This window comes from Zingiber officinale, chromosome 2A (assembly GCF_018446385.1).
Source record: "Zingiber officinale cultivar Zhangliang chromosome 2A, Zo_v1.1, whole genome shotgun sequence".
In the NCBI taxonomy this organism is placed as follows: domain Eukaryota; kingdom Viridiplantae; phylum Streptophyta; class Magnoliopsida; order Zingiberales; family Zingiberaceae; genus Zingiber; species Zingiber officinale.
In genome coordinates, this window is record NC_055988.1 from 83,366,569 (window position 1) to 83,438,657 (window position 72,089).

A 72,089-nucleotide genomic window follows, 5' to 3' on the forward strand; every position below is an offset into this window, starting at 1 on the left:
AGTGGTATCAGAGCGAGGTCGCTCTTCACCGGAATCATCGCCGGAAGGGGCAACAAGGCTAGAGGGTGAGGAAGTTGAAGCACCGAAATTCAACAAGTCAAAGATTTCATCAAGGCTCAACTTCAAATGGAATTTGGAGATGGATTCGGATTTGACACAAGGGTGCCTCCACTATTCATATCCACAAGCTTCGATTCTTGGAAATCAAGGATCAAAAATTTCCTTATGATGGAGATAGAGCAATGGTTTGCTCTAATGGAAGGCTTTGAAGCTCTAAAAAATTCAATGGGCAAAATTCTCAAGAGGAGCAAGTGGAGCCAAGAGTAAATCCAAAGATGTGAGACCAATGATAAAGTGACCAAGCTATTGGTCAATCTATTATCGATCAACATCTTGGAGAAAATTGGAGAATTCAAGGATGTCAAGGAGCTTTGGAATAAATTGGCCAAGCTTCATGAAGAACCCTCCACTACACCAAATCAAAAGAAATCCAAAGAGGGTAACTTATTGGAGCAAGACCAAAAGGAGGAGGACACCGAGGTTGAGAGATACTCAACATCAGAAAAAGAAGAAGCTTCATGCTCAACGGAGTGCAATGAGAAGGGCAAGGAGGGAGCATATTCCTTGTTTCATGTATAAGAAGATGAAGAAGAAGAAAAAGCCTCTATCTCTGGATCAAGAAGGGATGAAGATGAAGAAGCTTCCACCTCCAAAAGTAAAGTCAAATCAATTAGAGGATCATCATTGTCGGATCAAGAGGAAGCCTCTACATCCAGATCAAAAAGAGAAGATGCCACCCCTATAAGCAAAGGTATAACAATTTCAATTAATAATAAAAATCATATTATATGTTTTGAGTGTAGGGAACATTGACACTACAAGAGTAAGCGCCCTAAATTGGCCAAGAAGAATGGCCAAGTGGCACCAAAGGGCAAGGAGAAGCCCAAGGAGACCTCCCCCACAACAAAGAAGAGCAAGGAGCACATAGTTTGCTTCTTGTGTAATAAGAAAGGACATTAACGGAGCCAACATCCAAAGGGGAAGAAGTCAGTCAAGCCCAAAAGAGGAAGCACAAGTCAAGGGGAGCTCTTAAGATCAAACCCAAGGTAACATTTATTGATGTAATACCTCTTAAAAATGATAAAGAGCATGCTAATTCTAGTTTATATCATTTTAATGCCAGTTACCATAAAAATAGAAAGCATGATAGCATTAAGAAAAAATATGTAGCTCTTCATGCTAAAACTACCTCATCTAAGGTTAGGAAGGTAGATTACTACTTGGGGAAGAACACTAAGGATAATAGATACAAGCCCAAAAATAGAAATGTTCAAAGATTTAATGACAAACCAAAATCTAAGGATTTATGGAGAGAAAATCAAGTCTTGAGGTCAAGGCTTGATAAAATGGAAAATACCCTAAAGAAAATAGAAAACATTCTTATGGGTCAAAAATGAGCATAATCTAGGGTTAGGGAGAGTTAGACAAGAATCATCCAATGGTAGGAGGGGTTTGAGATACAAACCTCAAGCCAAGAAGGATATTCCTTCTTATCATAGGGTTCCACATAGCTATGGAACTAACCCTAGGTCTAATGGTCAAGTCAAAAACACAAGGGAAGCTATTCCTATAAGTGTTTTTGCAAAGACAAAAGTGACTAAGACTTCTAAGAAGGCTAACAAAGTCACTAAGAAGGTCACAAGGGAAGCTATCCCTAGAGTTGACTTAGAGAAAGTGATCAAGGCTTCAAAGAAGCCTAATAAGGTCACTAGGAAGGTATCTAGGGAAGTCATCCCTAGTGAATACCTAGAGCATCCATGGAGTACAAATAGGTTTTGGGTTCCTAGGAGCATTTTCTCTACCCCTAGATGGGTTAGAGAGTGTCAACTCTATTTGGAAGGGTGGTTAACCCAACTTTAATAAAGTTGGCACTTGGAGGTATTTTCAAGGTTTTTGTTAACATTTGAAAATATAAAGGATTAATTATTTACTCTTTGGAAGAGTAAAATGTGTCAACATTTGAAGAATTGGACTTAATTTAAATTGACACATTTGAGAAAAGGATAAGAAATGTCAAGTTGAGATTTTTGGTATTTTCTTAGGAAGTTAAGGGCAAGTTAGACCTTAATTTAAAATGATTACTCTTTGAAACAGTAAAGTGTGGCAAACCTTGAGGAATTATGCTTAATTTAAATTGGCACAAATTAAGAAAAACACAAGAAATATCAAAATTGGGAGTTTGACATTTTCTTGAGAAAAAGTGAACAATCTAGGATTTAAATTTAAGTTAACTAAGGTTAATGATACTTAGATAGGTAATCTAGGTATATTTTATTTATGCTAATTTGCCATGAATGTTTGCCCATCATATGTCATGACATCATATTTTGCATTTATTGTGACAAAAGGTGAATACGCTCGCCCCCAGCGCCCCCCGCCAGCCCGTCCCAGGACCAACACGGAGGAGGTAAATCACGGGCGGCTATCATATTTTGCATTCATGCTTATTATGATTGTTGTTATGTTGCATTTTGCTTGTTTGACTAAGCCATATTGACTTGATGTTACTTTACTCTTACTTCAGTTACTAGTATTCAGTTTCCCTTTAGCTACTTTCACTTTAGTTATTTAACTTCTTGTTGCTTATTACATAAATACTTGACTCGTCTAACCAAGTAAACACTATTATCCTCTATATAGTTAGTTAGTTAGTAACTAACGGTTAGTATGTACTAAAGATATTGGTAATTGAATGATTATATTTCAAATAAAGTTATCCGGTTCAGGGGGAGGATCGAAATTTTTTTTTCTTAAATTTTTAAAAAAATATTCCTTAGGAATTAAATTATTCAAGAAATCATTTTCAAAATCTTTTTTAGAAAATCCTACTTAGAGAATTTTTCTAAAATTTTTTCTGAAATATTTCTGCACAAGTCTTTTGAAAGTCTTCCTTAGAAAATATTTTTTTTCAAAAATCCTCTTGTAATTCCTTTAAAGATTCTCTTCAATTTCCTTTGAAAATATTCCTTAATTTTTTTAAAAATCTAACTTAGAGAATTGTTTCTTATATTTTTTTAAACTTTTCTCTACAAGCTTTTTTTACTCATAAAATTTTAAAAAAAAGTCTACTTAGGAATTTTTGAAGTAAACTTAGATATTTTCAACTTAAAAATTCCTTAAACATTTTATTTATTTTTTTTTTTGAAAATTACTTTTAAAACTTCTTTAGAAGTTTCCTTAAAAATTTTCTGTAAAAATACTTTAAAAATTATTTTAAAACTAGTTTTAAAATATTTAAAAAAATTATTTTGTTTAAAAATTATTTTTGAAATATTTGAAAACTTACTCGCAACATTTTCTCCTCCCTCAAATGAACCTGAGTTTTTATCCTTTTGTCAAGTTTTTATTTGAAATCATTACGTGTATAAAGCAGTTGGTTTTCAAAATCCTTGACATAATTGTTTAAAACTTGATTGAAGAACTAAGATTGTAAAATCCTTTTTGCTAAATCTTTAATTATGCTTTATTCATTTATTTTTTTTTGTATGCAAAAGGGGGAGGATAGTGGGTCAGGTTAAAAAAATCAACTCAATTTAAACATTTTATGCTTAATGCTTGCTTTATTACTTTATTACATTTTTTTCCTAATTTTAACCAGGTTGTCATTACATCAAAAAGGAGAAGATTATTGGTGCAGGTTGCACTAATAATCTGGTTTGATGTATGACAAATAGGTTAAAGTTAGATGTGTTGTTTGTCTAACCTTTCTACCAAATGTGTAGGAGTTGACTGGTCTGAAGAACCCGACACCAAGTTGAAATCCAGCTAGGTCCACGGGACCTGATAGCTGGTGGGAAGTCTAGATGGCCCGTGGGGCCGGATATCTGGCGAGAAGTCTGGTTAGGTTCGCGGGATTTGACAATCGACCGAAGTCCAGTTGGGTCTGCAGACCTGATAACTGGTAGGAAGACCTGATGTCAAAGATAAGTCAAGCAACTGCAAGTGATAAGTAGAGGTAAGCAACTGGAGGAGAGATCCAGTGAGGACGCATTCCCTATTGAGGGAACTGTATGTGTTGGTCCAGCTTAGGTTCATTTGGGAATCCTAAATTGAGACCTTGACTAGATCCTAGTCTCGAGGAGACATGATCTAATTACTACTCATTTTTTTATGTTGTGCTAACTTTGTTTTGCAGGGTAAAAATATTTTCTATTGCCTGGACTAACTTTTTTTGTAGGGAAGAAGCTGTTGTAGAAAAGGGGAATCCGGACGCTCGGAGCAGTTCGCCCAGGCTGGTGATGCAAGCATCCGGGAGGTCCGGGCTCCCGGAGTTGATCCTGGCGGCCCAACCCGAAAATTCATCCACAAGCGGATGTGGAGTGCGTCGGCTCACCGAGCCACGTGGTCCAGGAGCCCGGAGGGGTTCCAGGTGCCCGAAATGGGCTTATATAAAGGCCTTTAACCAGGAGCTTTAGAACAACAACTACTATAAGTTTCTCTCTTGCGTATTGCTCCGAAAAGACTCCGATGATATCGAAAGGCTATTTCGAAGTTCTTGGAATAAGAGAGTGCATTTTGTTTCTTTTCAACTTGTCGATAACTTTTATTTTCAGTTCTTGTAACCAATTCCTGTAATACATTTATGAACTGATAGTGGATTGCCCAACGAAAGCACTCGGCGAGTGTGAGTCTTAGAGTAAGAGTCGTCAAATGCTCTGAACCAAGTAAAATCAACTTGTGTTAGCGCTTGACTTCTCTGTTTCTTTTCTTCTTTTATTCTTTCGCTGTGTACTTCGATTCAATTCGCTCTCGATTTTCGACGAATGCTATTCATCCCTCCTAGCATATTTTCGATCCTACAATTTCATATTATTCTAAGCTTTCTAGGTCTATCTGTCATTTCTGACACATTTATTTCTATTTTTAATTTGGTGACGAATCTACAGCTTTTCATAGATTTGTCATTCTGAGCTCTCTAGCTAGCTTGGTTGTTGAACCATTAGAGACACAATATATCATATCGAAGTTCGTTCAAATATCTACGACTTGTTATAAGGGTGGAACCCGTAATGACTATGTTTAAAGCTTAAGAAACATCATATAAATCATTTTCGGAGGCTCCAACCAATTTTAATCTTACTTTTTTTCTATAGTGTAGCTACTATAATTGTATGACAACTTAATTGTAACTACTCCAATGTGTCAATTTAGATGAAATATAATAATGAAAATAAATTACTATTTTATAACGGAGGATAATTATATCATTTTATAAGGATATGAGAGCATCCTTATGATAATAAATTAAAATAGAACATTCTTTTGACGATTCATTAAACAAAGGGGTGCTATTATGATTTTTTCCATAAAAAAATAGAGTATTTTTTTTTAAAAAAATAAAATACCTTTTTAATGATATCAAAAACAAAGGATGCTTTGTTTTTCATCCCATATTATTTCTATCCATTTAAATTAACATTAAATTGATCACTTATTAATAAAAAAATATTTTAAAAATATTCTAATAATAAATAAATTTAAAATATGTTTTTTTACAATTATATATTTTGTAAATAGTTAATTGATAAAAATGAATTTAGTAAAATTACTCATATTATTATTTATTATGTGTGAGTTTGTATTTATTTATTTTATTGAATGTGAGTTCTAAACTAATGAGTAGTTTTGTAAAAATTTAGGGTGAATAACTTTAATATTTGAATGAATGGTAGCATTTTAAAAAGTAACTACAATCATAATACCTACAATTATAATAATTATGACTATAATTATCTCACGATATAATAATTATGACTATAATTATCTCACGATATAATAATTATTATAGTTATAATATATATATATATATATATTACTTAACAATTTAATTAAGAATTTAGATTTTAATAATTAATTTTGGTGAAAGTAAAATGAATTAAATTAATATTTTTTTCACACTATAGATAAATTTAAAGTTTATTAATAATTTTTTTGATTATTTTTTACATAAAAAATAATATGTGTTGATTCTTTTTAGTCCGACATCTTAGAATTGATAATGAGCGAAAAAGATTTTATAAATACTTTGGATTGATAATGTTAAAAAATGTACCTTTCTCGATCTTTTGATAAGATCAAATATAGTACATATTTTTATTAATTTAATATCTAATATAAAAAAATTAAATTAATTTTTTTTTTGTGAGATATGAGGTTTTAAAACGGATACTAATTGATACACATTTATGTATTATATTATAGATGCAATATATATGCACCATCATAATTACTACACATAATCATAAAATATTTCAATAACAAATATAAAAAACATACTTTTAATATATTTTTTATAAATAAAATCCTATTTTGAAAAGGCTAAAATTAAAGTGCATCATTTGCATGTATACCCTACAAAAAAATGATGTTTGATTAGGCGTAATATAATTAAGTTTGTAAAATAATTAAATTTATAATGTAATATAATGTAATTAATATTATATTACTATATTTAATGAAATAATTGTATATTATACGTGTAATTTTTGATTGGAAGGATAATTATATTTTTTATTTGATGTTAATTATTTTTTATAAAGAATATAATTTATATTATTATAAATAATAAAAATATTTTACGATGGCGACAATCGACGGGCGATGGCGATGGTCAACGGCGACTGACGATAGTATCAACTAGTTGTTGCAAGAAATGGACTAAAGACATATTTGGTATATTAAATCTTAGGGTTGTAATGTAATCTAGATTACATACTATTAATTTTATAATCCAAATTATAAATTTTTTTTTTTTAATATATATTACATTATATTATAAATTTAAAATTATACCAAATAAAGTAATTAATAACTTATTACCCTCACCAAATGAAGCTATCCAACGGGTTTTATAAGTATACTTTGTAAAATTATACAAGGATATTAAATGGAAAAATAATTATTTTATTTCAATTAAAAAAAAAGGAATGAGATTGCATAATTATTATAAATAAACACATTAAAATTAACATATTAAAATGATTTCTAAATCGAGTAATATATAGAATAGACCATATAAATATTCTTATTTTTTATCTCGTTTTAAAATGTTAAGGAATAAAATAAGGCAATTGACCGTTGTGGAATTCTAAAAATAATGTACCTAATTTTTAGATTGCTCGAAGGAGCATTTATTTTTCATTTTATTTCTCCCACTAACAACACCATATTAATATTATACTTTAAAAATTAATACCATTTTAATATTGCATAAATCCTAAAATGAAGATTAGTGTAGCGTTTATTTTTGAAAATCAAATGTTTATATATCAGTAGTATTTTCTTTTAATACAGTATTAAATAAAAAAATATGTTTTTTAGAAAATCTAAAAATTAAATGTAATTTTTGAGAATTTCATAATTTTAAGTGTGCCTTCTCTAATTGCTTAATAAAATATATATATCTGTCCAATTTTCTTAATGATGAAATATTAAATAATTATTTTTTCGCTTTATAAAATAAAAATATAATTTCCTCTTTAATTATTTGTTTTAAATATCTATCGAAAGATCACAGCGCTTCCTCGCCGAGCAATAGTCCACTTTCCTTCGGGAGATCTCGTCGGTGATGGCCCTCTTCTCCTCTCTGCAGCGGCTCCTCCGGAAGCCCTCGTCCTCCTCTCAGATCCTTCAGCGGATGAAGCTTCTAGCTGCGGGTGATCCATCGAGATCCTTCACCACCTGCGAGGGATCTCGCCCCGCCATCGTTCATAAGCGGAGCCTCGACATCCTTCACGATCCCTGGTTCAACAAGGTACTCAATAGCGCATCAGGCCCTTCAAGTGACTGTTTGAATTTCCTGCAGTTTGATTGGATTGAGTTGGTTGTTGGTTTATTTGATACTCGTCAGGGCACAGCTTTCTCGATGACTGAGAGGGATCGCCTGGATCTTCGCGGGCTTCTTCCTCCAAATCATATGACACCGCAGCAGCAAATTGAGCGCTTCAGTATGCCTTTTGACACGTTTTTCTACGTTTTGTGTTCTACTCGGAAGTCAGTTCTTTATTTCGTTGGGAGTAGACTCACGCACCATTCACGAAAAAGTTGTATTTTTTTTGGTCTTTTTGTTCTGTTGCGATTGGTTTACTGATTACTATAATTTACATATTCTATAACTTTGATAACACGAGTGTTCATCCGGTGTACCGTTAAACTTCTATAGATATCTACTAAGTTAGTTGTGTTGTCTCAGCAAACCATTCCCCTCATTCTTGAACTGGTTACATTGTGCTAGTAAATGTTGCCTCTCTTTTATTCAAATAGAAGGCCTTGTTTATGCTTGTGGGTTGGGTGTGAGTGGTAGCGGTGTGCTCTGGAAGTCTTAGGAGAGTTCGCGAGAAAACAAAAGATGAGTTCTTCTCTTTTTTGTCGATGTAGGCTTTGAATTTTGGCCTAATTACTCAAATTGATGACACTTGTTGTTTGTTTCTTTGCATTTGATCGTCAAAGCATGAGTCAATTCAATTTAGTGTTAAGGTAATTGCTACTTGGAGGGGAAGGAGACAAAATGGAGGGGGAGGAAGAGGGAAAGGATGAGGAGTAGCTGCCTACTAGGATGCATTATTATAAAAACTTTCCTAACATTTTTTATATTTCTATTTATATCCTATCGCATTATTATATTTCCATAGTCTCTAAGTCATAGTTTCCTTTTTGACAGTGGTTGATTTAAAAAGATTCCAAGTAAATGCCAGGGATGGACCATCAGACACCAATGCTTTGGCCAAATGGCGAATTCTTAATAGATTGCATGACCGAAATGAAACTATGTACTACAAAGTGAGTTTTAAATATCTGACAAGACATTCTATTCTAGCTATTTCACACATTGTCGTTAAGAGTTTTCAAGTGATAAGTTACATTTGCACTCTTTGTTTGAATGAATTATCTGCTTTCTTGCAGGAGAAGTTGATTGTTTTACAATTTTTTATATTTTTAAATGTGTTTTGCGTAACTATTTATTCATGTGAGAATTAGAAGAAATTTAGCTTTTAGAATTTGCATGTTACCTTTTTTTTTTGATTATTGCAGAAGTTCCACCATATCCCCATGAGTGTCTAAGCCCCACTGCCTTTTGCTTTCTACTGCATTGACTTCCTCCTTTCTTTTCTCCTGTTATTGCCCTTTTTAACTTTTATCAAAATCAACTTGCTTATTGTAAGCTTGGATGGTATGAACTTAACATATTACATACTCATGTTCTTTAGCTCCATTCATATTCACTATAGTTTGACCAGACACTCCATTGTTGAGAGCAATTTCTACACAATGTAGAGAAATGCGTTATCATGTATTTTCAAAATTTCTGTAGAATTATCAAAGTAACACTTCATTACTGTGCTAATTTAGGGTCTGTCAGCATGTTCATATATGGAACTTGTTTCTTTATCCCATTACTTTTCTTAAATTTATTTCTGTTTAATATACAGTTAATTGATGTGGAACCACTTACTACTATTGCCCAAATCTTCATTTATTTTAATCTTTTGCTCCTGGTGGTGTTTTTTGTTTGTGCACTTGTTAATATGTGCAGGTTTTAGTTGAAAATATCGAAGAGTATGCACCAATAGTTTATACACCCACGGTGGGTCTTGTGTGTCAGAACTATAGTGGTCTTTTTAGAAGACCCCGTGGTATGTACTTCAGTGCAGCTGATCGTGGAGAGATGATGTCTATGGTTTATAACTGGCCAGCTGATCAGGTGTTTAATTTTATTTTTCTATATCATTGCTGATAGTTGCCATAACCTGAACTCTTTTTTTAAAGTGCAGTAATTATTTTTGCTTTTGTTTCCTAATAACTTGCTCTTTTGACAAACATACTAAATTTACTTCTTTTATCTGATTCATGAAAATAAATCTAGACATTTTTTTTTTTGAATTGGCTGATTCTTTTGGTTCTCCGGTGATCTCTTATGCCAAATTCCAAATCATATGCTTTAAACTTTTTGTTGGTCAAATAGATGACTGCTGGGTTGATAGTTTTTTTTCAAACTCAAGGATCACAGTTTGAGTTCCCTAGAAACACATCTGCTTGTACAAGTGTAGGCAGGATGTGCGAGAACAGGAGTTACACTCTCAGCCACAATGTTTGATCTCTACATTTCAGCTCCTAGCCCACAGGTCCCTAATCTTTGGCTATAAATTCCAATTTTCTGAAGATCCTGATATTTGGCTATTACAGTGGAGTGACCAATATACAAACATGCACAGGAAAAATGTGTTAGGGTCGATTTGTAGCTACAGGGGAGGAGGGGGGGGGGGTGAATAGCTCGTCGCGCTCCGGTTGTTTGCTTTGGTGATGTTGATATGCAGCGGAAAGAACTCGAAACAAGACTCATAACGCTAACACGTAGATTTACTTGGTATCCACCTCAAGAAGAGGTGACTAATCCAAGGATCCACACGTGACACACTCCACTAATGAAAACACTTCTTCTCGGTAACTACCGGAGGTGAAGAAACCTCGTACAAGACTCACACAACAAGATATACAAGAAGAACGAAATACAAGCTAATACAATAGCAAATCTTACAAGATTTACAATGAATAAACCCTAGCTTGCTCTTCTTCTAGCTTGAATACACCTCTTCACTTGCTTGGAAGTGTAACAACACTTTTCTCTAAGCCTCCAAGATCTGGTGTGTGTGAGCTCAATGGAGAAGAAAGCCTGAAGATTGGAATAGAGCTGGCGAAGAAGAAGAAGTGCGCTGCTTGAACTCGCTGTCACCTTTTGTATCTGCGTTTTTAAGGCTCCCAATCAATTGGGCTCACCCCCAATCGATTGCTACGTCAGATCCCAGCAATCTCAGCCGTCTAAAACTTGCATCCTGCGCAACGATAATATCCCAATTGATCGGCTAATTGATTGAGGAGGCTTGAATTGATCTGCCGATCGATTCAGAATGCCTCTGTGCTCTCGCTGGAAAAGGCCTGAATCGATCAGCTAATCGATTCAGCCTTCCTCGCGTTGTGCGAGAAATCCAGCCCCGATCGACCAATCGATTGACCGTGCCCAATTGATCGGCCGATTGATTGGGGAAGCTTCTGCGGTCTCGATTCAGGCTCCCAATTGATCGGCTGATCGATTGGGCCAACCTTCACTCGCACCTCCAATCGATCGACTGTGGTTTAATCGATCGGTTGATTGATTGACCTCCCTTTGACTTGCTTAACTCAAGTCCAAGGTTCCCAATTCCAACATTCGGTTAACCGTGACTTGTTAGAACTCCTCATGCCTAGCATCCGGTCAACCTTGACCTGCCGGGACTTCTTCACCAAGTGTCCGGCCAATCCTTTGACCCACTTGGACTTTTCTCCTCGTGCTAAGTGCCCGGTCAACCTTGACCCACTTGGACTTACCGTCTCGTGCCAAGCGTATGATCCATCTTGACCCACTTGGACTTCCTTCCATCAGATGTTCGGTCATTCTTGACCCATCTGGATTTCCTTGTGCCAAGTATTTGGTCACTCCTTTGACCTACTTGGACTTCCCAACACCAGGTATCCGATCAACCTTGACCCACCTTGATCTCCACGTGCCTGACTTCATTCACCAGGTTTTTCCATCTGCCTAGCTTCACTCACCAGGGCTTCCCATATGTCTAGTTTCACTCACTAGGACTTTTCTCTGCCTGGCTTCACTTACTAGGACTTTCACGTGCCTTCACTCACCAGAATTTTCCCACTGCTCGACTTCACTCACTGGGACTTTCATTTGCCTGACTTCACTCACCGGGGCTTTCACCTAGCTTCACTCACTAGGATTTTCACACTTCCGGCTCCACTCACCGGGACTCTCATCTGCTGAGTCTGCCAGGGCTTTCACCTAGCTTCACTCACTAGGATTTTCATCTGGCTTCACTCACTAAGATTTTTCCATTGCCTAACCTCTAGTTAGGACTTTCTCAGTCAAGTATCCGGTCAACCCTTTGACCTACTTGACTCTTCTTCTCATCAAACTGGTTAAACCTTGACCAGAGGGGAATTGCACCAACAAACTCCCTAAACGGACGATCGCATCTGCAACCTCCACATATTGTCAAACATCGAAACACAAACATCAAGACTCAAGCTTGAGCCAACTCAAGCTTAGTCAACCTGGTCAACCTTGACCCAAGGGATATTGTATCAATAATCTTCCCCTTTTTAATGTTTGACGATACCTTTAAGTTAGGCTAATCCGATAGCCTCAACTTTCTCTTCATGCCAATGCATGAATGAGGGTTTCGTTCATTCTCTCCCTTTTCTAGAGGGCAAACTCCCCCTTTGGATAATGAAGGCATAATTTAGACCCTACATTCTCCCCCAAACTTTCTTAGAGGGGCAAAGACCTAACTTAAACCCTACATTATCCCCCTATTGGCACACATCAAAAACTCCCCCCCTGAAGAGTTAGTCAATGTTGTTCACAACTTACCATGTTGGTTACAACACCACAATGAAGGTCCCATTCCCTTCATTGTATCCCATGCTCATCCTTTGAGCATTAATCCACTTCAAAATGCTCATCCTAGAGCATCCACAACTCAACAATGAAGATATCCACTCTCCATTGTTTTTCAATGCTCAACCTTGAGCATTTACTCTTAAGAAGGTTAACCTAGGGGTGTAAATGAGCCAAGCCGCTCGTGAGCTATTCGAAGCTCGATTCGATAAAAGCTCGTTTGAGCTCGTTTAATGAGGCTCGTTAAGATAAATAAACCAAGCTCAAGTTTCATAATATTCGACTCGTTAGCTCGTGAACATATTCGTTAAGCTCATAAATCAACTTTTAAATAAAAAAATAATAGTTTTGATATTGAATTTATAGATTTTACACTCTAGTTATGAAAAACATAGACAAATATATTAAATTTATTTATTAGAATAAAATTATAAATTTTAACAAGAATATTATAATTTTTTTAAATATATAATTTAGTTTTTAATGAATATTTAAATTTATAATTTATATTTATTAAGCTCGTTTAGGCTCGATAAAAACTCGAATAAGCTCGTGAGCCATGAATATATTCGTTAAATAAAGCTCGAGCTCGGCTCGATTATAAACGAGTCAAACTCAAACATCCAAGAGTTCGGCTTGGCTCGGCTCGATTACACCCCTAGGTTAAACACCTTTCAAGGTGCATGGAAAATTAATTTTCATGTCTTTAAAGAGTAACTCCCCCTAAAGACATGTTCCAAACTTTTATCATTGCACCAACAATGACTTGGAGTCCCTAAACCTTTAGGAAACCCCAAAACAGAAGTTTTGAGGTTTACGTATCAATATTTGAATGCAAACCTTAACCTAACTTCAATCTAGTGTTCCTTAACCATCCCTCTTTGTTTTCATCATGAAAAACACCCTTAAATGTATATAAATATATTCCAAGGGGTTAGGAGTGGTTAAAAAGGCTAAAAATGACTTAAAGTGCTGAAATCAGACTTTCCCAGCCAAAATCAGTCTTTTCAGTCGATTGGGTTGGGACTCAGTCGATTGAACTTGTTTTAATCGATCGCCCGATCGATTCCCCGAGCTTCTGTTCGCGGAGAAAACGCTTGAATCGATCCACTGATCGATCCAGGCAGGAATGAATCGATCGGCTGATCGATTCAGTGAGCTTCTGCTCACGGGAAACCCATCTCAATCGATCGCTTGATCTATTGAGACACTCCAATCGATCGCTCGATCGATTGAGACACTCCAATCGATCGGGTGATCGATTGAAGGTCTGATTTTCTGAAGGTGAATTTTAGTCGAAATTCAGAAATGGCCTAAAAATTCTACAAAATTCTAAAAATCATGAAACTTCTTGTAGACATTGTTTAGGGTATATACTATCAAGGAAAAATAGTTTTCTAAGAAAATACTTCCTATTTTCAAAGATTGGCACAAACTTAAAAATTTGTAAAAACATCAATGTTTCTTCCAAGTTTGTGTCTAACTTTTCAATGATGATTACTATCAAAAGATAGCCTTCACCAAGGTTTTCCAAAGTATATTTAAAATGATTTTCAAAATCAATTTCCAACCATGTTCTATGGGCTCATGCACATGATTTGTACATTAGCTTTCCCAATGATTGGAGTACACATAAGTGTTTTGATGAAATTAAAACTTAAATAGATGCACTAAGTCAACATCTTGAGTCTTGTTCATCATCCTAACATTTTACTTGTATCTAATGTGCACAAAAACACATACAAGTCACCTTATAGTTTTTGTGAGATGTAGATTTTGGTTTTGCCTTAAACTAGAGATCATGCATATCTATCTAGGCATTTTAGGAATTATGAACATCCACCTAGGATGCCACTTCTTAGTAAATGCCATTGTCCTTAATTACAAGGAAATTAAAATGATGCATGATGAGTTATGACATACATCAAAAAGAATATTTTTCAAAAGAAAATACAATATTGCTATATGATGTATGATATGACATGGTATTTTTATTTGTTTTTCATAATAAGAATGAATGCAAAATATGGTGTCATGACATATGATGGGCAAATAATCATGACAATTAGCATAAATAAAATATACTTTGATATTCTATCTAAGTGTTCTTAATCCTTAGCTAAACCTAAAATTGATCCTAGATTTGCCCTCATTTTCTCAAGAAAATGTCAAAACCCAACTTGACATTTCTTTTACTCTTGATTAGTTATGCCAATTAAAATTAAGTCCAAGTCTTCAAATTTTGGCACAATTTACTCTTCCAAAGAGTAATCATTTTATCCTCTTCATTTTCAAAGGTTAATAAAAATCTTGAAAATTCCTCTAAGTGCCAACTTTATCAAGGTTGGGTTAACCACCCTACCCATTGAGAGTTGACACTTTCTAAACCCATCTAGGGTGTAGAGGATATGCTCCTAGAAATCCAAAACCTATTGGTGCTCCTTGGATGTTTTAGGTATTCACTAGGGATGACTTCCCTAGATATCTTCCTACTGACCTTCCTAGGCTTGTTAGGAGCCATGGTCATTTTCTCTAGGTCAACTTTAGGGATTGTTTCCCTTGTGACCTTCTTAGTGACTTTCTTAGACTTCTTAGAAGTCTTAGTCACATTTATCGTTGTAAAGATACTCCTAGGGATAACTTCCCTTGTATCCTTGACTTGACTTCTAGATCTAGGATTTGTTCCATAGGTATATGGAACCCTATGATACCCAAACCTCTATGGCATTGGATGACTTTTGGTTTCCTAAACCTAGGTTATGCTCTTTTTGCTCCTTAAGGATACTTTCCATCCTTTTTAGGGTGTTTTCAATTTTGTCAAGCCTTGACCTCAAGACTTGATTTTCTTTCCATAAATCCCTAGATTTTGGTTTATCATTAAATCCTTAAGCAATTTTATTTCTAGGCTTATAACTAAGGTCCTTAGTGTTCTTACCTATTTTGTTATTTACCTTTTTAACCTTAGGCGTAGTAGTCTTGGCATGAAGAGCTACATATTTTTCTCTAACATTATCATGCCTACTATTTTTATGACAAATAGCATTGAAATGATAAAAATTATTTTTAGCATGTTTTTTATCATGGGACAAAGGAATAGGTTCAATGAATGATACCTTGGATTTTACCTTGGAAGCTTCCCCTTAACTTGTGCTTCCTCCTTTGATTTTGGTCGACTTCTTCCCTTTAGGACATTGACTCTTATAATGTCCTCTTTGATTGCACGAGAAGCACACAATGTGCTCCTTGCCCTTACGTTCCACGGGACCGACTTTCTTGGGCTTCTCCTTGCCCTTGGGTGCCAGTTGACCCTTCTTCTTGGCCAATTTTGGACACTTGCTCTTATAGTGTCCTCTTTCCCTACACTCAAAGTAAATAATGTGATTTTTATTATTGAAACTTGAAATTGTTATACCTTTGCTTGTAGGGGTGACACATGATCCTCCATTTGATTTTTCTTGATTTGTGGAGGTGGCACCATTTTCTTCTTCTTCACTTGATTCGGAGGTAGAAGCTTCCTCTCGCTTCGGAGTCAATGATATACACTCCCCTCAATCCTAGAGGTGGAGGCTTTATCATCATCATCCTCATGTATATGAAATAAGAAGTATGCTCCCTCCTTGCCTTTGTCTTTGCACTTTGTAGAGGATGAAGCTTCTTGTTCTTCTCCTTCGGAAGTTAAACATCTTTCAACTTTGGAGTCCTCTTCCTCTTGATCTTGATCCAATGAGTCACCCTCTTTGGATTCTTCTTGGTTTAGAGGGGACCTCATGGAGTTTAGCCAATTTGCTCCATAACTTATCGGCATCTTCAAATTCTCCTATTTGCTTCAAAATGTTGCTTGGCAATATGTTGACCAATACTTTGGTCACTTTGTCATTGACCTCGCTTCTTTGAATTTTCTCTTGGCTCCACTTGCTTTTCTTGAGAATTTTGCCTTTTGAATTTGTTGGAATTTGGAACCCTTCCATTAGAGCAAACTATTGCTCTATGTCCACCATGAAGAAATTTTCGATCCTTGATTTCTAAAGATCGAAACTTGTTGATGTGTACGGTGGAGGCACCCTCGTGTCGAATCCGAATCCATCTCGAAATTCCATTTGAAATTGAGCCTTGATGAAATCTTTAACTTTGATGAACTTGCTTCAACTTCTTCTCCCTCTAGCTTGTTGCCCTTTCCGGCGATGATTCCGGTGAAGAGCGACCTTGCTCTGATACCACTTGTTAGGGTCTATTTATAGCTGGGGGGGGGGGTGAATAACTCGTCGCGCTCTGTTTGCTTGCTTCGGTGATGTTGATATGCAGCGGAAAGAACTCGAAACAAGACTCACAACGCTAACACGTAGATTTACTTGGTATCTACCTCAAGAAGAGGTGATTAATCCAAGGATCCACACGCGACACACACTCCACTAATGAAAACACTCTTTCTCGGTAACGACTAGAGGTGGAGAAACCTCGTACAAGACTCACACAGCAAGATATATAAGAAGAACGAAATACAAGCTAATACAATAGCAAATCTTACAAGATTTACAATGAATAAACCCTAGCTTGCTTTTCTTCTAGCTTGAATACACCTCTTGATTTGCTTGGAAGTGTAACAACACTTTTCTCTAAGCCTCCAAGATCTGGTGTGTGTGTGTGTGAGCTCGGTGGAGAAGAACGGCTGAAGATCCGAATAGAGCTGGCGAAGAAGAAGAAGTGCACTGCTTGAACTCGCTATCACCTTTTGTATCTGCGTTTTTAAGGCTCCTAATCGATTGGGCTCACCCCCAATCGATTGCCACGTCAGATCCCAGCAATCTCAGCTGTTCAAAACCTGCATCCTGCGCAACGGTAATATCCCAATCGATCGACTGATCGATTGGGGAGACTAGAATCGATCGACCGATCGATTCAGAGCGCCTCTGTGCTCTCGCTGGAAAAGGCCTGAATCGATTGACTAATCGATTCAGCCTTCCTCGCGTCGCGCGATAAATCCAACCCCAATCGATTGACCGATCGATTGGGGAAGCTTCTGTAGTCGCAATTCAGGCTCCCAATCGATCGGCTGATCGATTGGGCTAGCCTTCACTCGCAGCCACCTCCAATCGATCGACTGATCGATTGGACTGTGGTTCAATCGATCGGTTGATCGATTGACCTCCCTTTGACTTGCTTAACTCAAGTCCAAGGTTCCCAATTCCAACATCCCGTCAACCGTGACCTGTTAGAACTCCTCATGCCTAGCATCCGGTCAACCTTGACATGCCGGGACTTCTTCACCAAGTGTCCGGCCAATCCTTTGACCCACTTGGACTTTTCTCCTCGTGCCAAGTGTTCGGTCAACCTTGACCCACTTGGACTTACCGTCTCGTGCCAAGTATCTGTTGGTGCGGGAAGCATCCGACGATCGAACCTATGTTTTGATTATGTCAAAGGGTTCAAAGTTAAGGTGTTTTGGTTTCTAATATGTTGAACAAGTTTGCAGGAAAGTCCTAAGTGGAACTTAGGCATAAGTCCTAGCTGCGGTTAGGCAAATGGAACCCTAGGTCCTAGGGGGTGGTAACCCTAGTTAGAGGAAAACCCTAGGGGGTGGTAACCCTAGGTCATAGGGGGTGGTAACCCTATGCGGAAAGTCTTGGCAGGTCGATGGCTTCAGGCAAAAGTCCTAGGGGGTGGTAACCCTAGGTGGAAAGTCCTGGTGTCGCGAACCAGGTGAAAGACTGGACTAGCCGGGAAGCGGATGTCCAGCAGAAAGTCCGGAAGCATCGAGTGCTGAGCAAAAGTCCAGTCGATTTGGAGGATCGCACTGGCAATAGTAATCTTCCGAGTGGAGTAGGTGAGGACGCTGTAACGAAGGCCTGTCGATTCGACCTAGGGTTTCCGGAAAGAAATCGGACAGTCCCGAGACTGTCATAACATTTCTTATCATATTCATTCTGTTATTTATGCTAACTTTGTGTTGCAGGATATTGTTTGGGACTAACACATCTTGCAGGTACAAAGAAATGGAGTTTTTCCTCGGATGAACAGTATCCGAGGCGCCTCCATGGAGCTTGGAGGCGCCTCGGGTGCAAAAGCTGACCTGGCTGCGAAGCTTCAATGGAGGCGCCTTGGAAGGCGCCTTGAGCAGGGTTTGAGGCGCCTTAAGCAGATGAAGTTCGACCAGATCAAGTTTGATCCGTGCGGAAGAATCGGCAGCATGGAGGCGCCTTGAACAGCCTTCAAGGCGCCTTGAACACCCTTTATAAGGGGGTTTCGACCAGCACTTCAGGAGATCAAGTCTTAAGTGATTCAAGTGCTACGTGCTGCTCCAAACGACGTTCCGAAGTGTTGCTACTTGTGCCCGACGACCAGGAGCTCCGAATCTTCATTTCTTTGTCGTTGGTATAATTATTTACTGTCGTTTATTGTACTTCAACTTGTAATCTTTTATCGAGCTTATAGTTGTTGCCCACCGGAAGCGATCAAGGATCGCGGGCCTTCGAGTAGGAGTCACCTGAGGCTCCGAACGAAGTAAACGACCGTGTCTCTGTGTTTGTGTTTATTTACATTTTCCGCTGCGTATTTTACTCCGATAGTTTTACGAATCGAACGAAATAGCCACGAGCGCTATTCACCCCCCCTCTAGCGCGGTCTCGATCCAACAGTATCCAATCCACCTTGACCCACTTGGACTTCATTCCACCAGATGTCCGATCATCCTTGACCCATCTGAATTTCCTTGTGCCAAGTATTCGGTCACTCCTTTGACCTACTTGGACTTCCCAACATTAGGTGTCCGGTCAACCTTGACCTACTTAGATCTCCACGTGTCTGACTTCATTTACCAGGTTTTTCCATCTGCCTATCTTCACTCACCAGGGCTTCCCATCTGCCTAGCTTCACTCACTAGGACTTTCCTCTGCCTGACTTCACTCACTAGGACTTTCATCTGGCTTCACTCACCAGGATTTTCCCATTGTCCAGCTTCACACTGAGACTTTCATTTGCCTGACTTCACTCACCAGGCTTTCACCTAGCTTCACTCACTAGGATTTTCACACTGTCCGGCTCCACTCACCGGGACTTTCATCTGCTTGGTTTCACTCACCAGAGCTTTCACCTAGCTTCACTCACTAGGATTTTCACCTGGCTTCACTCACTAGGATTTTCCCATTGCCTAACCTCTAGTTAGGACATTCCCAGTCAAGTATCCGGTCAACCCTTTGACCTACTTGACTCTTCTTCTCATTAAACTAGTCAAACCTTGACCAGAGGAGAATTGTACCAACAAACTCTGCAAACGGACGATCGCATCTGTAGTCTCCACATATTGTCAAACATCGAAACCCAAACATCAAGACTCAAGCTTGAGCAATTTAAGCTTAGTCAACCTGGTCAACCTTGACCCAAGGGATATTGCACCAACAAAATGCATGAATCCACTTACAATTGCAACTTGATTCTTGGTGTATTAACTTTCTAAACAAGTATTTGGATGCCCTCACTGAGAGCAACTTATCTATTATGAGGTTTTGCTACTTCAAGTTTTGGCTGTTTAGCTGTTCCCATGTTTGCATTTATTTTTATTTTAATTGACTCATTATAATAGACAATCCCACATGAAGTTGTAGTTATTTATGTAGTTGAAATTTCCCTAATTAAGTGATTATATTTGCTCTAAATATTTTTGTAAGATTTAAGCACCTTGCGTTCACCTGGGACCTTGCATTGGCGGGAGTTTCGTACACCGGACTACCTTTTTTTAAGCATCTTGCGTAGCTGGGCAACTGCTTAGGTATCTTGGTCAGTAGTCGGACTTCACAATTTGGTGGTTGTTGCACCTTGTAACAACACTGCTTTGCTGCAAAAAATTAGACGCAACTGGTGTTACTTGCATCTGCCCTTATCTTTTAGTTGCTGATTTCTTTTTACCTGATTAATTTCTCTCTGCATACATACCAAAGAGGCATAAATCAAAGGGAAACAATAATTATCAAAAAATAAATTGTTCTTATATTGTACCAGTGTTTTGGTACATTATTATAGGCTTAGAAAACCTTCAACCTTTATTTTGCGTGCCAGGATTAGGCAATTATCATGAATATTGTCTTCTTATTTTGGACTTTTTTTCTTCCTTTTTCAAACATGTGTACTGGAGAAGTTGATTGTATTATCTCTGCAATAGAAGTGTAACCAAAGGTGCTTCTGGTTGCTATAGAAAAGGGAGTTTATTATTGATTCATAATTAATTATCTATTTGCTATCTAATCATATATTTCTGAGCTCACTTCTCGGTGACATTTCTATCTCATCACTTAATTGTTGAGAGCTTGTTTCTGGTTCCAATAATTTGCAATGGTATGTCCAATGGATTTCTGTTGACATTTTAACTTGTATATTCTAGGTTGATATGATCGTGGTAACTGATGGCAGTAGAATTTTAGGCCTTGGCGATCTTGGAGTTCAGGGTATTGGCATTGCAATTGGGAAGTTGGATTTGTATGTTGCAGCTGCTGGAATAAATCCTCAGCGGGTAAATTTGTCATTGCTTCAGTTTACATCACAATTCTTTCATTTCCCTTTCTACTTGTGTATGCTGTGACAAATGTCTTTATGAGTTTTGATTTTGCTAATTCCTAAGTATGGCTTGGGCTCCAAAAAGGATCACGAATATAGTGCGGCAACAATGGTCCAAATATTCTAATGCAGTTTGATGATAATGATGGTGGTGGTCCAAATATTTTAATATGGATTAATGGTGGTGGTGGTTCTGAATATTCTAATACATATTCTATTATGTACCATATAAAGCATAGTGCCCGTGAAAATTTTCTACATAGTTTCCTTAACAACTTAAAATATTTTAATATATTTAATTCTTTACCGCATAAGGCATAGTGCCCATGCTAAATTCTAGATAATTTTCTTAACAATTTAAATCAGGGTTTTATTTTTCATAACGAAAGATATAATAAAGATAATCTATTCATCAACAGGCTTATGTAGAGTTGAAAAATTGCTAGTCTATTATCCCTTGAACAAACTATGATTCAGAAATAAGAAAGATATCCCTGATTAAATGATTGCATTATCATTACACCACTAATTCTTTCACCTTATCTCACATAACTATATTAGCTTGTATGAGGTTGATTCTAGTTTGGCGATGCAAAGAGGAAAACTATGTCCACTGAATTTAATGTGGAAACTTAATTGAGTATTAAAATCATTGGATACCACTAGTATGCTAAGCTTTATGTAAGATTTTGGTGGTTGTGAAGGATGATCCATTGTCTCTGTTCATCAGGTTTTCTTTAGCAGTAATGTTGAAAAATCATATCATTGTAATTGGTGTAAGGTTGCCTGGTTAAAAGCTAAAACTTTTCTTGTAGAAGCCTAGTCTTATCTGATCTAGTGAAGGTAGAATTTCATCCTTGCATCCATAGAAATGGAACAATATTGAATTCACATGAAACCATTTAAGCCCTTGTACGATCTAACTGCCTTATTTTGGACATAATATCAGCAATGTGCTTTCATGTCAAGTTGCTACATTCTTTATCTGTAATACTTCAGTCCCAAATATTGTTATGTGGGAAGAACTGTGGTGTACAGTTTTTAAGTGCTTATTGGCATAGTTTGATTTCTATAGCTTTTGCATCTGACATGTAGCATTTGGTTAAGATGGTCAGTCTTAGCATCAACTTCTTGTCTGCAATATAGGCAGAAAAATATGGAATATGTTTTAGTCAAAACTTTGATCAGGAGGGTGGCATCTCTCACATTTCCTTTGGTTGCAAATGGAATCAGTGTTTCTTACTTTTTAGATTTGTCTTTACCATTATTTGAATGATTTCACTCCCTATTCCAATATATTCTCATAGTTCCTTATGATAGTTTTCTTTCTTTTGCTAGTTGCCTCATTTAAAATATGATTTCAACAAATCTGTCAGCAGCACCCTCTTTTCTCCATTCAATGTTTTTCTTTCACTGTAGGTTCTTCCTGTGATGATTGATGTTGGAACTAATAATGAGAAGCTCCTTCGTGACCCACTTTGTAAGAATCTTCTATCATACTCTACATTCAAAAAAAACATGTTAGAAGAGAGCTATATGTAGGTGAACTCTGAGCCGTGTAAAGATCCATAATCCATTGTTATAGAAATAAAAATTATAGTGGGAACAGATATATCAACTTCTAAATCATTCTGGCATATTCATGTCATTGATTGAAGTCTACCTGGTAACACCTGAAGTCGTGTAATCTTTCAACTTTTTTTCTCCCACCGAAAGGTGTTTATCATGTTAGGTGTGAAGGAAGACTAAAGAAAATTCTGTATATTAAGTTTTATAATGATATTAGTATTGCTAATGGATGCCATATTAGTATTGCTAATGATATTGCCTTCCATTGAGCTAAATGGTGCAATAAGATCTATAATGATTTTACCAAACTCATGATAAAAGATAATTTTTACAGCCGAGGCATTTGATAAAGGAGAGTTGAATATAAGTGCACCAAGAGTGAGAAACACTGAAATGTATTATATTTAACAGAACATTGATATATTAAATAATTTACTGCAATATATTTTAATCCTAAATATTTCTTTATTTATATTGCAAAAATAATGTAATATTATAATATCCATGATCATCGTTATAAAGTTGTGTTTATACCAACTATTTAATGTTGGCTATTTTATATAAACCCTTCACATTCTTTGAATATTTATTCAATATTTTTGTAATATTGATGTTATTTTACTTCTTGAGGAGAATCATCTAAGCTTTAAATTTATAGTAAAGAATGAAAACAATTTACAAAATTTCACTTAGAATGGTCTTTGATTATTGTATCTAATAAAAACCAAATCATGTACTTTGCAGTTGGACTTTTTTCTCCTTAAATATTTGAGATGATTTGATTTTTCATGTTAACATTGTTTGAATATTTGATAACGGTTTCATAGTTTAATTGCTGTTCTATGTGCATAATGGATCATCATATAGATTTAGGACTTCAAGAGCATCGTCTTGATGGTGAGGATTACATTTCAGTCATTGATGAATTTATGGAAGCTGTCTTCACCCGGTGGCCACATGTAATTGTGCAGGTAAATGGTAATATTGGAATTACTGCTATTGTGACAATATCTATTCTGGTCAATTGTCTTTAACATTCCTATTTCCTCTTATTTTTAGTTTGAAGACTTCCAAAGCAAGTGGGCATTCAAATTATTGCAGCGTTATAGGAACAATTATAGAATGTTCAATGATGATGTTCAGGTAAATATAAAACAAGTACACCACTTCAAGCATTCTTGTTTTTGAAATCTGCTGAAGAGTGCTTCTCTAACATTTAGGTAGTTTAAAAAGTTAATTGCCTTTTGATGCTTTTCTTGGTGGTGGTTCAACTGCAGTGCACCAGTTGTTACCTGCATGACACATTTGGTATGGATTAATAGTGGTTAGCATGAAAGAAGAAGACAGTTAACCATAAAAGGAAGAACATGAGGAGACATGGGCCAAACATTTTGTTTGGTTGGTCGACCAGCATGTGGAAAACGGAAAACACTTGAAACACTTTTGCTATTCTTCCGCGATGACAACAACACACCAGGGTCTTCCACTAAGGCACACATTTTTTCTAGCAACACGGTGTGAGGTCAATGATGACTCCCAGAAAGATCTACAAAATTTTCATGAGGTGGCGAGGTCTTCCACGCGAGTACAATAATGTCAAGGTCCTGATTGAGCATGATCCAACGGTGAGGGCTTTGTGGCTTCACGCGGACTTGTATCTATGCAACTTCATGGTGACAGCATCGCAGCTTCACAACTTCAAGTCAAGTGTCTTGCGACTTCACAACATTTTGGTGAGGGCTTCTTAGTGAGGTAGTGAGTTCATGAAAGCTCTGATGACTTTCATTATGTCTCACTCCTCCCCCCTTCTGCTTGTCTGTGTATCTCTCAGCTCCATCATCAATTCCTGAAATGGAGCGAGTATTTCTCTTCTTCCTCCTCTCCTTCCCCCATTTTCTACCTCTTCTTGTGTTTGACACACCTCCGTCTTGAGTGGCCCATGAACCTAAACGCCATCTTGGCTCAACATTTCAAATCTTGATCCTAAGTTAATGGATATTATATATGTTTTTAAAAATTAAGAACTGTTCATCACCTGGTTTTTCATATATCATGATTTCACTCGCCTTCACATCTAGTCACCCTACCTTCCGTAGTTATATCACACTCCATATTGCAGAAAATCTAGATCAAATGTCTTGAAGTTTTCATCCTCTTTGCCTTCTATTAAATGCAAATGAGAACCTGCACTAACCTGCTGCGTGTGAGCAAAGCATGTTGTCCAATTCTATCAAGTGATCAAATAGTAATTTTGGCCTAAGCGCTATGTCTGTGTTGTTTCTTAGGTGTTCTATTTGATTGAACAGATGTCCTGTGCAATTTCTTTTTGTTAGTAATTCTACCACTTTCTTTTCCTTGTCAAAGTTTGTCCTTGTACATTCATGTAGCTACCATCCTGCAAGTTTCTTTCAAACAACTCTCTAAATACAAGTCGTCCTAGGAAATTATTAGCCCACTTAAATTATTGATATAAGTAAATGGAAATAAATATTTCTAATTCAGGTAGATTTATGAGGCACCTTAGGAGAGATTGTTGCTTTGCGATTAGATGACTGTTCAACTTAGATCTACTAATCCATAGGCTTGATTCGGCATAGTCCTATACAAGTTATTGATCTGATGTTGTAGCCATGAATGAGCCTACCTGAGCGAAGTTAAGGCCCAAGAGAATTAGGGCTTCAGCTACCGACTATTTCCTTGCCTTGATAGAGTAGACTAAATTGAGGAAGCATCTCAATACCACCTCCATAATGTGTATTAATCTACTCACCATGAGTTGACATCATTTCGTCCAGGGAAATTATTATCATACTCCATTCATTCGGATAGAAATGACCTCATTTTTGTTCAGACTGAGAGCTTGTCCTCAAAGGCAGATCACTATTTTTTTTTGTGTGTTTTGACCTCCTTTTATTCAGATCTTGATGTGCATTTATATTGTTCCAGAAAAGTGATTTTGTGGTATAGATGCGTTCTTTAAGCTCACAAATGTTTTTCCTTACATCACACTAATTACATTATTACTCAGTTCTTATAACTTGCATTACCATCACATAGTGGTAGGTTTACCATACTTGTGCCTTCCAGTTTTGATCTGTTAGCGTGGGATCCTTTGTACTTTGAAATTTCTAAAAGGAATACATGAAAGGCTAGACATTCCATTGCTTGGATGCCAATGCTTTTTATTGTACATCAATATTTATTTCATGTTGAATTTGGGGAACTTCCAATCCGGTTTGACCTTCATATGACATAGGGAACTGCTGGGGTTGCAATAGCTGGTCTCTTAGGAGCTGTCAGAGCTCAAGGAAGGCCAATGATAGACTTCCCCAAGCAAAAGATTGTTGTTGCTGGTGCTGGAAGGTCTCTTATCATCTTTGTCATTTCATGCTATGAGTTTCTTTTTGGCAACTGGTTATTTCTTGTTTGATGTTAATCTAGCATAGTGATCATCTTTGTTGATATAGATTGCCTTTCTTTCTTTGTTTATCATTGTATCTTATTATACCTAGTCTCTAATTATTTGCAATGCTTTTGTTAAAGCATATAACTGACCCCACATAATGTAGTCATTATTTACTATATTTGTGTATTATAGATTGGTTTCATATCCTCTTTCTATTTAATGATAATATGTTATACTTTTAACTTGGTATCTAAGAGGACCGAATCCTAAGATTCAGTTGTTTCTAGTGTTTCCACTTCAATTCCCTATTCAATGGGGACATCGTGCATTAGTGGGCATGGCTTTCCTCCCCTTCTCCATCCATCATCCCTCAAGTTATACTTCGATTATTCTAATAATAAACATTTTCAAAAGAAGAATTAATAATTAGGCTTCTCTATTAACAATCTGAGAGTGTGAGCCCGTACCTCATCCAACCAAGGGTGATGCTTTTGTGCTTGTGTCTATCGTACGTATTATCTCCAGTAAGATGAACTATGCTTCTATCATGCATGCAACCACCATTAGCTGCTAAGATTCACCCATCTTCAAGAGCATTGCACTTTAACTAAGCAGCCTGGTCCATGCCATCATCTACACACAGTCTCCTTAGTAAGCAATAAAATCAACACCTGCACCTTTGCCTCCTGCATCCAAGTCTGGCAGCTAAGTGCTACTGCTATCTATCACTTCTTCTTTCCCTGTATTGGGCTGCTACTGCTAGTGGCAACCAAGTGCTTGCCTACTTCATTGCATATGCCTAAGCAAGAACCGTCATGTGTCTCCGGTTCGCCTTTACTAACTCTATCTCTTGTTAATAGCCTAACTTTGATACAGGAGGCCAAATCAAAATTCCCTAGCACAATGCAGCGCCCAGGCTCATGACCATGCAGACAGTATTTTTCTTAAAACAAGGAAGATTATTTTTAATTGACCAATACAAGAAAAAGAAAGTGCAGGTTCGTAAAAGTAGAAGACTGAAGGATACATATGTTCCTCTATTCTCTTTGATGGAAACTCACACATCACCGGGCCCTAATTTCATCATAAATTTGTCTTTCTTATCCATCTATGATTTATTGATTGTAGTACTTCATCGAATAGAAGGGGCGCCTTGACGCAACGGTAAAGTTGTTGCTATGTAACCAAAAGGTCACGGGTTCGAATCCTAGAAACAGCCTCTTGCAAAAAGTAGGGTAAGGCTGTGTACAATGGATCCCTCCCTGGAATCCCGCATGACGGGATCTTCGTGCACCGGACTGCCTTTTTTATTAGTACTTCATCGAATAGATGCTTGGATACATGCTTATTCCTCACATCTTCTCCCTCTTTAGTTTGTCCTATTTACTTGAGAGAAAAGAAGAGAGATAAGAAAATTAGAGAATACGATGGAAGATCAAAATATATGGAGCGATCATCAATGGCTCTTTCTCTTTATGTTCAGAATGATGTTGATTTGGAGAGAGAAAAGATGGAAAGATCAAAAACATCATTTTCTTCCTACACCAGTCATCATATAAAAAAAATGAGATATTGATGAATCTAAAAATGATTGCTTGCTCAATCTCTTTTCTTCTCTCTTCTCTATTCTGATCTCTTCCACTCACCACCTACAGCAGGCAACAGCAGGCATGCCGAGTTAAGTAGCCTTGTAGGCTAGCAGTATTCTCTGCAGCATGAACGGTTGGTGAGTGGCGCTGCTGTTCAGGTACTTAGTGGCATCAGACACTTGCACGAAGCACTTGTGGTTCATGGCACAATTGAGACAAACAAGCGAGAACTTAATAAGAGGATAACTTTTACTAGTTTCAAGGTTTCTAGCCAGTCACTTGTCCATCCCGAGTAACAACTTTTGGAAGGTTTCTTCCCACACCCCCCTCCATTCACCCCCATTTTCTATCTGCCTCCAATGACAAGGCCTATCACACATTTTTTTCTTCTATCTCTACTAGAACAAATTCTAGAAACCAACTCGTGATATGCAACACTATATTAAAAACGGAAAAAACACAAGAATCAAACTGAATCGAACATTTTATAGATTGTGAAGCAAAATGCGACAATGTTTGGGAATCAATATAAACTGAACTGCAAGCAAACACTTTACGTGGGTGATTAACTGATACCCAAAGCTGAATTACTGCATTTTTACAAATAATCCAGTCATCAAACATAAAGGTCGTTCTATTCAGCTGGTAGTAAGGCTAAGTAAATTGAATTGCCTTTTTGGGATTTTACAAGTTTGGAGTTTTCAAGTTGGCTTCTATTTCTTCCTCCAGGCAATATAGATATGTCTGAATGTTCATAGGATACTTTTGACGATCTCTCTCTCTCTCTCTCGCTAGTTAATGTAAGCACAGATATCAAAGATTCAAGCAGGCAAATAAAACATAATGGATAAGCAAGATAACAAGATCAATCTCAATGGTTGGGTAGTTCAAGCAAGATCAATCTCAATTTGATCAGTGACAGATGGTGAAAGGTTGACTCGTTGATTAAACTTTAAATTGATCATCTTTTTGGTAAGATCATCATATGACCTAGAGTTTATCTAGTTGCCTTTTCAATTAGTTGACACATATATTAGTTGCATTCTTAGTGTTTGTTATCAAGATAAGATTGTGTCAAGTATATTTTATTAAATTTAATCTTGTTCTCTTATTCTATAGCGCTGGAATTGGAGTTCTCAATGCTGCTAGGAAAACTATGGCAAGGCTGTTGGGAAATACTGAAAGTGCTTTTGAAAGTGCTAGGAGTCAATTTTGGGTTGTTGATGCCATGGTACGTATGAGGTTATTGCTTCTCTTGATAATGCTGAAGGGCATGCCTGCTTTGTTTGAATTTTGAAAACAAATAGAAAATTTTCTATTGCCTATTCATAGATTTTACTGCAGGCTAACTATTGCATATATAAGAGGGGAAACACTATGATGTTGTGTTTTGCTCCTGTAGACAGAGAATAAGCCAGATATTTATTATCATTTTGACGCCGATCAGAATATAGATTATTCTAGGACGTGATGTTTCAGAGGAATTAACGAGAAAATAAGAGAGAAATAACGAAATAAGTAGTCCAAGCTAGGTTTTAAAAAAACCTTCTTGAAAAAACAAGAATGGGAATAGAAAAATAAAAGAGATGTAGCCGTAACGTGGCTTAAACGAAACCAATTGATTAGACATCATCTAAGCATAGGTTTATATAACTCTCAAAATCTTAAAAAAAAAAAAATCTAAACAGAAAAATAAACTAGACTTATTCCCTAAGATTTAGAATAAATTAACTAACAAGACTTGGTTCCTAAAATTTAGGACAAAATTAAATATAATTAAAAAATTAACGAATAACTATTTAAAAAAAATCCAATTTGGATCTCCTCCTGCATCAATCGCCTGGAGTTGAAGAGAACTCGTCCTCGAGTTTAGGGTGGGTGTATCCGACTCCAGAGGACAATGACTTGGGTGTTTTATATTAAAAACATTAGAAGTTTTTAAATGACCAGGAAGATGCAACCTGTATGCATTGTTATTAATCTTTTCTAGTATCTTGCAAGGTCCAATCTTTCGATCTTTGAGCTTGTTGTATTCACCAACAGGGAAACGGTCACGAGTTAATACATCCCAAACCATATCACCAACGTCAAAAAGAACCTGACGTCGATGCTGATCTGCCCTAATCTTGTATTTGGTGTTGCTTTCTTGAATAGCCCGCTTAACCTACTCATGAATAACTCGTAGATGCTCAGCCATCTCCTCAGCCTTGGGGTTAGCTTGTCCTGGACGCGAAATAGGGACTAAATCTAGTACTCCGGATGAGTTTTGTCCATAAACAACTTCGAAAGGACCCAAACCAGTGGTCCTGTTATTTGATCTGTTGTATGCGAATTCTGCTTGAGGTACCATTGCTTTGGTTTGGTTCCTGTGAGACATCTTAGAAGATTTTCTAAGCTCCGATTCACTACCTCCGTCTGACCATCCGTCTGAGGGTGATAGGCGCTGCTGAAGTTTAGTTTCGTCCCTAGCTTTCCCTATTAAGTCTTCCAAAATTGACGGACAAATTATCTGAAGTAATAGTTTACGGAACACCGTGTAAACGCACAATCTCTTTGAAGAAGAGGGTGACAATCCGAATAACATTCATAATTTTTCTATATGTCACAAAGTGAGTCATCTTGAAGAATCGGTCCGCTACAACTAGAATAGAATCTACAGTATGTTGGGTGCAAGGTAAACCCAATACGAAAACCATGCTAACCTCACACCAAGATACTTCGGTAATTAGTAAGGGAGTATACAAACCAGCATTGGTGAGAGTTCCCTTAGATTGCTGACAGACAAAGCAACGATCCACAAAATGAGCTACGTCACTGGTTAGCTTGGGCCAATAGAAGTCGGAAGAGATGAGGGCTAAAGTCTTATCTCGGCCAAAGTGTCCTTCATTATGCAATTCACTGATAATGTGTTGCATTAAGGAACAGTCCGGAATGCATAATTGTAGTCCATGAAATAGATAACCATTGTGCAAAATAAAGTCATTGCAGAGACCATTATTTACCTCCTGAAATATCTTGCCAAAAGAGGGATCATCAATATACATATCTGAGAAAGATCCAAAGCCGACAACCCTAATGCTCATGGTAGTAAGCAGGGAAGAACGACGGCTTAGAGCATCTGCAACATGATTGAGACTCCCGGATTGATGCTTCAGCGTGAAGGTGAACTCCTGCAAGTAGTTTACCCACTTGGCGTGTCGACTAAGTTTGTGTGGGCCATTGATGCACTTCAAAGCCTCATGATTAGTGAACAAGATAAATTTCTTCTGCACAGGATAATGACGCCAATGTTTCAAGGATTACACAATAACGTAGAATTCTAAGTCATAGGTAGAGTAATTTTTCTTAGCACCAGATAATTTCTCGCTGAAGAAAGCAATAGGGCGTCCTGATTGACTCAGAACACCACCAATGCCAATGCTAGATGCGTCACAGTTTATTTCGAATAATTTGTCAAAATATGAAAGTGTTAGAACGAGAGTTTTTGTCATCTTTTGCTTCACCAGTTAAAAACTAGTTGTAGCCGCTTTAGTTCACTTAAACTTGCGCCCCTTGAGACACTCAGTGATAGGAGCAATTAAGGAGTTGAAATTCTGAATGAATCTGCGGTAAAAGAGGCTAATCTACGACTTCGGACGTTGTGAATGGTTTTTGGCTGCGGCCACTCTAAGATTGTGTTTATCTTTGATGAATCTGCACTAACACCATCGGTAGATAATATAAATCTAAGAAACGAAACTAAGGTCGTGCAGAAAGAACACTTCTTGTTGTTGATGAACAAGTGTTCCGCCTTTAGCTTCTCAAAAATAGTGCGGAGGTGATCAAGGTGCAAAGCTCGTGTCGGGCTATAAATGAGGATGTCGTCAAAGTACACAATCACAAATCTTCCCATGAAAGGTCGTAAGACTTGATGCATGAATCTCATAAACGTGTTAGGTGCATTGGATAGTCCGAAAGGCATGACATCCACTCGTACAACCCATGTTGTGTCTTGGAGGCGATCTTCCATTCATCTCCGGGTTTAATTCGAATCTAGTGGCATCCACTCCTAAGATCGATCTTGGAGAAGATCTTTGAACTGGAAAGTTGATCCAACATGTCATCTAAGTGAGGAATCGGAAATCTATATTTCACCGTGATTTTGTTGATGGCACTGCTATCAATACACATGCACCATGAACCGTCTTTCTTTGGCACAAGTAGGGCAAGGATTACACAAGGGTTCATACGCTCACGAATATAGCCTCGTCTCAATAGCTCCACAACTTATCGTTGTAGTTCTTTGGCATCCTTAGGGCTAAGACGGTATGTCGGCCGGTTAGGTAAGCTTGACCCCGGAACGAGGTCAATCTGGTGTTGAATGTCTCTCATAAGGGAAGTCCCGGAGGAAGGTCTTCAACCATTAAATCAGTAAAGTCGGATAGGAGTTATTACACCTAGTAGATCCGAGTCTAGGTCTATTTCATCGCTTTTATAAGGAAGCAAAGCATAGACCATGTTTTCGTGCTTCATCTCGTTCAAAAATCTGGACATAGAAAGTAGTGTAGAGTTATTGGTTACCAAATTTGAAGGGGCTCCTTCTCGTCGGGGAGCCAATACGATATTGCTCCCTTTGATGCTGATGGTGTAGGTGTTCTTTCGTCCATCGTGGATGATGCTACGATCATATTGCCAAGGTCGTCCCAACAATATATGACATGCGTCCATTGACACAACATCACACTGTGCTTGATCGTAATACTTGCTGCCAATAGAAAAAGTTAAAAGACACTTTCTATTTACGGTTACCTCACTCCCTTTGCTCAGCCATGACAACTTGTAGGGTTTTGGATAACGATCCGTCTTCAACTGTAGCTTTTGCATAGCTTCTTCAGATACAATATCTTCACAACTTCCACTATCAATAATCATCTTGCAAACTTTGTCTGTAACTGTGTAAGTTGTGTGAAAGATGCTAGTTCTTAGCCAATCCTCTTCTGATTCTTCCTTGGGGACTAGTAGGCTCTTGCGTACGATGAGAGTCTCATGACCATCTCCATAAAGAATCTCGTCATCGATATCATCGTCGTAAATCGGCTCATCAATTTGTTCAGATTCATCCTCCATGTCTTCTTTAACCAGTAGAGTTTTTGTTTTTTGATTTAGAGATCTTTTACAATCTAAAGCTTGATGCTCCTATTCACCACATCGAAAACACTTGATAGAGGTCTTAGAATTACCTTGTGGTGGCTGCTAGGAAGGGCGCAACTCCTGAGGGCGAACAACTCGATTGTTTTGATCGCTTTTATTTGTTGGTCTACGGTTTAACTGTTTTTCAACCGTCAAAGCTCGCTGATAAGCCTCTGAAACAGTCCAGAGTGAGTGGAGGCTCAAGGAATCTTGTAAGGATTGTCGTAATCCCCCTAAATATCGCGCTGTCGTTTGCTCCTCGGTTTCAGAGAAATCGTTCCTAGCAATAAGTTGATGCTCCTATTCACCACATCGAAAACACTTGATAGAGGTCTTAGAATTACCTTGTGGTGGCTGCTAGGAAGGGCGCAACTCCTGAGGGCGAACAACTCGATTGTTTTGATCGCTTTTATTTGTTGGTCTACGGTTTAACTGTTTTTCAACCGTCAAAGCTCGCTGATAAGCCTCTGAAACAGTCCAGAGTGAGTGGAGGCTCAAGGAATCTTGTAAGGATTGTCGTAATCCCCCTAAATATCGCGCTGTCGTTTGCTCCTCGGTTTCAGAGAAATCGTTCCTAGCAATAAGTTGATAGAATTCCTTTGTGTAGTCGTCGACGGTTCTAGCCCCTTGCCTCAATGTATGGAGTCGTTGAAACAACGTTTGCGCATAACCATTCTCATAAGTTTTTTCAACTTTTCCCAATCGGTGATTTTAGATTTACATTGTCTCTCTTGTGATCGCTTCACCATGCTGAGGCTTGGCCTTTGAACTTGATAATGACCAATTTTACTTTGACGTGTTTAGGTGCTTCCTTGTACTCGAAAATCCTCTCAACTTCGTTGAGCCAATCAATGAAGCCTTCCGTTTGTAATGTGCCAAAAAAATTAGGAAGATCAACTTGGAAACCAAAGTCCCCATATCATTCCTGTCGACTACGGTGTTCCCGGTACGTAGCACGACGGTGATATGAATTCTCAAAAGTAGACTTAGAGTTATGATCAGAAATCTCACGATCTTCAAAATCCCGTGCTGCTAGACGTTGGATTAATTCCGCAACTTGCTTCTGCAAATCCTCAATCATCATTACATCCTGGATATTATGATCACGGTGCTGGGCTTCCTCATTCGGAACCTGCCTGTTGCGACCACGACCACGACCACGACCATGTCTACGATGACCCTCCATTGGATCTTAATGAGCTCTGATACCAACTGATGCCGATCAGAATATAGATTATCCTGGAGCGTGATGTTTTAGAGGAATTAACGAGAAAACAAGAGAGAAATAACGAAATAAGAAGTAGCTCAAGCTAGGTTTTAAAAAAACCTTCTCGAAAAAACAAGAGCGGGAATAAAAGAATAAAAGAGATGTAGCCGTAACGTGGCTTAAGCGAAACCAATTGATTCAATATCAAAATAACTTGTCCTAAACATCATCTAAGCATAGGTTTATATAGCTTTCAAAACCCTCGAAAAAAAATCTAAACAGAAAAATAATCAACTAGACTTATTCCCTAAGATTTAGGATAAATTAACTAACAAGACTTAAAAGGGCAGCCCGGTCCCGGGGAAGGATCCATTGTACCCAGCCTTACCTTACTTTTTTGCAAGAGACTATTTCCAGGATTCAAACTTGTGACCTTTTGGTCACAAAGCAACTACTTTATCGTTGCGCCAAGGCTCCCCTTCAAATTAACTAACAAGACTTGGTTCCTAAAATTTAGGACAAAATTAAATATAATTAAAAAATTAACGAATAACTACTTTAAAAAATCAATTTGGATCTCCTCCTGCATCACATTTGAGGAGTTTTTATGATAATTTGTCACTGTATTAAGCAAAGTGATCCTTGGATAGCTTATTGGCGTTATTGGAATAAATGACTAAAGGTTTGTTAATCTTATTTCCTACATGGTCAATCATGAGGCAACATCCATATTCAATCATGCTCATATAAGTCTACATTTGTCAATATTATTTATTGGTGTTAAGTTGAAGATGTGATCTAGTAAGATATGGAAATTATGGTTCAAGGCATTTATTGAATAGTTTAAGATATCAGTCATCGAGTCCTTGCTATTGCATTGGCTTCGATGCAGAATATCATCAAATATGGAACTAAATATCACTTCTGGTATTGTATGTGCTGAGTTAATGTTCCCCCGGGCTGCATCTGAGTTACTATGACTTTAGGAGGCATCTCATGATGTTGGCTTCTCACTTGATTGCAAAAAATAAAACATGCTACCTTCTAAAAAATACAAGGAATTTGACCTACTGCAATTCTGTCTTGCTGACTTCTACTTTGAATGGTTTGTTCACGGGGATTATAAACTATAATTTTGCATGTTAATTTGTTGCACTGAAGCTTGAGCTGTATTCTAGGAAACAAATATATGTTAATGATGTAGCTATCTCTTTGTTAAGTCACGAATGGACTTTGTGCATGCCTAATTCTATGTTGTAATGTTAGTTTTGTTTCTTATATACATGTTTCTCAACTGTTGAACATGAGGAAATGCTTATCTTATTTTCATGGGATCTTAGGGTCTAGTAACAGAAAGCCGTGCAAATATTGATCCTGAAGCTTTACCATTTGCTAGAAAACTAAAAGAACTAGAGCGTCAAGGTCTTCATGAAGGCTCCAACTTGGCTGAAGTGGTAAGTATCACCTTTTCTGATTCATTATGAAGCTGCTTATTAAAAATTGAACCTATTCTTCCATCCATGGTGGACATGATAGGAACTATGAAACCTGAAACCTGACTCTATAGACCTGATTGATAATTTTCTATTAAGAAGGTTGAACATGTCTTAGCTTTGTTGAATAAAATTTCTGTAGGGGCTTCAACACAAGGAGAAAACGACTTCAGGATTTTTAATAATGCCATCATATAGATGGAATTAGTCCAACATAATAATCACTAAGGGAAACCTCTCACTTGAAGACTTAGGGAAACCTCTCACTTGACTGAGTCAAACAAGAAAAGATTAATTTACACTATCAAGAGCCATTTCAAGATCGGATTTAAGCATGGCACTTTGGATGCCTCTTCTGCAGCAGTAGTGGATATTTCACTATTGATCACAAATCAGTCTTAAGTTTGATTGCCCTTTAAGAAAGGCACATAGAGAGGGAGCCACTAGTTCATCCATTAAGCTAGCTTATTTTAGTCAATAAGCTAGCACTTTGAGCAGGCTGTCTGTTAAGATAGCTTTGTCAATGGAAGGATGTCAAACTTCAGTTGAGCAAAAGGATTTGGGGAAAAAAGAATCTTTCATGTTTAGTAGGTCTTCTCAAAATTTAGAAAAAATACATTTACAATATTACAACATTGAAGAATTGCACGTCCACATGTTATATTGTGTTATACAGATAAAGCTATATGGCCTACATAAATAAACATAATTAAGAAGATATGTTATTTAACACTTAAAAGTCCAATGAATTTTCATGTAGACAAAAGTGTGGTAGAATGAGTGTCAAAAGGCATGCAGTCAGCGGTCCATGCATCAAACCCCAAGTTATCAGTAATTGATATACATGTGGGATGCAGTGGCAAGTACTATGTGAACTCGTTCCAAAACGTGATTTGACTCATTTGCAGAAAGGTGCATTTTGCTTATGGTAGAATTTTGTCTGAAAACTATAAAAAAACAACCATTTTGATTTATAGACAAATTATGCTTTTATGCACACAAGCACAAGAAATTGTAGATTAAACTCATCACCTCGAGCTCATGACACCTGAGTTTACATAATAAAATCAGCATGTTTTGTATTTTAAGGATTTTTGAAATTTGCAACATCTCAGTTAATTCCAGTTATCATAAAATAGGTTAAGAAAGTGAAGCCTGATGTTCTACTTGGATTATCTGCTGTTGGCGGTCTTTTCTCCAAAGAGGTAAAGATTTATTGGATTTGCAGTGATAATTTATCGAAGTTCCTAACTTTTCTCTTCAGGAAGTATGTGAAAACTATGTGCAATTAGAATGCACTTAACTAGGTAATTGCATGAACATTTTACAGTTGAATCATAAGAATGTTGGAGCAACTTGTTGTCCTTATTCTCTCATTTCTCATGATGATGAATAGTCATCCAAAATGTATCGGAATGCTTGGCTTTTGGACCTTGGTAACTAATGCATTATGGAGTACGATTCATGTTTTTTCTAGCAAAGTAGGGAATGCTTGATCTTATTTGTTAAGAACATGAATAGAGATAAATGTTCAACTCAATTGATCTTTTAATTTTATGGGTTAACAAAAGAAGTACAAAATCTCTTTCCAACCCTGATGATGAGGAAAAGTAGCAGTAAGTATGCAATATTCTTTAGTAACAACGTGAAGTATTATGCTGTGGTACCAATGTTTTCTTTCTGCTCAGTAGAAAAACCACATATATCACTTGTTCTTCAAAGAACAACACTCGTAGTCTCAACAATTTTTGTAATACCCTGGTTCTGAGATTCTGGTTAAGTATGGCTTAAAAGGTTAGATGGGACTAACCATATCACCAAGGTGCACCTTCCTTTTTGAAAGCCCAAACTTAAGAACTCCAAAGTTAAGCGTGTTTGGCTTGGAGAAATCTGAGGATGGGTGACCTCCTGAGAAGTTTTCCAGGTGCGTGCGAGTGAGGACAAAGCACGCTAAAAGGACCTCCGGTGGTCTGTGGAGCTAGTCGTCAACCCAATGGGCAATTCTGGTGGCATTCCCGGTTCGGTCCGGGTGGGGCCCGCCCGGGCCGGGGCATCACAATTTGTTTTTTTTTTTTTTTGTAGAAATAGGAACTGAGCTTCTCTTTTTCTAGTTGTTACTTTGATTACATCTATGACAAATTTTGTTAATCTAGACTATTAACTTCCATGAACTTCTTTCTTCTTATTTATATCGTCAGGCAAGGCAGATGTTTGTAAGCTGCTCTATGCACTTTTAGTTTATCACCTTTTTTTTTTTTATGGGAATCATTCCCATTTCACATTAGACTCAAGGATTAAATTCTCGGCAACCACTGCCAGATATGGACATTAACTGCTCTCCCAAGCTAGCACCAAACAGATACGGGCTACCACAGATGAAAAATGCTTGTTTCATTCATGCCACCCAATAGTCCAACACCAATCATGTGTCACCCTCATCTGGCTTTTGTTTTGATCATAAAAAAGCCGGATGAACTCCAACGCTATTGGCATTCTAGTAATTAATGAAAGGAGATGATAGATGAAAGTGACAGATGAAAAACTAGAAAACAAGATGGCGAGAGGAATGCAATACATCAACGGAACCAGATGAAAAACTCACCTTCTTCCATGGCTTTTAACCAGATGTACCCTCTTTTCCTTTATCATGTTACATATGATACTTCTGTGTGTTGCAGCAGAGTGTTGTCTAGAATTCAATGAAGAGACCCCTGCCTGGCTTCTTGTAAACTCAATTTTAAGTGACTTCTTTCTATAAGAAATCTGTTTAACCTTTTTTAGCAAATAAAGAGCTTTAATTATTTGTCAATAAGACTAAAGATGTTTTTTTTTTCTTCTGAAAGCAAAGATTTTTTTTCCTTCTGAATGCAAAGATCCTTAGCTATATATATAATTCTCTGGTCTCCAATATGGATAAAAACCCAGGAGTTTATGGCACTACAATTCAATTAGTTTTCAAACACAACAAGATTTGGTGAAAGAATAAAGTTTTGTCATTATATAGCAACTGGTAATATGCCCCAACATTTCTGATTCCCTAATTCACATTGCTCTATTAACTAGTTGAAGATGCAAATCATATATGACACAACACATATTATATATTTGACAGTAATGTTATACAACTTAAATAAGATATCAACATTTAGCATTGTCCATTCTTTATACTAATACATGTTACTAGAAAAAAAACCCTATATTGAGTAGAATAAAAGTGTAGACAAAAAGATTCTTGTTGATGATAAAGCTGTTAATGAAAGGTGGGGTTTTTTTAGAAAATTTAAAAAGTTTTAAAGAATGAATATTTGTAGAAATGGAGGTTTGATTAGTATTTCCTATTTATGTAAGTTTAGGAGATCAAGGGTTAAATTAATTAAGTAATTAGCAACTTTTTGATGGTTCAGAAGATGCCTGAGGAATGGAGGAAAATCTATGTGCTTATGTTGCCTTTTCTATTCTGTTATAGCATAATTTGGTATAAATTTATGTTCTCTGCTCAGATGCATTTTTCAGTAATCAACTAGTACTAATCTGTATAAGATTATGAAGCCCATTTTAATATACAATAATATATTGTACTCAGGTTTTAGAATCCTTCAAGGAGTCATCCTCCACTAGACCTGCAATCTTTGCTATGTCCAATCCAACAAAAAATGGTTCGAATAGTTCATATTGTATATTCTTTGTGCAAGCACTTTATATCTGACTTCATTGGGTTTAATTCAATAGCTGAATGCACTCCGGAAGAAGCCTTTTCAATAGTCGGTGATCATATTGTTTTTGCTAGTGGAAGCCCGTTCCCTGACGTCAATCTTGGTATGCCTTGTTTTCAAGTTCTTCCTGTGACCTTCATTAGATTATGTACTTATTTTATTTTTTATAGAAGAAAAGATATGCATATGGATACAATTGATACAAGCTTATTACCTCAAGAGCTAAAAAGTTTTAATAGTGGATATGACTTCTATTTTACTCGTGCCTACAAAAAGTAAATAGGAACAACTTCTTTCTCATTCTTATATGTATGCTACAGACTGTTCTGGTGCACAGTTGAACCTAAATTTCTAGACTTGGAATGTCTTTCAGATTGAATTTGTTGGAAGATATTGGTTTCTTTTTTGGTTATATTTAGAGGGAAATAATTTCTCACTGATCGCCAATTTCTGCTATGAACCAATATCAAATCCAAAAATTTCATTTTGGTCTGATTGCAATTTGGTTTATTTTCTAAACTATCATATATATATATATATATATATAACCAATCTGATCTGTTAAGTTGGCTGGACAATTGATCCTGGTGCATATATGTTTTGCCTAGGCGCATCAGTTATTAAGTGCTTTATATTGGCTGATGTGTAAGTTATGAATTAAGTGCACAAGCTTTAACCAATTTGATTCTAATCAAACATGAGTGTGCATTAGATCCAGCTCGAGCTGAGGTTGTGCATTTAGATGCAAAAATGGGGCTGCATATTTCTAGAGTTATAGCTGAACTAAGTTCTGTACCTTGCTTTGAGAAACAATTGATACAGCTGACTGGGAATTAGACATGATCTAAAGTCATCTTTTTCTAGGGTGGTTGATTGTTGTCTGGTTTTTCTCAGAAAGTCTTTAGGCTCCAGATCTTAAAGCACCAAAGCAATCTGATTTTGTATATTTTGTTATTCAAGTGTTCAAGGAATCTTGCTTTGAGACAAATGAAGAAAATTTTGACCAGTTGAATATAATTGTTCTCTTTTAACATCTTTGAACTTTCATTCAGAGTATTCTTTCAAGCATTATGTGCAAATGATCGAGTTGCTGACTATACAACAACACAAAAGTCAGCTACAGCATAGTAGATAATATGCCAGCAGGCATTTGCACACTCTTGTTGATATTTCTATTCCCTTCCCTGTTTATAAGATAGGCTTGATTTTGTGAATAGCTGGAGAAGTAAATGAAATCAAAAAGACAAAAAGACAAGTATAAATAGGCTTGATTTTGTCCCGGAACTGCCATTTCTGGTGATGGTAATTTATAATTCACTAGTTTATGAGCAGGATAGGAGATAAATTTATGGTTTCAGTCATGGACAACTCGTGTTTCCTAGATCTCATATCACCAATAAAGGGCCAATTGGTATACCTTCTCCGATAAGCATGATCAGTTCGTTCTTAGGGTTTTCAATAAGGATCATCATGCCATTGTCATAATTTCATAAAGTTTTCATTTTTTTCATTGCCCTCAGGGCATAGCATAGACGGTGGACGCATAACATCTCTGGTCGATTCTCATGAACTGACGATCTGTGGTTTACTCCACCATGCGCCTAACGCCTGTACTTGTATTGACCTCTCTCAATATCCATGGGACCGACACTAGAGGGGTCGTTAAGGTAGCGGATATACCTTTTTTTCATGAAGTTTTCATTCATTGATTGTAATGTTCGCATTATACCCCTTATCCATCATAGTTTAATAGCTTAAGTAGCTAGGGACCGACAGATTCTTCAACAAGATTATATTTTGTTTATGCAGCAGCTAGACATTTGATGATCATAAAATTTGACTTGTTTATTTCTGCAGGAAATGGGATTGGTCACTGTAACCAAGGAAACAATATGTATCTTTTTCCTGGGTCAGTTGAGTTTTGACTTTTTACTTAAAAAAAATAACGTCTTATATTAGTTGTGTTTCTAACACAACACATTATCTTACAGGATTGGCCTTGGCACTCTTTTGTCTGGAGCGAGGGTTATTTCAGATGGCATGCTTCAGGCTGCAGCTGAACGGTAGTCTCCATAACCCGAGATTTGAGTCTTTCTATCGATTATGCTTTTTTTACCATTACCTGACACATGGATCAGTTTGGCTGGATACATGAAAGACGATGAAGTTCTGAACGGAATAATATATCCTTCCATATCCAGGTTTGTACCAAATATTGACTAGTATTTCGAACTCTGCTTGTTTACTAGGGCAGACTGAAAGTGGATAGGGAAGAAAGATAAAAAGTTGTTTACTTGGGATGAGAGAAGGAGATTGGTGAAAGAATATTTTAACCCTATGAGCTCCTAGTCCTCCCTGTAACTGTGAACAGCTCCCTTGCAAGCTGCTTTGGTGCGAGTAGTTCCTTCGGGTGCTACTCTGGCATCATGAGCTTGTGTTGACTGTGTTCATGGAAGGGAAGGCAGGATGAACTCTCAGAGGAAGTGGTAATTGAAGGAGGAGAAATGGTAGTTAATTTCGAGGAAGAAAGTTTCTTTCCAATTCTGAAAAGAAGCATTTCCATTTTCCAAACGTCCTATCCTGTCATTTTCTTTCCACGCAAACAACAATTTATAAATCTTTCTCCCCAACTTTCTTTTTTAGTTTTTCTTTCTTCTCCATTCTTCTCTCCAAGCATTCATCTCTTCGCTCGTGTATGATGGCTGCAGCATAAGGGACATAACCAAGGAAGTAGCAGCTGCTGTAGTCAGGGAAGCTGTAGCAGAAGATCTAGCTGAAGGGTACCGTGAAATGGACCCTCGGGAACTTCAAAAGCTCACACCGGTGTGAATCAATCTTCAATTTTGTCATTTGTTATATCTTACTCACGAACTTATCTCCATTGATTATTGCTATTTTAACTCTAGGAAGAAACCGTGGCATACGTAAAGAAGAACATGTGGGATCCTGCCTATCCGACCGTGGTTTACAGAAAAGAATGATCCTCGTTGTTTGCACAGAAACTTCTGGTGATGAAGGTGAAAAATTAAGAATCAGAAAAGATTCCATAAGATGTTCTGTAACTGAGCAACTAATGAGTCTGGAGCTGTGCGATCATCAACGGTTTCTATTCATAACGAAACATAATTATTTGAAGAAAATTTATTTGAATTTCTCTCACGTATACGAGAATTAATTTGAGTGCCTAAGAAATTGTCGATTGATGTTGCTATAGCTAGACAGCTAAACCTTTTTGAAAACACATCATGATATTGAGTGTGATGTAACATGAACTTGTGTACTTCGATGTAGAGCCGACACCCTTTCAGAGTGCCAAAGGATTTGTCATAAAATGTATCTGAGAATCAATGGAGAAGTAGTGGTTTAGTTTTATCCTAATTTGTTTACCTTAGTGGAGGACCAGTGGAAAGGGATGGTCATTGCTACTCGAGAGTGGACATATTTGAGTGGTAAAACATGTCAGCTTGGAGGTTACATTTACCGTTGTGGAGAACTAATAGAGAGAAGAAGAGAGCTTCGGTTGTGGAGAACTAGTAAGTCTGGAGTCGCATGATCATCAACCGTTTCTATTCGTGACGGCACATATTTAAAGAAATTCCTTTGAATAACTCTCACGCATATGAGAGTTTGAATGCCTAAGAAATTGTCGGTTGATGTTGCTATAGCTAGATTGCTAAACTAATATATTTAGTTTCGAAGAATCAGATATACTTAGTTTCGATTATGATTTTGGACCAATTTCTAATCTAGAACTAAACTAATCTTATTCGTACTCATTTTACTTGTATAAAAAAAATAATTCTATTTTTTTTAATAAAAAAATTGATTAAAATGGTAAAATTGGGGACTTCATTAGAATTAATTTTTTAAATTTACTTTTCGAAAAATAATAATAATTATTTAGTTTCATTCACCCCTTTTAAACTATAAGAATTCATACTGATAACGGTCAATTGAATCTCAAGTCAATAAGTGCACATGATCAACAAGTACTTCAATTGCTTTTCTTAAATAGAGAAATAGAGAGCCATAAATGAATTATTCTTTCATTATTTTCTTCTTACTAATCAAATGGGTTATAAACATTAATTTTTCCGTGTAAATATAGTTTAAGGGCCTATTTTAGTTAAATTATTCTACCATTATTTCCTTCTACTAATCACAAAAGTGAAAATGGTGTTTAAAAAGTTGAGTTTGTATTTTTTTTATTGTAATTTATTAATTTGTCGTTCAAAATTTCTTTTTCTTTTTTATTTATTGTTTAAGAAAATTGCAAAACATATTAGCATATTCAGTTAAATCACAAACTCCTCCGAGAAAATAATATTTTAGTAGCTTGCTTGTTTGGCCTCCTTGCGGAAACATGGTTGGATCATCTCCGTCAAATCCCGATCCAACGAACACAGCCAATTCCAATTCCGATCACGGTTCCATGTGATTTTGAACCATGAGACGTACAATATATTAAATCGAAACTCATTCAAAGATCTTCTATATTGTGTGTCCCATGATTCAATCTGAGTTAAAAGTTATGGTCTCTCAAAATTTATCCAGCATATACATTGTATCAGCTACGAAGCCGTAGCTTCTGCAACTATAAGTTTAACTTTAAAAGAGCATAACTTTTGATTTAGACTAAACCATTGGACACAATATATCAAATTAAATTTTTGAAGAGCTTCGATTTGATATATTGTTCATCCCGTAGTTTAATCTAAATAAAAAGTTATGATCTCTCAAAGTTATAACTTGCAATGTTCTAAAAGGCGTCGCCTAGGACCGCCTAGGCGGCGCCTAGGTGGTGGGCGGCTGCCACCACCTCGCCTTTTGCCAAGACGACACCAGTAGCCATCGCCGCACTAGGCGCGGAGCGTTGGATTTTTTTTTTTAGAAAAAGTCTGTCGAATCGATTGACTCATCGATTAAACACTTCTAATCGATTGACCAATCGATTCACATGAATTTCGCGAGAAATAGAAGCCTTCCGAATTGATTGGCCGATTGATTAAACACTTCCAATCGATTCACATGAGTTTCGCGAGAAACAAAAGATTGTCGAATCGATTGGTTAATGATTTAACATTGTGAATTAATTGATGAGTTCATATCAATCGATTGCGGCGACGAAACGAGTTTATATTTCGATTTCTGAACCGTTTTAAAGTTTAAATTTTAGGTTTTCGTTCGCCTAGCAGCAGCCGCCTCTTCCTCCAGCCATCTCTTCCTCTTCGAGCAGCCATTACCGCTTCCTCTTTTCAGTTTTCCCTCCCCTTCTTCTTGTTCTTCATCAAACAATAGCATTTTTACTGCCATTTTCTTCTCCAACGTCTGACCATTCACTCATTCAACTCTAGCTGCTTCCCTAGGCCTAGCTATTGCCTTTATCTCAGCTAATAGCTATCAACACCTTGTTGAAGCTAGCCAAGGTTGTTGGGTTTTTCGGGCCGCGAAAACCGCTTTTCGCGTCGCGAAAACCACTTTTCGCGTCGCGAAAACCCTGAAACTCCCTAGCCAACGGATCCGTGCGAAGAATAAAATTCAAAACTTACGAATACGAGTTTCAAACTCTAGATCTATAGTAGATAAGAGTATTACCCTTGTAGCGAAGCCCTTCGCGTTCCCGCTCGTCCTAACGGTGCCGGATCTCGAAGTTGTCAACGTAGACAACTCTCTATACGTATCCACACGAACACGTAGATGGAAAAATCACACAAAAAGGTGTGCTAGCACCTTTTGATGATTCGGCCAAGTTGAGGAGGAGAGGGAGAGGGAGAGCTAGAGGAAGGAGATGAAGTGAATTGCCTTGAATGAAATGAATCCAATTCATTCCCCATAAGTGGCCGGCCACCTTCACAAGGTGTAACCCCCATCCTCATTAAATGTAGCCATTAAAGAGAATAGCTTTGTAACCCCCATGAGGTGGCACACTTTGATGATGTGGCACATCATCATTAGTCCTCCTAATGCCAAATCACTAATGATGTGGCAAATAGTCAAGTCAAACTTGACTCTTCCTCTTCCTCTCAAGTCAAGTCAAACTTGACTTAATCTTTCTCATGGTTGATCTAATCCAACCATTTAATTCAAGCCAATTTAATATAATGAATCTAATTCATTTAATTAAATTGATTCAATGAGTTATAATCTAAATTAGACTCATTGAACACATGAATTAACTTGAGTCCAACTCAATTAGCCCAATTAGGATTACTCTTAATCCAATTTGATTCATCAAATGAATCTAATCCTCTTGGTTCATCATATGAACCTAATCTCTATCTAATTGTCCTTAGTGTGTGACCCTATAGGTTCTTGTAACGTTGGCAATGCCCCTAAACTCATTTAGAAGCATAAGTAATGAGCGGTATCTAGCAATACATCATTACTACCCAAGTTACAAGAATATTGAGATCCAACATCACCTTGTGACTACTAATTGTGACTCCTCACAAAATATGACAAGTGTCCTTCTATCCTAGACATCTAGATTGATCAATGTGAGGCATAGACCGTGTCATCCTCTGATCAATCTAAATCCTGAACTCCAAGTAGACTCACTAAATCAAATGAGCTCAATATCTCATATTGACTCATTTGGGCATGGCCATGCACTTCGTGGTCTCACTCTATCAAGAATACCGATGTCTCTCCCGTCATATAGGAGGGATAGATCCCATCTACATAACTCACATCCCTCCACATAATTTGTTACATACCCAGTAATCGCCTTTATAGTCCACTCAGTTACGGGTGACGTTTGATGAAACCCAAGTACATAACTCCTTATGTAGGGATCCATGGTGACTTCAGGTTCAAGGACTAGTAGTCATACTAATAGCCACACGAGAAAGTATATGACACTCATATAACGATCCATGATACTTTCTCATGGCGGGTCATTCAGTATACATTCTCCAATGCATACTCATGTGTCAACTTGATATCTCTATATCCATGACTTGTGAGATCAAGTCATCGAGTTGACCTACATGCTAGTCTTATTGCATTAACATTGTCCCTGAATGTTGATACTCGACTAGGAATGATTTAGAGTAGTGTTCCCTATATCATCTCACTATCGGTTCAACTAACCGATTGATATAGGTGAGAACCCTCTACTTAAGGACGTTATTATACTTAGTTTATTTGACACCAATACAAGTAAGTATAATAACCAAAATAAAAATGCCTTTATTTATATAAGAATATGATACAATGAGTCTATAATACAATCATCAAATGATTGACTCTAGGGCTCTAACTAACAAAGGCTACCAACGACGAAGGGAAAACAACCCTAACTGCTCTGCCGAAGCGCTTTTTCTTCTTCCAGGTTAGTACTAATATCTTGGATTTATTTGGTTAATAAATCTTGTATGTTATTGCTTAGCTTGAATTGATAATTGATTTTCTATTTTTTTGAAAGCTTGATAAGTGGTATCCATTGCTTAACAGTTAACAGCCTTAACTCAATTTTTTCATGCTTGATAAGTTACTCAAATATTTTTTTTTAAAAAAAAATGATCGTTTGATATTGATAATTTTTGACTTGTGTAGTAAAATGTCAAGTACTATATCTTCTGAAGTGTTGGTGCAGGGATCACCAAATGATCGAACTTGTGTTTTGATTATGAAAAAGAGATTCAAAGTTAAGGTTACTTGTTATCTAACAAGTGTGACTAAGCTTGCAAGAAAGTCCTAAGTATTCTTAGGCAAAAGTCCTAATGGATTCTACGCAGGTGAAAAACCCTAGGGGAGGTAATCCTAAGTCCTAATGGGAGGTAACCCTAGGTAATGGAAAGTTTTAGCTGCGGTTAGGCAACGACGTCCTGGTCCGGGGGATTAGGCGAAGTCTTGGCGGGTCGAGTACTTTGGGCGAAATCCCAGAGTCGAGGACTCTTGGTGAAAATCCTGGGGGTCGCGGACACCAAGTGGAAGACTGGACGGGTTGTGGAGCGGACGTTCGGCAGGAAGTCTTGAAGTCTTGGACGTTGAGTAAAAGTCCAGACGGTTTGGAGGACCAGTTTGGAGGATCGGTTTGGCAAAAGATAATTTCTCCTGAGAGGAATAGGTGAGACGCGTTCCCCGAAGAGGGAACAATAGGCGTCGGTTCGACCTAGGATTTTCAAGAAATTCGAAAGTCAGAACCGGACAGTTTGAACACTATCAAAATTGATTGCACTTCATATGTTATCTGCTTATTATTCTAACTCTATTTTGTAGGAAACTTACATTTTGCAGGTTGAAGCTTTCGGCCTTGATCGGTCGACCTAACGTTCGGATCGGTCGACCGAATCCCCAAACAAAAAGATCAGGTTTCAGCTCGTGATGAGGTTTTTGACCAAGAGATTGGTCGACCGAAAAGGGAGGTTCAATCGACCGAACGATGGATAAATAGCGGGCTGATTGGATTAGATAAGTCGGGGATCATCGATGGATCGATCGACCGAATGTCAGGATCGGTCGACCGAACGTCAGGATCGGTCGACCGAACGAAGACTTTTATCTGAGCAGCAGCATCTGGATGAAAAGTTGGGCAGATACAGGCAGGATCAGGTGACCAATCAAGGGGATCGGTCGACCGATCAACGTCGAGTCAAACTTGATTCCGAGATTAGTGGATCTGGATCAGGCTCAACTCGTCTATAAAAGGAGCCCTCGACCAGCACTTCAAAGCAATTGTTCAGAACTATCTTCTCACATGCGTGCTGCTCTAAAGACAAGTCTACAAAGCCGTAACGCTGCTCCGACGACCAAAAGCTCACATCTCCAACTCTCCAACGTCGTAGGTATAATTGTTTATAGTACTTTAACTACATTGTCATTGCACTTCATCTTTGTACTCGAATATATAAAACTATAGTGATTGCCCAACGAAAGCATTCTCATATGCATACTTTGGAGTAGGAGTTGCCACAAACTCCGAACCAAGTAAATCTTGGTGTGTTTGTGATTGCTTGTTGTTTTGTTTCTTTTCCACTGCATCTACTCTATGTTTTCCAAAAAACGATAGTAAAAGCCACGAGCGCTATTCACCCCCTCTATCGCGTCTCGATCCTACATGAAGCATCTAATTCAATGTCGGAGATTAATGATATCCCTTTGAAGCATAATTCAAATGATGTTGGATGGGAATTTGCGGAGTTGGTGAATCCTAATAATTTGGATAAGTTGAAATGTAAGTTGTGTGGAAAAATTACTAATGGTGGAATTTATAGGATTAAAAAAACATGTTGCCCATATTAAGGGAAATGTTGCCCCGTGTAAGAAGTCTTCGGATGAGGATAAAGTGAAGTGTAAGAATGTCATTGAAGAAGCAAGAACAAAAAAGAAACAAAAAGATATGAATGAAATGGAGGTGAGAGAAGAAGTTGTTTTTGAAGAATATGAGGAAGGGAGTCTAGGGATAACGAGAAGCCCACTTACTCTTGGCCCTATGGATCGATCTGCATCCATCATTGATCCCGAATCTTCATTGAGTGGAAGTAAGAAGATAAAACAATAACAAAATATTATTGATGTACTTTGGAAGCAAAGGACACATAGTGTGCACCAATATTTAGCTCAATAGGTATACGAGTCTGGTATTCCTTTTCATGCGGTTGACAATAATAGCTTCAAGAGGTTTGTGGAAGCGGTTAGTCAATTTAACTCGGGTTAACATCCTCCAACTCAATACCTATTAAGGGAGCCATTATTGAAGGAAGAGGTAGATATAACTAAAAGTCTATTAAAGAAGCAAGAAGAAGAAGAATGGACGAAGAATGGTTGCTCAATTTTGACTGATGCTTGGACCGATTGAAAAAGAAGAAGTATCATGAATTTGTGTGCTAATTGTAAAGAAGGCATAACTTTCCTTTCTTCTAGGGAAGTATCAGATGAAGCACACACCGGGAATTATATATTTGAATATGTGGAAAAGTGCATTAAATAAATTGTGCCCCAAAGTGTAGTTCAAGTGGTAATGGGAAATGCTTCGAATAATATGATGACAAAAGATTTATTGAAGGAGAAGAGGCTGTTGGCGCGGTTAGCATTAACGATTTAACCTAGGTTTTGATGAATGACAAGTCAGGTTAAGTTAGTCTGTTGTTGTCTAACACTCTGGTCGAGTGTACAGGAGAAGCCCAGCTAGGTCGACGGGCTAACCGGATAGCTGGCACGAAGTCCAAGCGGGTCGACGGGCTGACCGGATGCTTAGGCAAGAAGTCCAGCTAGGTCGACGGGCTGACCGGATAGCTGGCATGAAGTCCAGACGGGTCGACGGGCTGACCGGACGTCTGGCAGGTAAGTGAGGTAAGTCACTGGAGGGGAGTGACTGCGAGGACGCGTTCCCGGGAAGGGAACATTAGGCGTTGATCCGGCTTAGATCCATTTCGGATATCTAAGTCGAGATCGTGACTAGATTCCGGTCTCAGAAAGACGGAATCTAAGTCATACTCTTTGCTATTTCTTTGTTGAACTTTAATTGTGCTAACAATCTGTTTTACAGGGTATATATTTGCCTCGGACTAACTTTATTTTGCAGGAGAAGGAATTCCTGGAAATAGGAGGTCCGGGCGCCCGGAAGTGATCCAGGCGCCCGGAGGTCCAGGCGCCCGGAAGGGATCCGGGCGCCCGGAGGTAAGTTTTATCCAAACTCGCGCGTCACCACGTGGAGCTTGCTGGTTGGACCTGCCACGTCCCACCAGGGCGCCCGGAAGGGATCCAGGGCGCCCCGAGCCTCATATAAAAGGAGGGTCAGAGGGGAGCTTCAGAATAACATCAGAAAGAAAATCTTCTACTGCTTGCTCTATTGCTCTGCGCTCTAGCGACGCTAACAAAGTTCCGACAATACGCTCATTTCCTTTTCTTTAATTCTTGTCGGTACTTTTCTTTATTTTTCTAGCATTTCTGTACTATTAAATTGTAATCATTTTCGAACTGCTAGTGATTGCCCAACGAAAGTACTCACGGAGTACGGGCCTTCGAGTAGGAGTCGTCACAGGCTCCGAACGAAGTAAAATCCACTGTGTTCAATTTTCTTATTCCGCTGCGTTTATACTCGTTGTTTTTCGAATCGATATTCACCCCCCCCCCCTCTATCGACGCTTCACGATCCAACAAGTGGTATCAGAGCAGGTACCGCTCTGATTTGGTGCAACCACCAATCAGACAGGGGGTGAAAATATTCTCTTCTTTTTGTGCTTTACGCTTAACTCTAAGTTAATATTATTATTAATTTAGAAATTTTTTTCCCGTTGCAATTAAGTCTAAATTGGTGCAACACCAATTTAGATACAGCTATTTTTTCCCGCACTACTAATCCAAGACCAAGTCTTGGAATATTTTTTTTTCCTCGTTTACTTGTGTGCAGGATGTCTCAACTAGAAGGCTTTAGCACAATACGTCCTCCCCTATTCAACGGGGATGACTTCTCGTATTGGAAGAAAAGAATGGAGGTGTACCTAAAGACAGACTACGATCAATGGTTCAGCGTTATTAAGGCGTACCGAACTCCAGTCGACAACTCAGGAAATCCACTAGACCCGGAACAGTGGACTCCGGACATGAGGAAAAAGGCATCAACAGAAAACAAGGCAATCAACACGCTACATTGCGGCCTAACACGAGAAGAGCTGAATCGCGTCGGACCACATCAGAATGCTAAAGAATTGTGGGACAAACTTATCGAGTTGCACGAAGGAACAAGCGACGCGAAGGTAACAAAAAGAGACCTACTTTTAAATAAAATATTTAATATAAAAATACAGGAAGGGGAAACGGCAAGTCAACTGCATGCAAGAATCAAGGACGTCCTCAACGGACTCCACGCGATAGGCCACCAGATGGAAAACAGAGATTTAATAAGGTACGCACTAAATGCCTTTCCTCGTAATAGCTTGTGGGCATCAATCGTAGATGCCTACAAAATTTGAAAATTTTATCTAAGTTAAAATTAGACGAGCTTTTTTGTGAGTTAGAATTACATGAACAAACAAATGCTGGAGCCGAGAAAGGTATTGCTTTATTTGCAGGCTCATCCAAAGAAAAGAAGAACAAGCCTGAATCTGAAGAAGATTCTGATCAAGATACTGAAGACGAAGAACACCTGGTGAACCTGGTAAGAAAAATGTTCACCAGGAGAAAAAGAAGCTTCAGCAAGAAGGACCTTCAAAAGATCAGTTCTCCCTCGGAACAAAAGAACGTAACGTGCTTCGGATGCAATAAAAAGGGGCACTACAAGAACGAATGCCCAAGACTGAAGTTCGATAAACCGAAGCCAACCAAAAAGAAGGCACTCAAAGCAACGTGGGACGATTCTGTTGGTGCAGTAAGCATCCGACGATCGAACCTTAGTTTTGATAATGGCAAAGGGATTCAAAGTTAAGATTCCTTGTTATCTAATGTGGTTAAATAAGGTTTCAGGAAAGTCCTAACTGTGGTTAGGTAGGGGAAAATCCTAAGGGGGGGCAACCTCAGGTCCTAGGGGGCGGTAACCTTAGGTGAAGGAAAATCCTAAGGGGGGGCAACCTTAGGTCCTAGGGGGCGGTAACCCTAGGTGGAGGAAAAACCTAAGGGGCGGCAACCTTATGTCCTAGGGGGCGGTAACCCTAGGTGAGGGAAAACCCTAAGGGGCGGCAACCTTAGGTCCTAGGGGGCAGTAACCCTAGGTGAAGGAAAACCCTAAGGGGCGGCAACCTTAGGTCCTAGGGGGTGGCAACCCTAGGTGGAGAAAAACCCTAGGGGGTGGTAACCCTAGGTCCTAGGGGGTGGTAACCCTAGGCGGAAAGTCCAGTCGGTCTGGAGGACCGGACTGGCATCAGGTAATCTCTCCTGAGGGGAGTAGGTGAGGACGCGTTCCCCGTAGAGGGAACAGTAGGCGTCGGGTCGACCTAGGGTTTCCGGTTGGGAATCCGAAGTCAGACTCGGACAGTCCGAAGACTGTCAGTTCTTCTTTACTATGTTTTAGCAGATTCTAACACTGTCTTGCAGGGTATTTGCTCGGACTAACCTTGTTTTGCAGGAGAGGAACTTGCTGGAAAAAGGTGGTCCGGGCGCCCGGGATGGATCTGGGCGCCCGGAGGTCCAAGCGCCCGGGACCAAGTTTTATCCCTGCCGAGACTTCGCCACGTGGAGCATCCTGGTTGGTTGGCCACGTCACACTCCAGGCGCCCGGAAGGGATCCAGGCGCCCGGAATGTCATATAAAAAGAGGATCAAGGGAGCAGCTAAAGAAAAACAACAAATTCTAAGCTTTCTTCTGTGAAGTGCTGCCAACGAGACGACCTTGAAGTGCTATTACTTGACGTCGACGACCCGAAGCTCAGACTCTTCGATCTTTTGTTGTCGGTATCAGTTTACTTATTGCATTAATTGTAATTCAAATTGTAATCTTTCCGATATTATAGTTGTTGCCCACGAAAAGCGATCAAGGATCGCGAGCCTTCGAGTATGAGTCGTCATAGGCTCCGAACGAAGTAAACTCCCTGTGTCATTCTGTGCTTGCTTTACTTTTTCCGCTGCGTTACTTAATTTTACGATTCCGATATTTCGAAAAACGAAATAGACACGAGCGCTATTCACCCCCCTCTAGCTCTTTCGATCCATCAATTGGTATCAGAGCGGGGTCGCTTTGAACTGGTGCAACCACCATTCAAGCATTTTTCGTGGCTTTGTCGTTTGTATAGGGTAAAAATAAAACGCCTTTCGTTTTTTCCCTCCAAAATTATTTTTGAAAAATTCATTTTTATCCTTTCACGGTTTATTAGTATTGATAAAATATTGAATTTGGCAAAATTTGAAATAATATTTTTTAAATATTTTTTAATAATATTTTATTATTATTTTATTATTTTTTATCGAAACTGCTGAACTTCTATTTCTATCCTTCTATACCGCACTGCTAATCCAGGATCAAGTCCTGGTACATTTTTTTGCTATTTTTTGTGTGCAAGGTTCTTTTAAAATGGCATTCCAAGAAGGATTCTGCACCGTCCGACCGCCGCTCTTTTCTGGCAAGGACTTTGGATACTGGAAGAACCGGATGGAATACCACCTCAAGACGCAAGTCGAGATGTGGATCATCATCCAGACCGGACTCGAACTTCCACGTGATGACACTGGAGAACTTATCTCATGCATCAACTGGGATTCTATCACAATGAAAAAAGTTGAAGCCGATGCCAAAGCAACCTGCATGCTACAATGTGGCCTAACCAATGAAGAACTGAACCGCATCGGCCCTTTCGCAAGTACAAAAGAGTTGTGGCAAAAGTTGATGAAACTACACGAGGGCGCTTCCGACGCTCAAGTAAGTAAGCATAATTTAATAAATGATTTATTTGAATTAGATGAGCAGAATAATACTACTTCGGCCGAGGAAGGTATTACGATGGTTGCAGGTACAAGTAAGACAGAGGAAAAGATATGGTCCGAGTCTTCAGATGAATCCGGGTCCGACGAAGAAGAACCGACGAGCTTCCTCGCTCTACCAGTACAAGCAACCATGGCAGAAACTGAGTCCGAGTATGAGTCAGAAACCGAGAGCGAATCCGAGACTGAGTCTGATCGAAGCCACGAATCCGCATTCGTTTCCGAAGGACCAAAACCCACTGTAAGTTCACTACTCGCAGAATTTCAATTAGATAACTTGCATGAATTATTACCTTAGTAAAAAAGTTGGCTAAATCCAACGTCCGGGTTAAGTCGCTCCAAAAGGAGGTAACAACCCTTAAGGAAGCGACTGACTCGAGCTCTTTAACTGAGTCAGTTCAAATTGGAAGTTCAACTCAAGTCCAACAACTTGAGGAAGAAAATTCCAATTTGAAAGCTCAAATTAAAGAACTCAAGGACACGTTGGAACGGTTCACCTTGGGCTCCAAGAATCTGGATCTGATTCTTGGAAAACAGCGAGCCGTTTACAACAAAACTGGGCTTGGATTTAAAAGTAAAATAAAATGCAAATCATATTTATCGCTAGTTAATAGAAATAATAGAAAAATTGTCCAAGCATGGGTGCCAAAATCCAACTTGGTTAATCAAGTTGGAAATGGTCACTATTGGGTCCCCAAGGATCAAGTCTATTACCTTGATAGACCATATCGAGACTATGATCCAGGGGGAGCTAATAGAAAAACAATATTAAGAACATAATTCAAATTAATATTCAAATTAAATTCAAAATTAAATTCAAAATTCAATTAAAAATTCAAAATTAAATTCAAAATTCAAAATTCAATTAAAAACTCAAAATTAAATTAAAAACTCAAAATTAAATTCAAAATTCAAAATTAAATTCAAAATTCAATTAAAAATTTGAAATTAAATTAAATTCGAAATTCAATTCGAAATTAATTCAAATTAAAAGTAAATTTCAACTTAAGTTAAATAAAAATAGATGGAGGATCCAGACTCGCTGGCACCCCCAACTGAACTACCCGACAGGGTAACTGAACCTAATCTACCCGAAATGGGTAAAACAAGAGTAGATTACCCGGCAGGGTAATTAAGGTTAGATCAAAATGAGCTAGGTTTAACTTGACCCACAGTACTGGTGAAGTTTTTGGATGATAGTACGTTAGGGAAGCTTGGGCATCGCATGTCTAGGAAGATATGGCTTCGACCTGGTACATTTGGCCAAGTGGAACTGACCGAAGCTACCCTTAAATGGATCCTAACTAGTTAGACCAAGGTTTAGTATTAAGCTTAATGGGTAGGACTATTTGGGAAACCTCGAAGGCATGGTTACTTTAATGAGTACCTTGTGACTCACCATAGCCCAGAAGTTTATCCAAAAAATGCTTACTTGTTGAACCCAAAGCTAAACCTGAATCTAACACAAAGTTAAACCAGACCTTTAAATTCAACCATAATTTATCTCACAACAATTATAGGATTCCTTGATTGAAAATTTAAATGGGTGAGATGACTAAGGAATTTTAAAAATTCAAACTGATAGTTATTCAAAATTCTTTTCAAAATTATTTGAAAAATCTTTTCAAAATCATTTCAAAATCTTTTAAAATTATTTTAAAAATTATTTGAAAAATCTTTTCAAAATCAGTTCAAAATCTTTTAAAACTTCATTCCAAAATTATTTGAAAAATATTTTCAAAATCATTTCAAAATCTTTTAAAATTCTTTTAAAAATTATTTGAAAAATCTTTTCAAAATCAGTTCAAAATCTTTTAAAACTTCATTTCAAAATTATTTGAAAAATCTTTTCAAAATCATTTCAAAATCTTTTAAAATTCTTTTAAAAATTATTTGAAAAATCTTTTCAAAATCTTTTAAAATTCTTTTAAAAATTATTTGAAAAATCTTTTCAAAATCATTTCAAAATCTTTTAAAACTTCATTTCAAAATTATTTGAAAAATCTTTTCAAAATCATTTCAAATTCTTTTAAAAAAAAATTTATTTGAAAAATCTTTTCAAAATCATTTCAAAATTATTTTAAAACTTAATTTCAAAACTTAATCATTTCAAAATTATTTTAAAACTTAATTTGAAAAATGATCATTTCAAAATCTTTTGAAAAATCATTTGAAAAATCCCTTGAAAAATTAATTTCAAAATTATTTCAAAAATTATTTGAAAAATCATTTGAAATATCCTCTGAAAAATTAATTTCAAAACCCTTTTCAGAAGTTATTAAATTCTTTGAAATTCTAAACTCAATTAATTCTTAAATCTTCAAAATAATGGTCATCTATTTGGAATTCTAACTGATATTTTCAATGTTGTAAATTAAAGTAAACTCCATCTCACACTCACTCATATGCTAAACATGCTTGTTAATCTAGAATGAGTGAGATGGAAAATTAGGAAAATAATTTTTTAACCTCTCATGCTTGAACTCCTGAACTCAAAAATTTATTAAGGCATTAATTAAGGGGGAGTGATTTTGAGTCGGTTTTAAAATTAGTTTTTCTTTAAAAATTTTGACTTGACCTCAAAATTAAAAACTATTTTTGGCATATCTTCGAAAATTCAAGCTATTTTTTAGCTTTAAAATTAAAATTATTTATGACCTGACCTTCAAATTATAACTCCTCTATAAGCTAAATGTTTTCAAAGCTAAGTACTTAATTAAGTTTTCTCTAACTAAACTTAGTTAAATTATTTTCTAAACTTAGCTACTTGGCAAGATATTTTCTCAACGTAATCATTTTTAAGCTGAAAACATAGCTAAGTATTTTCAAATTTAGCTAAATATTTTTTTCAAAAACATTTAGCTAAGTACTTTTTAAAGTGTTTAAAAAAAAATAATAGTTAAGTGTCTCTCAAAGCAATTGTTTTCAAATGCTAAGTGTTTCCAAAGCATTCTCAAAATTTCATCAAAACAGGTTTTTTTGAAAAACTAAATCTTTTTGAAATCACAAAAATTTGCTAAGTTTAAAAACAAAATAACTTTATCTCAGCTAAAAGTATCTCTCAAACTAAAGGAAGAATTTTGCTTTCAAAATTATGATTTCACCAAGCTAAAAGTCTTACAAGAAAAACTAAGTGTTTATCAAAAGTATGCTTAACCCTCTATTTTTCTCTTTGAAAGATAAGATTGAAAATTATCTTTGAAAGTTAAGCTAAGGCCTAAATTTTCTTCACTCTCTTGGGTATTTTTGATATATGGCAAAGGGGGAGAGTAAGAAGAAATTCAAAGAAAATTAAAACGAAAGAAAATTAAAACGAAAATTTTGTTGTGAATGTGCCTATGCTTTATTTATGCCTGTGCTTATTTATGCATATCTTTATTTCATTTTTACTTAACTTTGAATTTTGGTTGCCATAATCAAAAAGGGGGAGATTGTTGGTGCAGTAAGCATCCGACGATCGAACCTCAGTTTTGATAATGGCAAAGGGATTCAAAGTTAAGATTCCTTGTTATCTAACGTGGTTAAATAAGGTTTCAGGAAAGTCCTAACTGCGGTTAGGTAGGGGAAAATCTTAAGGGGGGGCAACCTCAGGTCCTAGGGGGCGGTAACCCTAGGTGAAGGAAAATCCTAAGGGGGGGAAACCTTAGGTCCTAGGGGGCGGTAACCCTAGGTGGAGCAAAACCCTAAGGGGCGGCAACCTTAGGTCCTAGGGGGCGGTAACCCTAGGTGAGGGAAAACCCTAAGGGACGGCAACCTTAGGTCCTAGGGGGCGGTAACCCTAGGTGAAGGAAAACCCTAAGGGGCGGCAACCTTAGGTCCTAGGGGGTGGCAACCCTAGGTGGAGAAAAACCCTAGGGGGCGGTAACCCTAGGTCCTAGGGGGTGGTAACCCTAGGCGGAAAGTCCAGTCGGTCTGGAGGACCGGACTGGCATCAGGTAATCTCTCCTGAAGGGAGTAGGTGAGGACGCGTTCCCCATAGAGGGAACAGTAGGCGTCGGGTCGACCTAGGGTTTCTGGTTGGGAATCCGAAGTCAGACTCGGACAGTCCGAAGACTGTCAGTTCTTCTTTACTATGTTTTATCATATTCTAACACTATCTTGCAGGGTATTTGCTCGGACTAACCTGGTTTTGCAGGAGACGAACCTGCTGGAAAAAGGTGGTCCGGGCGCCCGGGATGGATCCGGGCGCCCGGAGGTCCAGGCGCCCGGAACAGGTCTGGGCACCCGGGACCAAGTTTTATCCCTGCCGCGACTTCGCCACGTGGAGCATCCTGGTTGGTTGGCCACGTCACACTCCAGGCGCTCGGAAGGGATCCAGGCGCCCGGAATGTCATATAAAAAGAGGGTCGAGGGAGCAGCTAAAGAAAAACAACAAATTCTAAGCTTTCTTCTGTGAAGTGCTGCCAACGAGATGACCTTGAAGTGCTACTACTTGACGTTGACGACCCGAAGCTCAGACTCTTCGATCTTTTGTTGCCGGTATCAGTTTACTTATTGCATTAATTGTAATTCAAATTGTAATCTTTTCGATATTATAGTTGTTGTCCACGGAAAGCGATCAAGGATCGCGGGCCTTCGAGTAGGAGTCGTCACAGGCTCCGAACGAAGTAAACTCCCTGTGTCGTTCTGTGCTTGCTTTACTTTTTCCGCTGCGTTACTTAATTTTACGATTCCGATATTTCGAAAAATGAAATAGCCACAAGCGCTATTCACCCCCCCTCTAGCGCTTTCGATCCATCAGATTCCTCGGACGAATCGGAGGCAGAAGAGCAGAAACACCAGAGCCATCTCGCACTGATGGCCCGCGAAGCTGAAACGGAAGTCGAGTCGGAAGATGAAGACGGGTCTGAACCCGAATCAAGCCACGAGTCCGGACTCGTTTCCGAAGGCCCGGATGAGGTACATTTTAATTTAAACAAAAAGTTTTTTAGAATTATTTCCTGCTTAAATAGTAAGTTAATTAAAATAGAAAATGAAAACAAATCACTCCTTGAGGAAAATCAAAACTCAAGGAACAAATAAAAAATTTAAATCCAACTCAAGATCTAATAGTTGAAGAGAATTCATCATAAAAATCAGAAATTAATAACTTAAAAGAAATACTAGAGAAATTCACTACAAGATCAAAAAATCTAGACTTAATCCTGAACAATCAAAAAGCATGTTATAATAAAACCGGACTTGGATACAAGTTGAACTCAAATAAAACCTTTAAGTCATTAATAACCCAATACAAATCAACTAATCAAGTTTGGGTTCCGAAAGCGTGTTTGACCACGCAAGTAGGAATTAATCAATATTACATACCTAAAGAAAAAATATATTATATAAACTCAAATAAACTAAATCAAAAACCAAAACACAAATCAAAGAAATCAAAATTTAAAAATATTAAAACTCAACAAAATATAAACTATCACCAAGTCAATTACAATTATAAAAGAAATCGACACAAACCTAAAACGAAAACGTAAAGGCCAATAATTCGGGGGGAGGCTCCAGAATAGCTGGCACCTTCAAAACTAACTTACCCGACAGGGTAACCTGAACAAACTAACCCGGTAGGGTAATTAGGATTAGTTAAAAAGAGACAAAGTTTAACTTGAATCATGGTACTGGTGAAGTTTTTGGATGATAGTACGTTAAGGAAGCTTGGGCATCGCATGTCTAGAAAGATATGGTTTCGATCTGGTGCATTTGGCCAAGTGGAACTGACCGAAGCTACCCTTAAATGAATCCTAACTAGTTAGACCAAGGTTTAGTACTAAGCTCCGTGGATAGGACTATTCGGAAAATCTCGAAGGGTTGGTTACTTCTAATGACGTCCATGTGACTCACCAAGCTTAGAAGTTTATCCGAAGAATTCCTGTTTGTAGAGACCAAAGCTAAACCTGAATCTAACACAAGTTAAACCAAACTCCACAATTAAAATCCAACCCATCTCACAAAATTATAGGATTCCCTGATTGAAAACCTAGACCAGGTGAGATGACTAAGGATCAAAACTAAATTTCTAATTAAATTAAATTGAATTTCGAATTAAATAAATTAATTAAACTTCAAATTAAATTAATTAAATTTCAAATTAAATTAATCTAGTTAAATTTCGAATTGACTTATTTAAGTTAAATTTTGAACTAATCAAATTTCGAATTAAATAACTATAACGAATTACGATTAATTTATTTTTAATCTTAAAATTAAATTAACTTTAAAAAAAAACTATTTTAAAAATTATTTTAAAATTAAATTAACTTTAAAAACTATTTTAAAAATTATTTTAAAATTAAATTAACTTTAAAACTATTTTAATTATTTTAAATTAACCTTAAAAACTATTTTAAATTATTTTAAATTAAATTAACCTTAAAAACTATTTTAAAAACTATTTTAAATTAAATGTAAAAACTATTTTAAAATTTATTAAATTAACTTTAAAAATCATTTCAAAAATTAAATTTAAATTTATTAAATTTAAAATTATAGGAAACCAAGTGGATTCTGGACAGTGGTTGCTCCAAACACATGACTGGAGATCATACCAAGTTCACTCAACTCACTTACAAAAGCTTAGGAACAGTTGCCTTTGGAAACAACGACAAACTCAAGGTAATCGGAATAGGTAATATTAAATTAAAAATAGATTTCATAATTACAAATGTTCTACTTGTCGAAAATTTCAAATACAATCTCCTGAGTATAAGTCATCTATGTGATACTAGATATAAAGTTAAATTTCTATCCACAGAGTGTTTAATCAAACATCTAGATAATCCTGCTGTAAGTTTGAAAGGTTTTAGAAAAGACAACATCTATGCTATCAACTTGACCACCTCTTCAATCAAGTGTTATTTAACACAAAAAGAAGAAACTTGGTTATGGCATAGGAGAATGTCTCACACCAACTTTAGAAATATAAATAAATTAAATGGACTAGTGAGAGGCTTACCGAAATTACCTAACCTAGATTCAACCATATGTAATGCTTGTCAACAAGGTAAACAAACAAAATCCACTCACAAATCAACCAATCAACCACGAACCAACTCGATATTAGAACTTCTACATTTAGATCTTTTTGACTCCCATGGAGTCAAATCCATAAACGGAAACTTATACTGCCTAGTAATAATAGATGACTATTCTAGGTTTACTTGGGTTAAATTCTTAAAACATAAAGACGAAACTTTTGAAATCTTTGCAAACTTTTGCAAACAAATTGAAAACGAAAAAGATATTAAACTTAAAAGAATTAGGAGTGACAATAGGGGAGAATTTAAAAATCATAATTTCAACAAGTTCTGTCTTGAGAATGACTACCATCACGAATTTTCGTGTCCTAAAACCCCCCCAACAAAATGGAATTGTAGAAAGAAAAAATAGAACTTTACTAGAAGCTTCTAGAACTATGTTAAATGAATATAACTTACCTAAATATTTTTGGGCAGAAGCTGTAAGTACAGCCTGCTATGTGCAAAATAGAACAACATTAAATAAAAGACATAATAAAACTTTCTTTGAAATCTTTTATAACAAACAACCCAACATAAAATATTTTAAAATATTTGGGTGTCCAGTCTACATCTTAAATACTAGAGAACACTTAGGAAAATTTACCTCTAAAGTAGAAAATAGAATTTTTGTAGGATATTCTCTAAACAGTAGGGGTTATAGAATATATAATAAAATTACGCTAAAAATCGAGGAAACCACAAATGTAAAATTTGAAGAAACCCAAGAACAAACTCAACTACAACCTGTTGAAAATAATACTTCTGAAGAAACCGATCAATCCCTAAATCATGAAGAAGATGAACACACTCAAGCAAATCAATCTCCTAGAACTATAAGAATCAACCCAAACCATCCAACTGATCAAATAATTGGTGACCCAAACCTAAGGGTTCAGACCAGATCATCCTTTAGGAACCTAAGTCAAATTTCCCTGATTTCAAAAATTGAACCCAAAACTGTAGCTGAATCCCTACTTGATCCAGATTGGATCATCGCTATGCAAGAGGAACTAGGTCAATTTGAACGTAATGAAGTTTGGGATCTAGTACCACCACCTAAAGATAAGAAAATAATAGAAACAAAATGGGTATTTAGAAACAAATTAAGTGAAACTGGGGAAATTACTAGGAATAAGGCTAGACTAGTTGTCAAAGGGTTCAGTCAAGTTGAAGGACTTGACTATGATAAAACCTATGCCCCAGTAGCCAGATTAGAATCCATTAGAATGTTACTAAGTTATGCAGCTCATAAGGGATTCAAACTATATCAAATGGATGTTAAGTCAGCCTTTCTCAATGGACTGATAAAAGAAGAAGTTTATGTAGGTCAACCTCCTGGATTTGAAAATATAGAACATCCTGATTACGTCTTTAAATTAAAGAAAGCATTATATGGACTTAAACAAGCACCTAGGGCTTGGTATGAAAGGCTAACATCTTACTTAACATCCAAAGGATTCAACCAAGGTCAAATTGACCCAACCTTGTTTGTTAAATTACTAAAAAATGACATATTTATAGCACAAATATATGTAGATCATATAATATTTGGTTCAACTAACTCAGACTTTTTAGAAGAGTTTATCAACCTAATGGAACAAGAATTTGAAATGAGTTTAGTAGGAAAATTGACATACTTTCTAGGATTACAAATTAAACAAACAAATGAAGGAAATTACATTTATCAATATAAATACACTAAAGAATTACTTAAAAAATTCAGAATGGAAAATACAAAAGAAATAAAAACACCCATGGCAGTAAACACAATCTTAGACAATGACCCAAATGGAAAACCAGTAGATCTAAAGTATTATAGAAGTGCAATAGGCAGTCTACTCTACTTAACTGCAAGCCGACCTGATATTTTATTTGCAGTTAGTATGTGTGCTAGATACCAAACCTGTGCTAAAGAATCCCATTTGACTCAAGTCAAAAGGATTTTTAGATATCTTAAGGGAACAACAAACGTAGGAATTTGGTATCCTAGGACCAGTGACTTTGAATTAAAAGGATATTCTAATTCAGATTATGCTTGATGCAAATTAGACCGCAAAAGCACAAGTGGTAGATGTCAATTACTAGGCCCATCACTTGTTAGCTGGTTTAGTAGAAAGCAACATTGTGTTGCACTATCTACAACTAAGTCAGAATACATAGCCATAGGAGAATGTGTAGCCCAATTATTATGGATGATGCACACCTTAAAAGATTTCAACTTAAAAATCACAAATGTAAAAGTTTTAATTGATAATATTAGCTCAATAAATCTAACAAAAAATCCAGTGCATCATTCAAGAACCAAACACATTGAAATCAGGCACCACTTTATCAGGGATCATGTTACTAAGGGTGACATTGAGCTCAAATACGTTGAGTCCAAGTCAAACTTAGCTGACATATTCACTAAACCACTCCCTGAAAATGAATTTAGCCATTTACGTAGAAAACTAAGAATATGTCTAATAGACTAGGAGTTTCAAATTTCAAAAATAGTTTCAAAAATGATTGCTTTCAACTCATAGGCTCAAACATGTTTCGTTTTTAAAACCTTCCTATTTTTTAGACTTTTTGCTCAAAATGTTTTTAGCCTTAGACTAGTTCAAAATCCTTAGAGAACATGTACCCATAGGACTAGTTTTGAGCATCTCACCAAAAACCTAGGCTTACCTTGCTTGTGTTTGACGAACATAGAAAGTGGTGAGATGTATAGGCCACTTGCCTAAGACTTAAGATGCTTATTTCAGTGCATCGACATAAGTCTGGGCGTTAAATACAAAATATATATTAATCAAGTTAAGGTTGACCTTAACTTGACTAACCAAGTGAAAGCTACTATCTACTGATAAGTCAATCAGTAACAAACTGGTTAGACATTTGATTTAATGTCAAGTTCAGGGGGAGATATAAAACTACTTCAGTTTTACAAATTGAATTTTAAACTTAATTTTGAAAATCAAAATTTAAAATCAACTTGGTTAAAAATATGATTTTTTTTTAAAACCGAACTTTGAAAAGTATTTTAAACCATAGTTTTAAAACTAGTACTTTTTGAACTTTGAAAAGTTGATTCTGAAAAAGAATTTTACAAAATTATTTTGAAAACTCCTTTGTCTACTTTGAATACTATGTTTGCAAACTAACTCTTATACAATCAAGTTGTTTTAGGTTTCTCCTTTTATTGAAAATTGATTCTGAATATTTCGAAAATTATATTCAAAAATCTAGTTCTCAAAATTTGATTTTACTTAAGTTTGACAATTTGAAAGTTAAATTTTAGTTTTTAAAACTACTCTAAAAATTGTGGAAATTAAAGTTTTTTCAAAACCTAAGTTTCTCAAAATCATTTTTCTTAATTGAATCTTTTACAAACTTAGTGTTGAAAATAAATTTTTAGCATTTCAAAGTTGAAAAGCATTTCAAAATTGAAACTAGTTTTGAATATTTAAAAATTGGTCTTGAAATTTAAAACCTATACACTTGTGTTTGAGATTTTGTCTATTTAGACTTAGCTATTTTTCTAAAATCTAAAAGCTAATGCTTTCCACAAGTTTTTCACAAATTTAAAACTCCCCCAGATTATCTTGACATTCTTTTTCTTTATCAGATTATCTTGACATTCTTTTTCTTTATCAGATTATCTTGACATTCTTTTTCTTTATCTGCTTATCTTGACATTTCAAAAATCTATGCTCACTTAATCAATGCTTATTTTTGATGAATGCCAAAGGGGGAGGGTTAGGTGGTTAAGTTAGCTAAACCCATTTGAAAATATAAACTAAACGTTAAAAACCACATAAATGCATGTTGCTACTTGCATATGTTTTCACTAACTTAACCAGGTTGTCATTCCATCAAAAAGGGGGAGATTGTTGGTGCGGTTAGCACCAACGATTTAACCTAGGTTTTGATGAATGACAAGTCAGGTTAAGTTAGTCTGTTGTTGTCTAACACTCTGGTCAAGTGTACAGGAGAAGCCCAGCTAGGTCGACGGGCTAACCGGATAGCTGGCACGAAGTCCAAGCGGGTCGACGGGCTAACCGGACGCTTAGGCAAGAAGTCCAGCTAGGTCGACGGGCTGACCGGATAGCTGGCACGAAGTCCAGACGGGTCGACGGGCTGACCGGACGTCTGACAGGTAAGTGAGGTAAGTCACTGGAGGGGAGTGACTGCGAGGACGCGTTCCCGGGAAGGGAACATTAGGCATCGATCCGGCTTAGATCCATTTCGGATATCTAAGTCGAGATCGTGACTAGATTCCGATCTCGGAAAGACAGAATCTAAGTCATACTCTTTGCTATTTCTTTGTTGAACTTTAATTGTGCTAACAATCTGTTTTACAGGGTATATATTTGTCTCGGACTAACTTTATTTTGCAGGAGAAGGAATTCCTGGAAATAGGAGGTCCGGGCGCCCGGAAGTGATCCGGGCGCCCGGAAGTGATCCGGGCGCCCGGAAGTGATCCAGGCGCCCGGAGGTCCAGGCGCCCGGAAGGGATCCGAGCGCCCGGAGGTAAGTTTTATCCAAACTCGCGCGTTGCCACGTGGAGCTTGCTGGTTGGACCTGCCACGTCCCACCAGGGCGCCCGGAAGGGATCCAGGGCGCCCTGAGCCTCATATAAAAGGAGGGTCAGAGGGGAGCTTCAGAATAACATCAGAAAGAAAGTCTTCTACTGCTTGCTCTACTGCTCTGCGCTCCAGCGATGCTAACAAAGTTCCGACAATACGCTCATTTCCTTTTCTTTAATTCTTGTTGGTACTTTTCTTTATTTTTCTAGCATTTCTGTACTATTAAATTGTAATCATTTTCGAACTGCTAGTGATTGCCCAACGAAAGTACTCACGGAGTACGGGCCTTCGAGTAGGAGTTGTCACAGGCTCCGAACGAAGTAAAATCTACTGTGTTCAATTTTCTTATTCCGCTGCGTTTATACTCGTTGTTTTTCGAATCGATATTCACCCCCCCTCTATTGACGCTTCACGATCCAACAGAGGCCACATATATTTTGGACTTCATACGCAACTCACACTGTGAATCTTATGCTTCAAGGAATTGGGAACCAACCAAAATTCAAAGGGGTGATTGAGAAGGCAAAGAACTTGACAATCTTTATTTATGCACACCACAAGACATTGTCAATGATTAGAAAGTTTACTGATGTGCGTAGATCTTATGATCATTTATACATGTTTTGACGCACATTCACTTACTTTATTCACGTATATTCTATGCATATTCACCTCTCTCAACATATATTCAGCATAAATACTCTTTTGTTCGGAGATCTACTCTTTTGTGTGTTTTCTTGTTGACAGGATATTATTTGGAGCGAAAATGGAGCAAAAGCGCAAATAGGAACTTGGGTCGTGTAAGGCCACATGGCCGTGTGGCCATAGCATGTTCCGGTCGTGCCAAATGGCACGACCGTGCTTGTAATCCAGATTTGAAGAGGGCCTTGGCCGTGCCAATCATCCCATGACCAAGCAACACACGGCCGTGCCAACAATCCAGAGGGGAGGAAGGCCACGACCGTGTGAATCCACACGACCGTGAAACTTTGGCAGAGAAGAAAAGGGTCACGGTCATGTGAGCCAACACGGCCATGTGACTCAATCCGAGAGGAATCCGTGTGAGGCCGTGTGGATTCCACACGGCCGTGTGACAAAGAACACGGGTTGTGCCATGCCAAAACAGAGCTGTGCTGAATTCTGGGCAGATTGCAGACCGTTCGTAAAAATGCCATAACTTTGCGTTCCGTTAGAGTCTTGGGCTGTTCTTTATACTTAACGTAGATGACTTCAAGATCTACAACTTTTCTTCAGATCCAACAGAGAGAAAACATTGTCTTCCCATGCTAAATGGCACAGCCGTGCCTCCCAACCGAGGGTTCAACTGGACCTCCGCCCAGACTGCAGACCAAACTTTAAACCATCATAACTTTTGACTCGGTTGGACCCAGGGCTCGATCCAAGTATCAAATTGAAGATAATTTCAAGGGATACAACTTTAGTTTAGGGTGAATCACGAGAAAACCTTGTTTAATGGGTTAAAATCCCGGTTTACCGGACCGCTGTAATCCTGGTTTTCCTGGGTAGCTTGGAGGAGGAATAAAAGAGTCAAGAACCCTATTCTTTGAGGATCTCTTGGTTCGGGACTTCGTCCGTCTCCTTGGGAAAGGGTTTTCCCCTTTGGGGAAAACCCTAGAGCTTCATCCACCGCCGTCCCTCGACGTTCCGTCCATCTCCAGAGCAAGGGGGCATCTCCAAGACATCGGAAACCTCGGCAAGCATCTCTTCTTCCCCCTCTTCTCACATCAAGCATTGTAAGTATGCTTTATTTTATGTTTTGGGGTTGTTCTTCCCTCACAATGGAGTAGACATCCTTTTCTAGGATCAGAAAGTATTTTTTATATGATGGAGATGTAGAACTATGTAGATTCACAGCGTTTCTATTCAATGACTTGTTCATATTGATGAGTTGTGTGTGTGACTATGCATGCTTCGTTAATTGATGTGGAGGATTGTTAATCCTGCAAAGGGGATTCTCTAGAGCGTATTGACCAAGGCACCCTAGTGACAGGGGTAACCCTTTCCGGACGTCCAGGACGTTCCCTTAAAAGGAGAAACAATCCCTTAGGAATTGCTGCTCCCGTAGAAAGAGTGCTCTAGATCGTATACCCGAGGGGCCCTAGTGACAAGGGTAACCCGTTCATGGACATCTACGGCATTCTCTTGAAAGGAGAGGCAATTCCTCTATAAGGAAGTAGGAACCCGTACCATCTACCTTTATCCTTATTGCTATTTATTAGACACGAATTCCTGTGATCTACCGAGGCACCCTAGTGATAGGGGTTAACCGTTACAGGATTTCACATGGATCGTCTCTATTCGATACTTAGGGATATTGACCAATCTAACTTCCTACAAGAGCATGGACATAGAGGGTAGAAACTAAGCAACTATGTAGTATCTCCTAGTATTACAATGAAACCGAAATCCTAGAATCCATCTCCCGAAGCTCATTCCATCTAAGATCAGTTTTTTCTTTTTCTCTCATCCTTCTCTTTCTCTTTTAAATCACACTCGTTAGTTTGCAAGAGCCAAAGCCAACTTTTGACCGTCTAAATAACTTACTTTGCAACATTTCTAGTGCTTAGTCAACAGTCCCTATGGTTCGACAATCTTATATATTACTGACGACGAATCCGTGCACTTGCGGATCGTAACATTTACCAAAAAAGGGACATAGTGAGGCCGGGAGTAACACGATTTGCAACCGCTTTTCTAACTTTGCAAACCTTGATGGAGAAGAAAATTAAACTAAGATCTATGGTTGCTAGTGAAGAATGGAATGCATGCAAACATTCAAAAAGTGTAAAGGGGAAGGCGACACATAATACCGCTATGAGTGCCTCTTTTTGGAATGGAGTAAGTTTTTGTTTGAAGGTGTTTGCCCCTTTAGTTAAGTTGCTTCGTCTTGTTGATGGGGATAAGAAGCCATCTATGAGTTTTGTATATGGAGAATTACTTAGAGCGAGAGAGGAAATTAAAGTGACATTCAAAAATCAAGAGCTTCACTATCGTTCAATTATTGATATTATTGATGAGAAAAGTCGTAATCGGCTTGATAGTCCACTACATTTGGCGGCCTACCTCTTGAATCCTTATTGCTCCTTCAATGACCGGAGCATAAGAAGTGAAGAAGTGGTGACGAATGACTTATTCACTTGTGTTGAAGCATTCTTTCGCAATGATATTGATAGCTCAAGTGAGGTAGTAAATGTGAAGTTGTTGAAGTATATCAACAAAACAGGGGGATTTGGAAGACCATTGGCTATATTGAATGCACAAAAAATGATGAGAAATACGATCCGGGTAAGAACTAAGTGCTTACTTTATTTTATTATTTTATTACTTGTTGTTGTTTCTTGATTTTGCTTATTGTTATTGTTTGATTTATTTTTATTTAGTTGGATGGTGACAACTTTTTGGACATGGTGCACCTAAATTACAAAAGATGGCTAAAAGAATCCTTTCTTTGACTACAAGTTCTTCCGGTTGTGAGAGAAATTGGAGTACTTTTGAGGGGGTAAGTACTTAATTAGTAATTTCTTATTGACTTAATAATTAATATATTTATTTAATGTATATCCATACAAAGAAAAGAAATAGATCTAGACCAGAAGGTTAAACAACTTAGTCTATCTTCAATTTAATACCAAGATCATAAACAAAAAGAGAAGACAAGAAGAAAAGGGAGTAGATGTGCTACTTGCTAGTGAAGCAACTATGATACAAGGATGGATTGTTGATAGTGAAAATGAAGATGTTGGGACAAATATTGAAGATGTCAGAGAACTTCACGAAGAAGAATTTGTATCGGATGAAGAAGAGGAAGATGATGCCATGGGTTTTGAGTTTGAATCCGAAACAGAGGAAATGTTGGAGAAATATGGAGATGAACTAGAAGAAGAATTAGGATTATGAGTTATTTTATGGCTTGTGAGAAAACTTTTACTATTTTGTATGTCTTCTAGTTTCAGACTTTCAGTTTGTACTTTGTAGTTTGTACTTTGGTCTTGTACTTTGCTATTTTGGTATTTCTATTTCCATTTATCTATTGAGATTATTATGTATCAGTTTCAGGATTATATGCATTGTCGCAGAATCTTGCCGAATTGATCAACTGATCGATTCAGCAGGATTCTGCGACAAACAGAACCCTGCCGAATCGATCAGTTGATCGATTCGGCATGTTGAATCGATCAACTGATTGATTCAGAAGGATTCTACGAGTCTGCGACAAACAGAACCCTTCCGAATCGATCAGTTAGTTGATTCAGAGTGTGAATTGATCAGCTGATCTATTCAACACGGTTCTGTTTATCGGGAAAACCCAACCGGATCGATCAACTGATTGAACTGGAAAGATTTTTCTAGAAAAAAAAAAAATTGCCTAGGCCCCCAGGCACTAGGCAGCGGGCAACCACCCGCCTATCGCCTAACGCATTTTTTAAAACTGATAACTTGTAATTGTAGCAGCTACAATTTCGTAGTTGCTACAATGTGTTGATGCGTCCATAGTTCAACTTGAATCAAAAGTTATACCTCTCAAAGTTATAACTTGTAATTCTAGTAACAATGATTTCGTAGTTACTACTACGTGTTGCTGGTTTCTTAAGATCAGCAACACGAAGAGTTTATGGTCTTCTGAAGATCAGCAACACAATATTGTTGACTTAAATTTTGATAGTTCATAACTTTTGACTGAGATTGAATTAAGGGACGCACAATATATCAAATCGAAACTTGTTTATAGATATTCGATTTGATATATTGTGCTTCTCATGATTCAATTCAAGTCAAAAGTTATGACCTTTCAAAATTTATTCAACATACCGTTGCAACTATGAAACCGTAACTGCTACAATTACAAGCTTAACTTTAAGAGGTCATAACTTTTGATTCAGATTAAACCATTGGATGCACAACATATCAAATCGAAGTTCTTTGAATGAGCTTCGATTTGATATATTATGTGCTCTGTAGTTCAACCCTATTCAAAAGTTATGACTTCTCAAAATTATAACTCTAGTTGTAGTAGTTACAATTTCGTAGCTACTACAATGTGTTGCTGGTTTCTTAAGATTAACACCATGAAGAGTTTCTAATCTTCTGAAGATCATCAACATATTATTGTTGGATGTTAATTCGCTTATGAAAAATTAATTATTTTCCTCGTTATAAATATCATAATTGATAAACTTTTGTAAAGTTACATAAATTTAAGATAAGTGGAATTTATTATTTTACCGCTTGAATTACTGATACTTCATACTCATGAAGAACTAGTGACATGGACCTAATAGTGTAAATTTAGTATGCATAATATTAAGTAAGCTTGCTCAAATATATACATTATACATAGTCATATTTTTTTCTCTAAAGAAATCTAATCTCCCATCCATCCTCCTCCATTTCCTTCCATCCTCATCTGCCTTGACATTTCATCAAACAAATACTGGTAAAAAAAAAATAAAACCATCTTAAAACACACAAAGTTCAGATCTTTAATCCGAAATCAAAAACTTACTTCGCCACTGGGGATGTACTGACACTCTTGTGATGGGAGTCACCCTCCGACGAAGAATCGAGGAAGTCAGTCTCATCCTTTGAAAGTGCTAATTTTCCTCCTCTCATGATCAACTTCTCCGACTCATTGGGCTTTACGTCTAACAATAACAAGAAACTTAAAAAAGAGAACAAATGTTGAAAATATAAAAATGTTATGCAAGGGCGTGGAAATGATAAAAAGAGAGTGAATGAAGTTGGGATGAAATGATGAGGAAAGATCACCTCCAGTGCCCCTTTTAAAATCCACGGTGTTGACCATCATCGCCGACTTGCCTTGTCTATTTACGCTGCTGTGCGGAGGCCAAGCAATGATGACCGACAACCGTCGTTGGTGCTCCGTCTATGAAAGAAACAGAGATGAAAGAGGAGGATTGGGAGATTAGATTTTTTTGAAAAAAAATAAAATAAAAAGTAAGAAGGGATATCTTTTGGATAATATGCAAGATCAGATACGTGGTTTGGTAAATCATCTTAATTTTTCCATGTAAGTATAGCTTTAAAGCTTATTTTATTTAAATTATTGTTCCATTAGTTCCTTTAATCACAAAAGTGAAAATGGACGTTTAAAAAATTGAATTTGTATTTATTTTTTGTAATTTATTTGTCGTCCAAAATTATTTTTTCCCCTATTTATTTATTTTTTAAGAAAATTGCAAAAAATATTATTCCATTAAATCACAAACTCCTCTTTCAAATAAATAAGAGAAAATAATATTTTATTATTTTGCTTTTTTTTCCTCACACGGAAACGTGGCTCGATCATATCCGTCGAATCTCGATCCAACGGACACAAAAACTCCTATTCCAGTCACTGCTCCATGTGGTTTCGTTTCCATGTTTACCACCGCGTGAAACGACAACCGCGAGTGATCTCATTCCCGACACCCTTCCACTTCGACTATAAATTGCTTCTCCCGTGTCACCGTTCGCAAACTCTCCGTCCATCGTCTCCGTCCTCTTCTTTGCGTTTGGAAAGCGATTGGAAAAGGTATGAACCCTAATATTTTCGTGCTTTCAAGAGTTTTGATCTGCGATTTACGTCGAGCAACATTGGATCGAACGTTGGTTGATTCTTCTTTTTGTTCGATAATGCAGCTTGCTTCGCTTGCGATCAGGGATCGAGGTGGGTGGGGGTTTGCGGCCCTCTTTCTTTGGATCTTAATCTGACCATGGCTAAGCCTTCCGATCGTCGGTTCGTGGTGGGCTACGCGCTCTTGCCCAAGAAGCAGCAGAGCTTCATCCGGCCCGACCCTCTCTCGTGGCCACCGCTCGTGACCGCGGCATCGATCTCGTCCCCATGACCTTTGCGGCCCCTCATCGAGCAGGGCCCCTTCGACTGCGTGATCCACAAGCTCCAAGACCAAGAATGGAGCCTCCAGCTCTTAAGTTTCGCC

The 72,089-nt window shown here is 37.4% G+C and overlaps 1 protein-coding gene across 1 annotated transcript; it reads left to right on the top strand.

The window, feature by feature from the left end:
• Positions 1–7,551: 7,551 nt before the first annotated feature.
• On the top strand, positions 7,552–42,383 carry LOC122041362 (NAD-dependent malic enzyme 62 kDa isoform, mitochondrial-like). Its single transcript, XM_042601006.1, has 19 exons — positions 7,552–7,813; positions 7,910–8,006; positions 8,720–8,838; positions 9,593–9,760; positions 20,877–21,005; positions 22,469–22,529; positions 23,486–23,589; positions 23,678–23,761; positions 25,875–25,981; positions 28,733–28,844; positions 35,330–35,443; positions 36,622–36,687; positions 39,066–39,138; positions 39,212–39,298; positions 41,053–41,104; positions 41,187–41,258; positions 41,334–41,396; positions 41,904–42,018; positions 42,102–42,383. The coding sequence occupies exons 1-19, from the start codon at positions 7,628–7,630 to the stop codon at positions 42,174–42,176; spliced, it is 1,884 nt and encodes a 627-aa protein (XP_042456940.1). The 5' UTR covers positions 7,552–7,627; the 3' UTR covers positions 42,177–42,383.
• The last annotated feature ends 29,706 nt before the right edge of the window (positions 42,384–72,089 follow it).

What these genes read in the sequence shown, in the direction of transcription:
- LOC122041362 (XM_042601006.1), top strand. Translation starts at nt 7,628, where the DNA reads ATGGCCCTCTTCTCCTCTCTGCAGCGGCTCCTCCGGAAGCCCTCGTCC. An exon ending in GCTCCAACTTGGCTGAAGTG is followed by an intron (nt 35,444 to 36,621) that starts GTAAGTATCACC and finishes ATCATAAAATAG; the next exon opens with GTTAAGAAAGTGAAGCCTGA. An exon ending in GTCCAATCCAACAAAAAATG is followed by an intron (nt 39,139 to 39,211) that starts GTTCGAATAGTT and finishes TTAATTCAATAG; the next exon opens with CTGAATGCACTCCGGAAGAA.